The sequence below is a fragment of the Mercurialis annua genome, linkage group LG1-X, assembly GCF_937616625.2.
Source record: "Mercurialis annua linkage group LG1-X, ddMerAnnu1.2, whole genome shotgun sequence".
NCBI classification, from domain to species: domain Eukaryota; kingdom Viridiplantae; phylum Streptophyta; class Magnoliopsida; order Malpighiales; family Euphorbiaceae; genus Mercurialis; species Mercurialis annua.
The window spans coordinates 42,379,295-42,451,383 of NC_065570.1; the positions used below are offsets into that span (position 1 = coordinate 42,379,295).

Here is a 72,089-nt window from a genome sequence, read left to right on the forward strand (position 1 = left end):
AAAGTAGCGGCGCCGCCATTATGACCTGCCGGCGCCGTGTTCTTCGTTCATCAGCTTTCTAGAATCGCTTCCCAAATTTTCCAAACTTTGATCCGAACTTCAAAACGTGTTTCCGGGCCCATACGGACTCCAAATCAGGCTCAGTTTGAATCCAGACGTAGCTAATTTCATGTACTTTAATATTATGTATTGTAACGGGCCAGACCCGATGTAAACAGATCCAGAAGTCCAAATATGTAACGTAGTGCATAAATCCGGCCCACAAGCTCGAGGCCCAACAAAGCAGGAACTTCCAGAGCCGATTATGGGCTAACCCAAACCGGTAGAACCGGATCGACGAGATGCACAACTTTTGTGATCTGCCTGAGAGCCCATTCTGACAAGACCAATGGTCAAAACCCGCGTGAGTGGCAGGCACTCAATGTCAACGAGGTTGAAAAGTATTCCTAACCTTGTATGTATATCAAACTGCCCCTGAGCATGCCAGCACTGTTTATTGCTTTCCAAAAGCATTCCAAATCAAATAATAACCGGTTAATGGACTAATCACATAAAATTGGCCCATTAATGCAATTCCAGCTCATCACTTAGACATCGTAGGAATAATACAAAAAAGTAGTAATAGTTGTATAGGTTTTTTAAGATCACCTAATTAAATCAATCAATCAAACGTTTACATCCGGTTTAGGCTTTGTGCATATAAAATATCCAAACCAGGCGACTTTTGCTACTTGCTAGAAGATGTACGTTTAGGAGTACTTGCTACTTGCCTCAAATGCCAGTCCAGATCGAGTCATATGCGGGTCAAACCTGTTTACACGCTTGCATACATGTTTATTTACAGCTTTCATATCATGTGAACTGCATATACTGTTGAGATGAGATAAATGCGAATATGTCCAGTAAATAAAGCCAGTAACATTTAAGCCAAACACAAAAATCTTGGGGAGGTCTACGAACCCTAGTCTTTGGTCCGATGCACAAAAATTTTACCCGAGGCGAGTAAGGTTATCTAGTTGGTTAAAAGGCATTTCCTAGTTGAACTAGGTGGCGACTCCATTTTTCAAACCATTTTCAGATTCATAAGTCAGCCATAAGCCTTGAGCGAGTGGCCCTCGAACCTCGCTCCGCTCACAAAGAACAATACTTTGTATAAATCAAATGGCTTAATGGTGAAAAAATTTAAATTTTTACAGCTTGTTGTAATTTAAACCAAACTTTTTAATTTTTATCATAATAGTCAAATTATATTTTTTTATTTTAATAATAGTCAAACTGATATATATTTTTGCAAGTTTGTCCACCAATTTGGCTATTATTGTAAAAAAAAAAATCAATTTTGCTATTATTATAAAATTAAAAAATTTAGTTTAAATTCTAATAAGTTGTAAAGGTTTAAATTTTTTATCATTAGGCCAATTTAAAAAGAACAAAGGAAAAATTGTTTAGTATCATGTCAAATTTGGCTTGCAATTAATATGATAAATGTAAACAGCAGCCTAATTAATCAGCATAATTAATGACACACTAACAATAAATTAGAAATGTAACATTTTTAATAAATATCCAAAAAGGGTGCAAGTATAAGTCCAGACAAATACTTATAAAGTTAGGTAATGATGACTTATTTGTGTAATTAAACAAATCTTTTCTACCATATTTACATACCAAATGAAAATCTTTACATCAAAATAGATAATACTAGTAGATAGATAAAGAGTGGTCCATTTTTTGAATATGACATACTTGCTGTTTACAATTTTAAAAACAATTAGGTTAAGTATTTTTCTAATAATATTAATTACTTCTTAATTACTCAAATGATTTCCATATTTTAATCATTGAATAGGACTTTAATTGGCTCCTTCCCCTTTCTTCAAATTATTGTTCTCCTCAAATTTCACTGTCTTCCACTACCAAGGCTAAGATGCAGACTTTCTTTGTCTCATCACAGAAAATTTAACTACTTGATTTTGACATATATGTACAACTCAGTACCTACTATAATAAAAATTGTTATTCTAATCCGAAAGTTATCCACAAGGCCATATAATTTAATTTTGGTAAAAATACTTAAAAAACCCCAACCTTTAACTTTGTTTTCAATTGCACCACCACGTAGGAGAATTTTCAATTACACCCTATTTAGGGTTTTCAGTTTTCGTCTGTACCCCAATTGACTAAAATGACCTCTTTTTATTTAGAAAAAAATTTAAATTAATCCTTCATATATTAATTTATTTGTTTTTTTCAAATGGAAAAAATAATGATACAGTCCCTCTATTTAGTTGGTTTTAATAATTTTATCATTAAATTAATTAAATTATCAATTTTTTTTTATTTTGGGGTACAGATGAAAACTGAAAATCCTAAATAGGGTGCAATTGAGAATTATTCTAGATGGTGTTGGAACTGGAAAAAAAAAATCAAAGGTGGGGGAGTTTTTAATATTTTTGCCTTTAATTTTCGAATTCAAATTTTACTTTTGACGAAAGCTTAGGAAATTGAGATTTATATATGAGATGGCATAACCGGATGGGCTTACCAAAAAAAAAAGATTGATTTTTTTTTTTATAATTAGAACATATCCGATGATTTTTTTTTAAATTGACAAACTCTCTAATTTAAAGAGTTTTGTCATTAAATTAAAGTCCAATAAATTCTCTAAAATTTAAATTTAAAGTTGGAGAGTAATTTTCACTCTCTAATTCATTTTCAAAAAGACAAAATTTTAAATTTTAAAATAAGTTAATTTTTTTTAATGTATTATTTTAAATTTTTGAATGTAAAAACTGAATAAATAAATCAATATTGTTAATATTTATTATTTTTTAATATTTTTATAAAAATAAAATAAAGAGTAAATATTAGAAAATCTATTTGAGTAATTCTAAATATAGTACTCTTTATATTCAAGAAGCTTTTTATTTTAACAATTACGCTTTTTTAAAATAAAGATCATCTCATTTATCAAAAAAAAAAAAAGATCATCTCTAGGGGGTGGGAGAGTGCTTGTGGGAGGAATAGACCCCACGGCCTAGCAGATTGTTGTCTAGCGCTTATACCGTTTGAGTTATAGCTCATTGGTTGGGTTTTAAATTTATTTTTGGTATAATCCATTCATAAGTTTTAGTACTTTTCATTTTTTATTTATTTGGTTTCTAATTTAATTTGTTTCTTTAGTTAGTCTCCATATCTTTTATTTTTTATTTATTTAATTTATGTACTTCTGGTTTTATCTATGTTTTTTGTAAATTTGTTATTTATTAAAATTTATTAAAATTTTATTTTTTATTTACTTTGTCCTGAATATACTTTTTAAGAACTAAATCATTATTGGATATTACCAGCTGGCAAGTTGCTGACTAGGAATCAAGCATCCACTTCTACAGGAGTTCCAAACAGTGAGCTGTGGGGGAAGATATGGAGATGCCCAGTCCAACCTAAAGTGTGACACTTCCTCTGGAAAATAAATCATAATACATTACCATGCAACGTGAATTTGGCTGTTCGTATAACTGAAGCTTCAAAAATCTGCCCTTGTGGGAGTGAGGAGGAGACTCAGATTCACGCCCTTAAAGAGTGTGAGGCTATTCGAGGACTATGGTTGCTTTCTCCTCTTAATCTGCGTACTGACTCTTTTAAGTGTAGGTCGCTGCCGGAATGGCTCACTTATAGAAGAAATTCAGGTTTTTATCATGTGCATGTGGATTCTATGGAATAATCGTAATAATATCGTTTGCGGAAACCATCGACTACCTCCGGAGCATCTTTTTCAGCAGGTGTTATCTTCTCAAAGTGAGCGCTCATCGTCACTCAGGTTATCTAAGGTGCTCAAACCTGTTGAAGTCCAAGACTGGGCCCCGCCACCTGAGAATATGATAAAAGTGAATACTGATGCAGCTGTTTCAGTTAGAAATAATCTTTCGGTTGCGAGTGCAGTTTGCATAAATGCATCCGGAGCTGTTATCTATTGGGGTGTCTCAGTTCTCTGAGGGATCATAGACGCTGAAGTTGTTGAAGCCAAGGCAGTCCGGGTTGGGTTGAAAATGCCAGCTGACATTCATGCAGAAGGTTGCATTATGGATTCAGATGCTGCTAATATTGTGAGCGGACTGAATAAGTCGCAAGTTTCCATTGATCCCTTGCAAACTATCATTGATGATTGCTTGACGGAAGCCCATGTTCGGAGGGTTCAGTTTCAGCACATCCGAAGATAAGGTAATCAAATGGCCCTTGCGCTAGCCAAGTGGGGTATTTTTCTCGGTAAACATTGTTGACGGTGAAGTTCTTTTTCCAGTTAATGAACTTATTCATTCTTATTGTTGTTTTGTGAAACGATCCACATCAAAATTATATCTTATAAAAAACATTATAATAAAATTTGTAGATAAATTTTAGTAACAGAAATATTCTGTTTAAACATAACTGTAAATGGCAACATTTCCTAGCATTTTAATAAAAATATACAAAATATTTTTTTAACATTTAATTTTGTTTGTATTTTCGCTCATCTTCAACCACCTCTTCTATTTATCTTCAGTTTTTATACTTAAAATATTTTTAGAAGTGCTCTATCACACGGCATTGACAGTTATAAAAAGAGAAAGAGAAAGGTAGAAAATGAAGAGGAAGTGTTGGGATACTCTTTGAGAAAAAATAATACAAAAAACTATTGAAATTTGAAACTTCTATTTAAAGATTGCTTCAAATTATGGAGTTAGAATTGTTCTATCTACTTTTGTATATTCTAAACCCTAATTTAGCAAAAATAGGATAATTGTTTTTTTTATCTTTAGGATGAAATTATTTTGGCATTTATAAGAAGATTTAGTCTGATGATCTTATTAGCACAATTCTACTTAGCGCATATACTGCTTGAATTGTAACTTTTTGGTAAAATTTTATTATTTCACTAGTTTGTAAAGGATGGTATATTTTATAATTAAATTAAATTATAATTTTATATTGTAACATTCGGTTATTTTTTATAATGTTGGATTACATTTATATTTGTTATTTTTATCAAATATTGAGGAGATAAATTTGTTATTGAAGTGTAAGTTATGATCTTAATGTTGAATAAATAACTTTTTTACATATCATTCTACTAAATTAAATCTATTTTAAAAATAATACATAAATTGTTAATATGCCAGCTAAGTAATTTATAAAATAAAATGCTATTTCTATTTGCTATGATGATGACTTTTAAGCTTAGAGAAAAAAATCAAACTAACCCATGTGCTTTGCTAAATGCTAACCAGCATTTTTGACTCCTTAATTTGTGAGAATCTAAATATCATAAATTATACTTCCTCCGTACCAAGGCAAAATAAGTAGTCTGAAATTTCAAGATATAGATAGATTTACTATATTAAATAGAAGGCCTAATTGCTCCAAAAATTATCAACTTTCTCATGTTTTTGGTATTTGACACGAACTTTTAGTTTTAACATATAAATACACGAACTATCAATTTTTTGCATATATAAAACGAGCACCATTTTTGACATAGAACGATTTGACCTAAAATGGCAACGTTTTATACATAAAACGGCACCGTTTTTTAAAACGGAAACTTGATAATATAAAAAATTGATACTTCGTATATATATATATGCCAAAATTAAAAATTCGTGTCAAACACCAAAAACACGCGGAAGTTGGTAATTTTTTGTGCATTTAAGCCTAAATAGAATAATCTACTTAAAATATAAATATTAACTTTTATTAATTTTAACTATTTTTATTATATTATATAAATTATTATTAATTATTACTTTATCCAATATAAAAATTAATAATAAATACTTTTTAAAAATTTAATTATAATTTCATAACAATAAGTAGCTTCAGTACTATAAAATTAATAATATTTAAAATATTTAAATAATCAAATTAAAGTTATTATTAGAAATTAATAAAAAATAACTACTTTAACCTTGATTTTTAATTTTTGTGCAAACTCAACACTGCCTAATTTTATAAGACGGGAGAATATCAAACAATAAATTGCTATTAGCAAGATTTCGAAATTAATTCATTTTTCACCTAACTCATTTTGTACGTCACTATTTTAATTTTTACACATATTAAAGGCTTAATACTCATTTTGACCCATAAACTATACACTTTTATTTTTTGAGACTCTTAAAGTAATTTTATATTTTATTAGACCTCTTAACTTTATTTTTATTCTATTTAACCCCTCAACTGCAATTTTTTTGCCTATCTGATCTTTTTTGTCCGGCGTAGTAAAAGCGTGTGTTTTCAAACATTTTGAAGCGCACGAAAGATAATTAAAATTCATAAATTATTCTATTTAACCACTGAACTACACTATTTTGTTCTATTTGACTCCTGAATTTATTTTATTTTCCTACTGCACCTTCAAAATTTTAATTTTTACCCATTTAACCTTCTCGAAAATACAATTATTTAATTTTCAACCATTTTATATATAGCAGGAATGATTAGAAACATATAAATTAACTTATGTACGATCATATATAAATTTTTTTAAATAAATTTATTATAAATTTTAATAATACTTTTATAAATTGTAAACGAAAATAGAAATAAAAAATATAGAAAACTAAAAAATATTGAAATTTAGTCAAATAATTACATGATATAACTTATTGTACATGTAAATATTTGTTTACATTTCAATAATGATAAACGGAGTTTGCCTATTTTTAATGATATAATAAAATATATAAATTTACTATACTGTGATAATATTATATAAAGACGTAATTGTTTAAAAAATTATATTTTTTAGTGTGTTTCACGAATTTCCAATTTTAAAAATTTTAATATACCAGCTTTTAATTTTTTGCAATTTCACATTTTTCAAATCAATTCTGAATTTTTAAAATTTGTGTTAAAATTAGAAAATACGCTAAATTTCATGATTTTTAATATATTTTTTAACCTCTAAACTTTACCCTTTTGTTCCCTATGACTTCTAAACTATTTTAATGTTCCATTGGACCTCTTAACTATTTTTTTTGTTCTAAATAACCTCATGTCAGCAAAGCCATGTCAGCAATTTTATCCACGCCGGCGCGCGTGGTGTGCATATTTCGAATGAGGGGTTAAATAGAAAAAAAAGAGAGTTAAGAGGTCCAATAGAACATGAAATTAGTTTAGAGGTCGTAGAGAATAAAATGGTATAAATTAGTTTCGAATGAGGGGTTATATTTCGTTGTTATTAAGCTATATATTTTTTATATGAACAAAGGATCAACGCGCCCCCTAAACTTGTGTCACGGGGTCATCTAACCCAATTTATACTTTTTTGAGCAAATAACCCCAAAACTCTTCATTTTCGGGTCAAGTAACCCCATAATTGTATTTTTAAAACGCGTAAAATACAAATCGGAGGTGAGGGATACAAAAAAGTAATTAGATACTTCCCTAATTGTTGCGATATAATTATCCTAAATCTGTTTTTTAAAATAAAAATATAAATTATGGGGTTATTTGACCCAAAAATGAAGAGTTTTGGGGTTAGTTGCTCAAAAAAGTATAAATTGGGCTAGATGACCCCGTGTCACAAGTTCAGGGGGCGCGTTGACCCTTTGTTCTTTTTTATATACATCGTAAGACATAATAATCTCTCGCGTTAAAAATATAACATTACTCTTAAAATACCCTACTTTCGGAAACTAATTATAAAAATTCGGATCATGAATTGTTAATTATATTTGGTATCCAGTTTTATAAAATATTGATAAAAATATTTTTTTATCCAGTGTTTATTCACCGTAAATACACTATATAAAAACATACATTATAAATATATAAATAAACTGTAACTACGTACACCATAAACATACCAACAAAAATAAAAAAATACACCACAAATACTATCTTGCAATTAAAAAGATAATTTAGAAAATAAAAAAAGATACGCGATGCAATTATTTTTAAAAGATGGGTGCCATTGTAATTAAAATTTTAAAAAGGGTGCCATAAATTTTTTTCCTAAACATATAATTCAATAAAATAATCATAAATTTTACACATCAATCAATATATCAAAATCATTATTATTAGAAATAAATGAAAATAATATATATATATATACAATAAAGAAAAAAAGTAATTTTTTTAATTTTTTTTTAAAAAAATAACAAGCAAAATAGAATGGAGGAAGGGATAAGGACGAAGATAGGGAGGGGCTGGTAGTGGCACTTTCCCCTCCAAACACTCCAAATTGTCCAAATTTTATTTAGTCTAGTGATAGAAAATTTATAAGAGTAATATTTTTTTACACAATTTTAATACTATAAAATTCATATGCATATATTAGTCTAGCTAATATAATTTTTTTAATTTAATTGATCGTTTATTTAAATAAAAAATTAATTATATCATTAAAATATTTTCATAACCAACTAAGTCTAACTCTTATTAATATATGAAAAGAAGAAGTGTAGAACTCCACAATTGATATTTAATATTTTTATATTAAATTAGGCTCAATTGTTTTTATAAACAAAGTTAAATTTATTTTATTATTTTTTATAATAGAAAAAGAAAAAATGCTTGTGACAAAAATTGAATTCACGAGTTAACAATTTGACGCACAACACTTATAACATTTAAGTTATAGCTTATTAATAAAAATTTTATTTTCTATGATAATTTTTAAATGAAAATTATAATTTTTACTGCCCCTCCAAAAACAAATCTTAACTTCGAGGGAGAGAGATTTTGAGTTCGAGTCTTGGAAATAAAAAACGTATACATTTGTAATAAGAATTCAAAAATAAATTCGAATACATAATGCATAAAATAAAATAAAATAAAATACAAAATGTCTAATAAAAACCAATATTTAATTAAAAATTAATGTAATTAACGCAATATGGAGCAGATAAATTAAACAACCAAAATCATTTTGTTTTACATAATTATGGATAATTATAGGACAATAATTAAGATTAAGTTACAGATGTGGTCCAATATTAGATTGGTTTAGGTCATTTTCAATGAAAGTGGGGACAAGTTCATGTTCAAAGAAACTATTTGCATAATTATATTTCTTGCACGATATCAAATTGAACTTCAAAATTAACTACTCTCTGTTACCTTTTTTTTCTTCCTTTTAGCAGCAAAAGCTGCAGTCCCACTTGATTGTGATCCACATGCAATCTCATAATTGAGAAATCACATTAATTTTCTTAGTTAGTGAAGGGAAGGTGCTTAAAATCGTGCATTTAAAAAAATTTATATATGAATGATATATATATACTTGTAATAACCAAGTAACATGTCTTCACAGAGTTGACTCGTTCCGATCCATAGAATAACTCATCCAATTTTTAAGTCAAACAAGCAAAGGAATATTAAATTATAAAAAAAATTATATCTAATGAAGTTTTGCATGTTTATGACAGGCTGTTTTATCAAAATAGTGCACTAGTAGGTTCTTCTCCGGAATATATATTATAAGCAATTTCTTATTTCAATTTTCTTTTTTGGTAATATATTGAAAATCAGAGTTAGAAATAGAAAATATTTTGATGTGAAAGATAATATAATTGAGAAGGGGAAATAATAAGAATGAGTCATAATTTGATGAGTATCTAAGCAGCATGAATTTGGGTAATTGCCACTTGGCACATTACAAAACAATTGAAATTGATTGAACAAAAAATGGTTGACATGCTGAAATCATTAATTATCTTCTATTTTATGAATTTGTTATGTTTTTTCCATTTGGATCTAGATTTATGCGAGTTCATGAGAATATGCTTAGGCCTGCAATTAACAATATGTACAGGCAAAGGAGTGGAAATATTTAAAAATATGAGTAGTAGAGAGATCTAATTATAAGAAGAAAATATAAAAAAATTGTTGAGTTTATATACATTTTAAAATATATTTAAAATGAGTAGTTAGGCTAGGGTATGCAGCCTTAAGATTTGTTAGAGAGAAATTGACTCTAATTGGCGATTACATACCAAATAATTAAAAAAATATGAAGTAGTTGAAGATTAATTAGTATCTTAATTTAATTTTATTAAGGAATCCAAGAGAACAAGAACTGTGGAACCAAAAAAAAAAATTGCTAGTAAGAAAATTTGAATCAATTTAGCCAGCTAGAGAAACCCAAATAGTAAAATAAATTTAAAGAAAAAAGCAATTTGTGCAAAATGGTCCTTAAAGACAGCTCTATTTCAACAACCATATTCCCTATAAATAGTGTTTAAATCATGCATGTTTTAACTCAAACACACAAAACAAACTAAACCCACTTACTCTATTTTCTTCATAGAGAAAGTCTGAGATATCAGCAAAGGGTGGCCTGGGCTGCATTTTCCGGCAAGAAATGACAAGTTCTGGCGGCGGCCCCGCCAGGGGTCGTCTTTGGCCTCGATTGGCCTTGGCATTGGCTGTTGTTTTTGTTTCAAGTAGTGTGAGTTCAGTGTATGGAGATGCTTATCCTTACTATTCTCCACCTCCGCCACCTTATAAGTATACCTCTCCTCCACCACCTTCTCCTTCACCACCGCCACCTTATGTGTATAAATCACCACCTCCACCATCTCCTTCTCCACCACCGCCACATTATGAGTACAAGTCTCCTCCTCCACCTTCTCCATCTCCACCACCTCCTTATGAGTATAAATCACCACCTCCTCCATCTCCTAAACCTCATTATGAATATAAGTCACCACCGCCACCATCTCCATCACCTCCACCACCTTATGAATATAAGTCACCACCACCACCTTCTCCATCACCACCCCCACCATATGAATATAAGTCTCCTCCACCACCTTCTCCCTCTCCACCACCACCTTACTACTACAAATCTCCACCACCCCCATCCCCATCTCCACCCCCACCGTACTACTATAAATCTCCTCCACCTCCTTCACCATCACCCCCGCCTCCTTACTACTACAAGTCTCCTCCACCACCGGTGCATTCCCCTCCACCACCTTATTACTATAAGTCTCCACCACCACCTTCACCTTCACCTCCACCACCATATTACTATAAGTCTCCACCACCTCCCTCACCTTCACCTCCACCACCTTATTACTACAAGTCCCCACCACCTCCATCTCCATCACCTCCACCACCATACTACTATAAGTCCCCACCACCTCCATCACCATCCCCTCCACCACCTTATTACTATAAATCCCCACCACCACCCTCACCATCACCTCCACCACCTTACTACTATAAATCACCACCACCACCCTCACCATCACCTCCACCACCATATTACTACAAATCACCTCCACCTCCTTCCCCATCACCTCCACCACCTTACTACTATAAATCACCACCACCACCCTCACCATCACCTCCACCACCATATTATTACAAATCTCCTCCCCCACCTAAAAAATCACCTCCACCACCTTACTACTATAAATCACCACCACCTCCCTCACCATCACCTCCACCACCATATTACTACAAGTCTCCTCCACCACCTAAAAAATCACCAGCTCCTACTCCATATTACTACAAGTCTCCACCTCCACCCTCACCATATCCTCCTCCTCCTTACTACTACAAGTCTCCACCACCCCCGGTGCATTCACCCCCTCCACCATACTACTATAAATCTCCACCACCACCATCGCCATCTCCTCCTCCTCCGTATTACTATAAATCTCCACCACCTCCCTCACCATCTCCTCCACCACCATACTATTACAAATCTCCACCACCACCAGAAAAGTCTCCAGCTCCAACACCATATTATTACAAGTCCCCACCACCACCAAAGTCGTATCCTCCTCCATACTACTACACTTCTCCACCACCACCCAAGAAGTCTCCTCCACCTCCTTATTACTACAAATCACCACCACCTCCAGAGAAGTCACCAGCTCCAACACCATACTATTACAAGTCCCCACCACCACCTAAAGCATATCCTTCACCATACTACTACAAGTCTCCACCACCACCTAAGGCGTATCCTCCACCATACTACTACACTTCTCCTCCACCTCCTGCCCCTTACCCTCACCACAATCCCCACCATTTCGTAGTTAAGGTAGTAGGCAAAGTTTACTGTTATAGATGCTATGACTGGAAATACCCAGAGAAGTCACACGACAAGAAGCATCTCAAAGGTACGTAACTATTTCTTTTTTATGAATTATTTATATTTTTCATTAAATTAAACTAATTAATGGCAACTTTCCAATTTTTGTCTTTAAGATAACCTTAATTAAGATTAATCATATATATGTTTACATTTATTGAGAATCTGGCAGTATAATTTTAGCATTTGCATATGTTTTCTGTATGAAAAGCACATAGTATATAGTGCAATGATTTTTTTAAACTTTAGGTGGCGGCTAATAAATATGTTTCTGTTAGGCATGTGATTTATGTTTAAGTATTAAATTATGGGTTTTCTTATTTAATTACTTTCTTTGTTATTGATTATACTCCCTTTTAAGGCAATTTTACATCAATAATTATGCAATAATTTTGCTTAGAATTGTCTTTAATTAATTATATCCTTATTGTCTATAGTGTTGGTGACAGCCTTCTTTTTTATTTTCTAATTTTTTTTTTGGAAAAAATTTATAAATCATAAAAGAGCAAATATAAGTTCAACAATTTGCATGATAGTGTCCAATCAGTCTTCAAAGTGGCAGTATCAATAAAACATAAAGAAAATAATAGTGTCTAAAAAAGACAGTGCACATGTAATCCATATTATTGGTAAAATTTAGTTATAGTAGCAGGTGATGTAAACTAGTATGATTGTTGTTCTTTTAGTTGACTTGTAAAAAATAGACCAATTTATGACAATATGTTCAAACCGAATCGAAAACCGAACACCAAATTTTTATCTAATTACAAACCGAACCAAACTATAGTCACCAAAAAATCGAATTGTAATTGTAATTTAAATTATGACCGTGCTTGTTGATGATTTCAGGTGCTGTAGTGGAGATAACATGCAAGGCAGGGGAGAAGGAAGTTAAGGCATACGGAAAGACAAAGAGCAATGGTAAATACAGTATTACTGTTAAAGGATTTGAGTATCGGAAATACGGTGGCAAGGCTTGCATGGCTAAGCTTCACATGGCACCAAAACACTCGGCATGTAATATCCCAACAAACTTGCACTCAGGCAAGAAAGGTGCTAAAGTTCACGTGAAATCCAAGACTAAGTATGAAGTTGTTCTTTCTGCTAAGCCTTTTGCTTATGCTCCTAAGAAACCTTACAAGGAGTGTCACAAGCCCAAACCTGTGCCTACACCCTCACCTGCTCCTTACTACTATAAATCACCACCGCCGCCGGTGTATTCACCGCCTCCACCTTACTACTACAAATCCCCACCACCACCATCTCCATCACCGCCACCTCCATACTATTATAAATCTCCACCACCACCATCACCGTCTCCTCCTCCACCTTACTACTATAAGTCTCCACCACCTCCATCACCACCACCACCACCACCATACTACTATAAATCTCCACCACCTCCATCACCATCACCACCACCTCCATATTACTACAAGTCACCACCACCACCGGTACACTCACCTCCTCCACCTTACTACTACAAGTCCCCACCACCTCCATCACCATCACCGCCACCTCCATACTACTATAAGTCACCACCGCCGCCGGTACACTCACCTCCTCCACCTTACTATTACAAATCTCCACCACCGCCGGTACACTCACCTCCTCCACCTTACTACTACAAATCTCCACCCCCACCAGTACACTCACCACCACCTCCTTACTACTACAAATCCCCACCCCCTCCATCACCATCACCGCCACCTCCTTATTACTATAAGTCACCACCACCGCCGGTACACTCACCTCCTCCACCTTACTACTACAAGTCCCCACCGCCGCCATCTCCATCACCGCCACCTCCTTACTACTATAAGTCACCACCACCGCCAGTACACTCACCTCCTCCACCTTACTACTACAAGTCCCCACCACCTCCATCACCATCACCTCCACCTCCTTATTACTATAAGTCACCACCTCCGCCAGTACACTCACCTCCTCCGCCATACTACTACAAGTCCCCGCCACCACCATCACCATCCCCGCCACCTCCTTACTACTATAAGTCTCCACCACCACCCGTACACTCACCTCCTCCACCATACTACTACAAGTCCCCACCACCGCCGGTACATTCACCTCCTCCACCTTACTACTACAAGTCGCCACCACCTCCATCACCGTCCCCACCACCACCATACTACTACAAATCCCCACCACCACCATCTCCATCACCTCCACCACCATACTACTATCACTCACCTCCCCCACCAGTGAAGTCACCGCCGCCACCATACTACTACAACTCACCTCCTCCGCCCATGAAATCACCTCCTCCTCCAGCATACATTTATGCCTCTCCACCACCACCAACTCACTACTAGGCTCGAAAAGTCCAGTCAGATACCAGCATCAGTTATGTAAGTAATGTTTCTCAACATCTATCATTACAAAATATGAAACAACAGTAAATTTTAAGCGCACAATCTCATATTTTCTTCTTTGTCATTGCAGATTATAGTTTCAACAATGTAATAAAGGAAAGCTCCAAGAACAAAAATTGTGAATATGAAGCTTCTTGTCCAAGTCATCCATTGAATAAGGATCTGAATTCAGGCCAGACTGCATCAATTTCTATTATGGCCATGTTGCATCTCATCATCTTATTATCTTCAACTGAAAATTGTTTCAAAGATTTACTTCTCCAAAGAAAGATGAAGGAGGCTTGGAAGTAGAAGTGGCCGTTTTTTGTCCATTGTTTTTGTTATTTATTCATCTCTCTAATTTATTAGTGCATTGTTAGTGCATAGGGTACAGCCTTTGTTTCATTGGGCTCTCTCTATTTATTGTGAGCAATTGTTCTTGGAGCTTCTTGTTGTTTGTGCCATCAGAGTTTTAGTAATAAAATTGAGCATTTTTCTGTCACTAAATCTCTCTTCTGTTGTTCTTATATTCCTGCATGCCATTTTTTCTTTTATTTTAGACCAAAAAAATATCATCTCTACAAATATTATTGGATTAAATTGATTTGGAATAGTAGTGGGTGTCAGCTTTTCTTCTCCTTATTGCAATTCTTTCTGTAACAAGTTCTTAGAAAGTGGAAGCTAGCTCCAAGAAGAATCAGACAAGCTTCCATCAATAGTGGAACAAGTCATATATTTGTCCTAGCCAAGTCAGTATTACACATTGAAAATGATACTAAAATGGAATAAAAATTTAGTTTAAATATAGTCTAAAAAAAATTAAAAAAAGTTATGCAAATGAAGATTTTCTAAGCAATAACAGTGACATGGTTTGATTTTGTCTAATTTGCTAGCTGTCTAATTAAAACACAAATGAAAGAGAAAAAAAATGTGAAGAAGGTGTAATGAGTTGCTTGCAAGTGGCAATAAATTAAGAAGACTAATCAAAGATTTTAAAATTAAAGAAAGTCTTTACTTTGTCTTTTTTTCTCATATTCTTCTGCTCAAAGATAATGATACTTAAGGAGGCTTCAAAACTGAAGTTGAAATGAAATTAAAAAAAAATCTCTTTACATTTGTTTTTTTTATGTAAATAAAGTTGCTATGATTATTAAATTAAAATATTCTTATGATATTTAGGCATAATTTATTATCCTAATTTGGAAATAGTATACTTTTAATATATCTGTATTAAAACTTTTTAACATTATATCTATCTCACTAGATTTTTCTGATTTTTTTAAAGATTTCCTTATTTTTCCTTTTTATGTAATTAAATTCACTATTATACTTATCTAAGAGTCAACTCGGTCGGTTAATCTGATTAAAGAGGGTGATTCTGTAATTGGAATTCAATTTAACACATTAATATATATGTATTTTCATAAAATTATAATAAAAAGAATTAAAAAAGATAATAATTTCTAATTTTTTATTAATTATTAATTATTAATTTAATAACCTTTATAGTGATAAGAAATTTAAATTTAGAGAATTGCTATATAACACGAGTAGTTAGAACACTAAAGACACTAATTTATTGAGAAATGCTATTAATTAATACTAGTGGACTAAAAATTCCTATAAAACACACTAAATTACATTCCACTTTTTTTTTATCCTTTTAAATTTAATTATTTGTTAAAACAAATGATTTGTCTCAATTTTGCTTATTTGTTCAATGTTTATTATTTTAGTTTACCGCAGGTTTTATTAAAATTAATATAAAGAGAGTTTTATAAAATATAGGCTAATTTCTTTAAAAACTCCCCATCTTTAATTTTCAATTCAATTGCACCTTCACCTTACAAAATACCAATTTATCCATATTTACATCTTTCATTTTGAATTACATGCTAAAAGTACTAAATTGACTTAATATTACAATTTCAACAATAAAACCACCTTCTTTACTAAAAAATATTTCAAAAATTAATTACTTTCATATCTACTTTTATTCTACCTTACTGTTTTAGTTCCGTAAAATTAATTAAATTAATTTTTTAACCAAAATATTCAACAATCTTTTTTTAAAAAAAATTAACGAAAAACCAGAATGTTCTTTTAGAAAGAACAACCCAGATCTAGGTTGTTCTTTCTTGAAAGACAGCTCCAGTTGTTCTTCTCAAGGAAGAATTGCCGTGAAGAACAAATGGATTTCCGACGGTCGTTTAGTAGTGGTCGTTTTTTTATTTTTTTTATGAGATATTCAATTAAATCCGGAGAACTTTGGATTTTTTTTTATTAAATTTAAATTAAAAATAATATGAATTAAATTAAATTAATTTTTAAACAAAAGGCGGTGAGATATGGTTCGATTTAAAATTTTAAATTAATTTTACATTTGAAAATATTATTTAAAATTATTTCCTGATATTTTTTATTAATTTATATTTAATGTGAAATTTATTTACTTTTGAAATTTTAATAGAGATAATTTTTAGTTAAATTTTAACATTAATTACTAAGAATTGCTATATAACACGAGTAGTTAGAACACGAAACACACTAATTTATTGAGAAATGCTATTAATTAATACTAGTGGACTAAAAATTCTTATAACCTATGTTTACATGTGTATATGTCAGTACACTAAATTACATTTCACTTTTTTTTATTCTTTCAAATTTAATTATTTGTTAAAATAAATTATTTGTCTCAATTTTGCTTATTTGTTCAATGTTTATTATTTTAGTTTACCACATGTTTTTTTAAAATTAATATAAAGAGAGTTTTATAAAATATAGGCTAATTTCTTTAAAAACTCCTCATCTTTAATTCTCAATTCAATTGCACCTTCACCTTACAAAATACCAATTTATCCATATTTACATCTTTCATTTTGAATTGCATGCTAAAAGTACTAAACTGACTTAATATTACAATTTCAACAATAAAACCACCTTCTTTACTAAAAAATATTTTAAAAATTAATCACTTTCATATCTACTTTTATTCTACCTTACTGTTTTAGTTCCGTAAAATTAATTAAATTAATTTTTAACCAAAATATTCAACAATCTTTTTTTTAAAAAAAATTAACGAAAAACCAGAATGTTCTTTTAGAAAGAACAACCCAGATCTAGGTTGTTCTTCCTTGAAAGACAGCTCCAGTTGTTCTTCTCAAGGAAGAATTGTCGTGAAGAACAAATGGATTTCCGACGGTCGTTTAGTAGTGGTCTTTTTTTTATTTTTTATGAGATATTCAATTAAAATCGGAGGACTTGGAATTTTTTTATTAAATTTAAATTAAAAATAATATGAATTAAATTAAATTAATTTTTGGACTAAAGGCGGTGAGATATGGTTCGATTCAAAATTTTAAATTAATTTTATATTTGAAAATATTATTTAAAATTATTTCTTGATATTTTTTATTAATTTATATTTAATGTGAAATTTATTTACTTTTGAAATTTTAGTAGAGATATTTTTTGGTTAAATTTTAACATTAATTACTAGTTAGAATATTTGTTGAAATATAATGTTTTGATTTAAAAAGAATTGTGAAAAGAAATCAATTTAATGCAGTGCAATAAAAAATGAAAGGTGAAATTTTAAGTAATCGGAGATTTTGTAAGGTGAAATTGAATTAAAGATCAAAAGTGAAGAGTGTTTAAGGAAATTAGCCTATATTTTATAAAACTCTCTTAATATTAATTTAAAAATAAATCTGAAGCAAACTTAAAAGATAAACATTATACAAATAAATAAAATTGAGACAAAGAATTAAATTTAACAAGAATTAAATTAAAAGGATAAAAAGAAGTGGAATGTAATTTTGTATGCTGACATACACACATAGATTATAGGAATTTTTAGTCCACTAGCATTAATTAATAGCATTTCTCAATGAATTAGTGTATTTCGTGTTCTAATTATTCGTGTAGTATAGCATTTCTCTTAAATTTATGATGTACGTATAGAATTATTTGTGTTATAAGTCTCAAATTAATGCCAAATATTTTGAGGAAATTAGAGCTAGTACCACTACAAAACTGAAAATAATTACATCAGACACGGGGTAGCTCTTTTATTTGGCAACACTTTTTTTATTTATATTTTTTCATTTATACGTATATTAGGTAAAGTATTTGCAGCAGTACATGAGTTTTCCTTTAAATTTATTTTCTATCACTTTTTCTCATCTTTTTTTTCTCTTTTTCTTTCTTTTCTCTATCTCTTCATCCATCATTGCTATTTCCCTCAACAACACTAGTATTGTCGTCATTACCAACCATACCAGCGAAAGTTATCGCCGTAGCTGACGGGCCGAGAATTCAATGGCAGAATGAGAAAGACCAAGGGAGGAAATGGGAGTGGTGTTTGAGGAAGAGGATGAGGTGGTGATGGAGAAAGATTGATTATGGTAGCGTTGTATTGACACCTATTTTCCGGATATGTAAAAAGTGATAAAGGAATGAAGCGTTTAATGATGATTTCTAAAGAAATTCGTTCAGGTGACAAGCTATCGACTCGGTTGTTTGAATTCAAGCAGACGCAATCAGTGCATAGTTGTAAACTTGAGATTAAAATGTAATTAGCCAAAAATAGCCTATAAAAATCCAAAAAAACTATAGTTTAAGTCTAGTAAGTTTAAATACTAATTTAATTTAAAAATAATAAAGATAAATAATTTAAAGATATCCCTAATCCTAATAGTCGATCATTTAACACTCTTTCAACTCCAACTCTAGATAAATAGTAATTTAAAACTAACTTAACCTAAATGGACCCTAACCTGATCATTATAAATAACATATTTTTTGCCATAAATATTAGATCTGACTTAATATTTTCATAACTTTATCTATCTATTATCATAACTGTATCATACTACTATCATAATCGTATCATACTATATCATAACCGTATAATACAAAAATATTTTAAACACTTTATCATAACCTTGTTATAAACCATATTATCATAGGGTAATAGTTCACTATCCAATATAATAATATTATGATACCAATATAATAATATTGTGATACTGATATGATAATCAAGTACTGTTTTTTACAGAAAATCAATTTACAGTTATGATACTGATACTGAAAAATTTAAAAATATTAGATCTGAAAATTTAAATAAATTGTAATAATTACCAAGAATTAATAAAAATTGCTAAAGTTAAATACAAAAGAACGGCGGAGCAGCGGAGTGACGGTGGCAATTTGAAGGAGAGAAATTATGAAAAAAGAAAAAAGAGAAGTAAAGAAGAAAAAAATGGAGAAAAAAAATGGAAAAGGAAAAGAAAAAGAGAAAGAGATATATGTGTTATAGTAAAAACAAAAATATTTAAGATAACAAATAATAAATATAGGTTTCACTACAAGAAATCAGCCAATTAGCGACGGAAATATCCGTCGCTAATTGGCTAATATCCGTCGCTAATCTTGATTAGCGACGGATTACCGACGGACACAATCCGTCGGTACAATTTGGGTCGCTAATCATTTAGCGACCCAAAAAATGAACCGTCGCCAACTTACCGACGGAAATTTCCGTCGGTAAGTTGACCTGGACCTGTCGGTATTTTGGTCGGGTTGACCGACCAAATACCGACACATTTAGCGACGGACAGTTCCGTCGCTGATTTAGCGACGGAATGTTCCGTCGCTAAATGTAGTCGCAAAATTGGACTATTTAGCGACGGATTTTCCGTCGCTAAATAGTACACTTTTGTCGTTTTTGAGCATTTTAGCGACGGAATATCCGTCGCTAAAAGCTCATATGTGGTCGCTAATTTTTTGTTTTTTTGGCAGAAAATTCCCGTTTTTCGGCATTTTTTGATTTTCCCTGTTTTTTAATAGACCCGTTAACTAATCACAGACAGACACAATAGACAACAACAAATAAACAAAAACCGAAACACAAATAAACATAAACCGAAACCGTTATATATAAATAAACGGTAAAAAAGTATACAATTCGATAAATACTAAATAAGTCAAAATATGCAAACTGTATTATAAAAATCCAAGTCCAAATACTATACTACCCCAAACTAGTAGTGTCGTCAGCCGGTGGAGGTGGAGGTGGGGGAAACTGCGGTCGTAACTCCGGTGGGAGTGTAGTCATCAGTCGCGCTAGCTCAGTACGGATCCGCTCGTCGAAACCCGCCTCCACAGTACGGATCCGCTGCTCGACCCGCTCTTCAAAACCCGCCTCCACAGTACGCATCCGCTGCTCGAGTCGCTCCTCAACCTCTCTAGCAATGCGCTGCTCGATCTCCTCACTAACGACCGCCTGCTGCTGTGACTGGGATGATCCGCCGCGACGCAATCGGCTGCTCTGGCTGATGTAGGATGCTGAAGCCGAACCAATACCGTAGACTCGCTGCTTCTTGATTGCCTCGAGAGACAAAAACAGCTCGTTCTCGTCGATCGGCTCTGGAGTCGACGAACTCCCTTCTCCAGCCGCCTGAGACTGGGTCGCTGCAGCAAGCTCTGCCTGGAAACGGTCCTGAGAATAAAAATACAAATTTATAGTTTAGTAAAACTTTATAAAAATACTTCACAAATATTAGTTTAAACCTACATTTCTAACTAAAATTCGGCAGCATTTTCTTTAAAATTTGATCATCACCCATTTTTCAGGGACATCCTGCAACAACTACAGACAACTCTGTTCAACAATACGAAATAGCAATCACAACACCCACAACAAACACGTAAACATCCTATAAACAACTAACTATATAAAGTTATATTTATATCATAGTAAAGTTATATTTTATCCTTTGATCTCTTGTCAACGAAGACAGTCCGATCAGCCTTGGTCAGGTGCAACCGTACATGCAACTCAGCTAAAGTGGGCTCTCGACCGAGCTCCTCAGTCTATCATATGAAATGAAAAAGTTAATTAGTAGATAAACAGAATATATAACGATTAGTAATATTAAAAACTTACCATAACTGTCTTATGCCTCGTAGCCGATCTCGATCCTGCGGTATGTCGAACCGGTCTGGTGCCAGCTCCGGACGGCTCACTCAGCCGATTAGCTCGTGCTACCTCAGACTTCTTCTTAGCCTCAGCAGTATCCCAGTCTCGCTTCCACGACGCCCAAGTATCAGCACTAACACTGCCCTCTTTTTTATCTGGCTTCATGTTGTGGAGAGTATCTTTGCACCGATTAGCCGCATGTCGGTAGAAGACCCCTCTAATCAGGTCCTCAGGGTGGGTGGAGTCCCAGCAAAAACCCTTCTGCAAACCATTAACTAATAAAAACAATTAGAAATCAAAAAGACAGTAAAACATATATTTAAAATTTTAATTTAACAACCTTGAACTCCTCGAAGTAGAAGCCCTTATGCTCTGCTGTCAGTTTCTTCCACGAGGAACCCTCAGGGAACCAGCTAGATCGGAAAATGGGCAAGATCGCCCTCGATGCGCTCCCGCTGTCGTTCCTGCTATCTAGTAACCTTTCTCTGTACGTTACAAAAAAGTTAGTTTTCACATTTTTGAAATAATATTTGTTAAAAAAAAGTTGTCAATCATACCTTGCAGCATCAGGTGTAACTCTAATCCTCCCAGTCTCGTCCGTAGCTGGCGGCTGGTCCTGTGGCTGTCTCGCCGCTCTCCGCGGTGCGGGTCTACCCGCCAGCACCTGCTGCTCAGCCCCTGGATCCGAGCTCTCAAGTGGATCCTGCTCTGGGTCGCCACGTCCACGTCCACGTCCCTGACCAGTGTCCCTACCCCGGCCTCGGCCGGCAGAAGAAGAACCTGAACCTCTCATATCTGCAAAACAAATTACAAAACAATATTCGACAAGAAAAAAATAATCACATCTATTATAAAAACCATAACACATAATTTTTTAACAAAATAAAGTTACTACATCAACAAACGTAAATAAAAGTCAAAATTCTACAGAAATAACATTAAAACAAATCATGCAATTTCTATATCATCTTCCGCTCCAATGTCATCATCGTCTGATGAGGATGGTGGATAATCATCTTCCGTCTCTACTATTGGAGGGTTGTGTAATGCAGCCTCGTCCGCCTCGCCATTCGGATCAACTAAATTTGTCGGGTCGTCATTCGTTATGACATCGAGCGGATGTTCTGCACTATCATCTTGGAAAGCTGGAACAGTTGTTTCAGGCATGTCTAGCTCAGAGCGAGCTTTTATCTTGCATACTGCCCACCAATCTTTCTTGTCCCGCTTTTTGCTAGGACAAGGTAAGTAATGTACTTGGTCGGACTGTTCAGCTAAAATGAAAGGTTCATATTTGTTGTATCTCCTTCTGTGATTAACATCCACTATGTTATACCGAGGATGGACTAACATACCAACCGTTTTTGTAGGATCAAACCAATTACATTTAAATAAAACCGTCCTCTTTATTGGTAGAGCTGGATACTCTAACTCAATAATGTCTGTCAACACTCCATAAAAGTCGCTTTCAGCTGGGCCGTAGAGTGATCCTTTTACACAGACTCCGCTATTCATTGTGACCCGATCCTCCCCATATTCTTCAGTATTGAATTTAAACCCGTTCACACAGTACCCCTTGAATGTTTTGACCGATCTAAGCGGTCCCTTTGCAAGACTTAGAATATAGGGATTGGTACTGACAGTTGGGTCTTTCACCTGTAGCACAATTATTATACGGATCAACACGATAATATAATATACAACTACGACGGTAAAACAACATTAATACTTACATATTGCTCGAACCAAAAGGCGAATTCCCTCTCCAATTTGACTACAACTTCGGTCTGTGTAATTTCGGGGTTGAATTCATACAGCTCGCCTTCAAAAACTCTTTTTACAAGAATACGAGCGAATTAATACAATTTGTATCAAATTCTTCAATACTGAACTTAAATTTGTATATTAAGACTTACTCTCTGTAAGGTTCGATTTCAGGGAAATTCAAAAGGATGTAGCTTCGGGCAGCAACATATTCAGCATCATCCAGATATCTGTTCCGACAAGCACCTACAGGTCGCCCTTTCGGTTTGAAAATATTTAATCTGTCGAAATCATCATCAACGTCCAGGTGCATTATATAATATAGGGTGTGTAACGCTAATTATATATTCCGTAAGGAATAAGCGTTACACAGCCTATATTAAATAGCCACCCGGAGAACATACGCCAGAAAACTACCAAATATTCCTATACCATATCCATACATATATGTTTTTTCGTGATCAAATTACGCAGACGACGGCAGTTTTACGAACTGTACACACGTACAATCCCGTGTCGTTCAATCTCTTGAACACACGGGACGGGTTTCTACGGCTAGGTAAGATTTTATTCGGTGGGAATAAAATCTTTGTTAATTATATTATTTTCACTGTTATTGAATTTATTCTAACTAATTAAAATGAAATACAAATATACAAAAATAAAAAAATACGTACTTGTTAAAGAGCAGAACCGCAAATGAGAAGACTATCAACGGCTATATCAGCAACTACAGGTAGCTAAAACAAACCTACAGTAATATTTTTCGTCAGTTTTTTATAACATTACAAATAAACTAATTAAGAAACATTTTTTACAATCCAACGGTACATTTTTTTAACAAAAAATTGAAAAATACAAATAAAGTACCAAATATTTTTCAAATTGTATATTTTTTTAACAAAAATCCGGCAGCAATTTCCCTATAAATGAGCATCACCCATTTTTCAGGGAAACCCTGCAGATAAACAATACATTTTCTAAAACAACCAACACACCAAGCTAATTAAATAACCAAACAATAATTAACTAACCAAATATATAACCTAATTAACTAACATAATTAATATAATATTACTAATAAAAAAATCCATTAAAATACACTAATAAATAAAAAATTAGAATATTTTCTAACATTACAAAGTAAACAATCAAATTTACTAAATAATGTATTTATTTATTATAATCCTAATGATAATATAATCTATTACAATTCTAATTAAAAATAAATTAAAATATATTATCACATTTACTTAATACAATCCTGATTAAAAATTAAGGTTAGAATTTAACAAATTAACCTAATGATAATATAATCTAATTATAAATTAACTTATTTTAGAAAATCTAACTTAACTATAATCCAACCAATATATAATCTTAATTATCTAAAAATTAACATAATTAATATCTAAAAATTAACAAAATTTCAGATATATAAAAACCTACCTACACGGGGCTGTACGCGGGTTCGGAATGAGCTGGCAGCGGGTTCAAAGCAAGGCTGGCAGCGGGTTCGGGCGTAGGCAGCGGCAAGTTCGGGCGGAGGCAGCGGGTTCAAACCAAGGCTGGCAGCGGGTTCGGGCGTAGGGAGCGGCAGGAGGTGTCTGACACCAGAATTGGACGGAGGCGGCAGGTTTGGGCGGAGGCAGCGGCTGAAGGCGGTGGACAACGATTTTGCAAAATTAAACAAAAAATTAAAACTTAACAAATTGAAAACTAAAATTAACAAATTAAATAAATGAAAAAGAAAGTAGGTAAAAGCACTCACCGGTGGACAGCAACAACGGCGGTGGACGGCAGCAGCGGCGGTTGATGGCAGCAGCGGCGGTTGACGGCAACAGCGGCAGACGGCAGCAACAACGGTGGAATTTGAAGGAAATCGGCGGTGGACGGCAGCAGAAACGGTGGAAATCGAAAGAAACGGTGGAAATCAAAGGAAATCGAAGGAAATCTGATTTAGGGTTTTCATTTTAGGGAGAAAATGATTTTAGGGAGAAAAATGAAAAACTGGGGAAGAAGAAGAGGAGTCGTGCTGATTTAGGGGTTTCATTTTTACCGACGGATTAGTATCCGTCGGTAATCCGTCGGCAATCCTTCAATGAAACTCTGCGTTTTATTTAATAGATATTAGCGACGGATTTGTACAATCCGTCACTAACTTTATTTCAAATAGCGACGGAATGTACACATCCGTCGCTAATATCTACCCTTCACTTGGCGGGAGTCTTCCCGCCAAGAACAATCACCAAATTAGCGACGGACATAGAATAATCCGTCGCTAATTTGTTTCCCTTACTTGGCGGGAAGACTCCCGCCAAGTAATATCACTAATTAGCGACGGAGATAGCGTTTGTCGCTATTTTCCGTCGCTAATGATGTTTTTAGCGACGGAATTGGCGTCCGTCGCTAATTTCCGTCGCTAAAACGCTGCATTCTAGTAGTGTTTTGTTATAATAAAACAGGTTTTATAGTAAAAAAATATAAATGCTAAAAATATGATGTGTTTTGTCTATATTTTTCTTGTTGAGATAAAACTTACAATTATTCTTAAAATTGAATATACTCATCAATTTGTCTAATCCCATATTAAATATTTATGAGGTTTCGACTTTGAGTTTTAGTAGGGCTAGTGGTTTAGCCGATTTAAAAAATATAAAATTTAACAACTAACCACTAACTGCTAACATAATTAGATTCTACTTTTATGTGCACTAAAAATCACCAATTTTTATGTGTTTTTAGTATTTAACATAAACTATTAATTTTGGCATATTTAACATGAACTTTTAAATTTTTGCAATTAACACCACGTATGCATTTTCTTCAAAAAAAATGATGTCATTTTACATCCAAAACGGTACCGGTTTACATCCAAAATGATGTCGGTGTCATAATTGTAAAATTTTGAAAATTCATTTATTTTTATGACAAAATTATGTTAGATACCAAAACATACAAAAGTTTATGAGTTTTGGTGCATTTAAGCCAATAAAAATAAATGCATATTTTATATTTATCAAAAACAAATATCCATAAATGCCCCTAAACACAATCTAATGACCTAAAAGACTAAGTATTTTAACTAAAAAAAACTGAAAGGAAAATAATTGATTTTTTAAGAATTTGACTAGTTTAATATTTTTTTTAATGAATTAAAAATCCCAAGGAATTTTTAGTAATTATCTTTTTATATTTTGTAAGGTTCATATGATAATAGAAACATAATACTACATATATTGTTCACTAGCTACTTAATTAGCTAGATTTAGATTGGCATCTTATAGAGCAAGGATACAATTATTGTAACGTGACACAATTTAATTACTCCATATGATTGGAGAAGAGTCAAAGTTATACTATAACAAAACAAAAGTTGAATGCATGCATATTCACTTGAACTTTAAATTGTTCTAGAAAAAAAAGAGAATGGAACGTTCTATTTTGATTCTTCCATGGAGCAGGTGAAGTCGCAGCTGGTATGTCTTAATCATCATCAACTGCTTCACAATACTAAACATCCAACTGAAGAAAAAAAATAAGCAAGAGGATGGTCCCAATTTCTTAAATTCATATATTTATTTTGTGATTTTGTCTTTTATCTGATGTTTTTGTTTCAGTTTGAATCCTTTACATTAACTAACTATTCTTTTTTATCAAAAAAAGTAAAATATTCTTCTTATTTTTGGCCTTTTCCAATTTCTATTAACTTTGATGCCGTTACATTATCTATTAATCAACATTGGGGGTATTGTTACATTTGTGTCTCCAAGTAATGGTTGTTCTTTAGATTTCCTTATTTTAGATTTATATAGGCATAACCTATCTAATTATACAATTTTTTTATTTCATTTAAGACCTTTTTTCTTTACTTAAAGCATTTTCAATGTACTATTTATAAATTTCCAAACTCTTTAACTTAAAAAGTTTGACAATAATAAATTAAAGATTTAATAGACTTTTTATAATTTGGATTTTGTTGATAGGGAAATGTAAAGAGTCATTTTCACTCTTTACTTCATTTTTAAAAGAAAAAATTTTCAAAATTGGTTATTTTTTATTTAAAATATGTAATTTTGTATTTTAAATATAAAAACCGAATAAATAAATTTTATTAATTTTTATATATTTTTGATTTATTTATAAAATAAAAATAAAATAAAGAGTTAATATCATAAAATCCATTTGAGTGAATTTAAAAATGCTATCTTTTAAAAAAATTATTTTAATAAATATATTTTTTAAAATAAAAAAATAATATTGAAAATGATCAGATTTTAGATTGACATAATTAAGAAAGTGTAGTGCACTCTTTGTATTATGAGAGTATGGATTGTTGCCCTAATTTTGATTGACACAGCTCGGCTCCGCACCGGATCCACCTAAAATTCTCCAAACTGAAAATTGAAATGACGGCGTTTTGAGGGGAACAAAACGACGTTGTTGCAAATTTTACACCGTAGGAAAAGGCTTAGAGTTCAGTAAATATTTTGGTTGAATCCACTAAAGTAAATTTTGTCATCTTGATTGCTAGAAGTAGGGCTGAGCTGAAACCGAAACAGACCGAAAAATCGAACCGAAGCGCACCATAATTCAGTTTGGTGTTTGGTTTTTCGGTTAGTTTGGTTTGATTTGGATTGAAATTATTAAAAGTATGGAGTTTGGTTTATGGTTTGATTTTGGTTGTTCAAAAACCGAACCGACTGAAAAACCGATAACACCGAACCTTAAAAACGACGTCGTTTTGAAGGCAAGTGTGACCCGTGCGAAGCAAACCCTAGGGAGCCTCTGAAATGACACCGTTTCGCATATCCCTTATATACCCTCCTTAACATTTTACCCTCACTCTCTCAAATCCTAGCAGCCACTCGAATGTTCTCCCATTTATCTGATGCTCTCTCTCTCACTAAAACCTAACTCTCTCCCTTCTCTCTAGATTCAACCCTTTTCCAGAGATTGAAACCCTAAATTTATCTACTCCTTCGTTATGATTTACTCTAGATTAAACAATACATAAGTCATTAATGGTTTCCCTTACTCGTTTAAGTGTTCTTGATTCGAATGAGATCCAACCTAGCCTTCGTTTTCATGTTTAATCGATCCTCTGCTTCTATAATAGTGAGTTTGTTTTATTTTTCTCTGTGCTTCTCTTTCATTTCTGAGTTACTAGAAGTTGATTAATGATTCTGATGATGATCGTTTCTTATTCTTCCCTTGCATGTTGTTTCTATATTTGAAAAATCGAGGCTTGATGCAAGAGGTGGAAGCCTGGGTGAAAAAAAGGTATGAAATGGAGGCTTTATGGTGGTTTGTTTTATATTTTCTGGGTTTAAAGATCTGTATTTGATTCTTATGTTATTTTCTCTATTTGATGGTTTCTTTCTTCTGATTTTCATGTTTATTTTGAAAAAATGGAGGCTTGCTGGTGGAAGCCCTAATCTGGATCTTCATCGATTCAAACAAGGTAATCTCCTTTCCACTGGATCTGTATTATTTCAAGTTCTTGAGATTTGATAGTCTCTTTTACATTTGTGCTTCACTGTTTGATGGTTTTGTGTCTATCCTTTGGTTTTCATGTTTCATTTTGGATGTGGAGGCTTGGTGGAAGCCTTGAACTTGATCACTTCGTTTATAGATTCATTTAAAGGTAATTTTTTAATAATTCTTTGTTTGTTAATCTTTATGTTGTGTCTGTTTGATTTGAGTGTGATTTCACTGATTGTTTTACTCTGTTTGTGTATGTGATCAGTGGAAGCATAAACTATACCTGGGTCCCTTAGTCACTATCTGCTTTCAAATTTGAAGCTTGGTGGTTACATCTGTAATCCTTGGTAAGTTTTCAAATTCTCAGTTCTGATCTTTGTTTTTTTATTCTTTTACCTTTTGTTTGTTCTTTGGGCTTGTTAATAATTTGGTTTCTTCTTTTGCAGATGGCTGATTCGGGACAACTTGGGGTTGCTGCCACTGCTTCTGATGATCCCCTGTATGGCCTGCTTGATCCATTTCCATTCATTAGAGAGGAGCAGGAGCAGCAACCTCTTGGTCCTGGTGATAATGCTTCACCTCAGCCCAATCAGCAGCAAGAGAAGGATGCAACTGAGACTGCCACTGGCAATAAGCCAGTGGATAAAAAGAGGAATCACATAGTGGTAAGATCTAAGGTTTGGAATCACTTTGAACGTATTGTTGATGAAAATTCTGGGAAATTGCTTATGGCTAAGTGTTTGTATTGTGCTAGAGTCTATCATTCTATCACTAAATTGAATGGAACTTCAACACTTAGAGCATATAACATTGCATGTTTAAAAAACCCACACATTAAAGACACTAGACAAGCCCTACTTACTTTGCAACCTATTGTGAAATGTGAAGAGGGGAATGAGGGTCAGGGGCAGTTAGGAACCTGGAAATTTTCACAGGAAGCTGTTAGAAATGTTGTTGCTTACATGATAATAGTTGACGAACTCCCTTTTAGATTTGTAGAGGGAATGGGGTTTAAAAGATTGATGAATGTTGCATGCCCTAGGTTTAGCATCCCATTTATATGGACTGTTAATAGAGATTGTTACCAAATGTATCTAGATGTGAAGTTGAAGTTGAAAACAATTTTAAAAAACCAAAGTCAAAAAGTCTCTATAACCACGGACACTTGGACTATCATTCAAAGAGTCAATTACATGTGTGTGACATGTCATTGGATTGACAATGAGTGGAAGCTGCATAAGAGAATTCTATCCCTTGTCCCTGTTTGTGGTCATAAAGGTGATTATATTAGTAAGACTTTGGAAAATTGTTTGCTTGCTTGGGGTTTGAAAAACATTTTCACTGTGACAATGGATAATGCTGGAAATAATAATACTGCAATTGCTGCTTTTAAGAAGAAAATGATTTTATGGGGTACTGACGTATCTAAATGTCAGTATTTGCATATGAGATGTATTGCACATGTCATTAATTTGGTGGTGTTTGATGGCTTAAAAGAAATGAATGCATCTGTTAAAACGATTAGGGATTGCATTAGATATATTAGAAACAGTCCCTCTAGGCTTAAACAATTCAATGATCTTGCCCATGAGGCTAAACTTGGTACTAAAAAGTCTCTATGTCTTGATGTTGCCACTAGATGGAATTCCACATATTTGATGCTAGACACTTCCTGTTTGTTTAAGTCTGTGTTTGATTCTTATGAGGAGGTGAATGAATCTTTTAGGAATGACATGATTGAAAAATATTCCTAATATTTTTGATTGGCAAACTGCAAAAAAATTTGCTACTTGTTTGTTTTACTTTTACATCACCACTCTTCGCATATCTGGCTCATTATATGTGACCTCAAACATGCATTCTTTGTGATATGTGATTTGTCAATTATGTTGGATGAAATGATTGCTGGTGAGGATGTAGAGATAAAACATATGGGTAAAAAAATGAGAGAAAAGTTCAATAAGTATTGGGGTGATCTCCTTAAGATAAACAAACTGATTTTCTTCTCTTATGTACTTGACCCTACTTCCAAGATCAATGATTTGATGTTTTCCCTAAGCAATTTGTTTGGCCAAGATCATGGTAAAGTTCTATTTGAAAATGTTAAATCTGAATTGAATGCCTTATTTGATGAGTACCAAAATGCATACTTGTCTGGTGTTAGTGGGTCTGGCTTTCAATTTAATTCTAGTCAGCCAATAGAGGGACTTGTTTCTAATCAAATGCCAATTCTGACTATGCTCCCACCTGCTAAGAGGCATACTTCTTTAATGAAAGCCAAATTTGCTGAGCATAATAAAGGGCATGCTGAAACTGGGCCAAGGAAATCTGAGCTGGAAACTTATTTGAATGAGGCCCCTGTTGAGAGTGATGAGGATTTTAATATCCTTAAGTGGTGGAAGCTTAATGCTGGAAGATTTCCAATCCTTTCGAGGAAGGCTCGAGATATCCTTGCTGTCCCAATTTCTACAGTAGCCTCTGAATCTACATTCAGCACTTCTGGTAGAGTGCTTGACTGTTTTAGGAGTTCATTAACTCCTGCAATTGTGGAAGCCTTAGTATGCACTCAGGACTGGCTCAGAGCTGAAAATATTCCTCTTGTCATTGAAGAATGTCTTGAGGAGCTTGAGCCTTTTGAACAAGGTTATGAATTCTTACTCTTCTATTTATTTTGATTTTTTTATTATTAACTTAGTTTGGTTGCTAATTTCAAATGTTTTTTTGATCCAGATTTGCCAAAATGAAGTGCCTATTCAATTTGGTTTTTTGGTGGAAGCAAACTGTTGCAGTGTTGCTGATTTGTGCCTGAATTTTTGGTCCCTACACTGAGTTAACAATTTTTACCCCTTCTGAAGTATATTTATGGTCCCTGACCCTTCTGAAGTACATTTTTTGATCCCTGACCCTTCTGAAGCACATTCTTGATCCCATTCTGAGGCTGAGGACTTAATGCAATCTGAACAAGGTGGAAGCCTTATACTTTTCTTTGTTGATAAACTGTTTTATTATGTTTATAAACTAACTTTTCAACCTTTTGATTTCTACACTTTTTCATACTTTTTGTTTTTAATAAATCATTAAAAAGTTTGACTCTTTAAATTTTTTCTTATGAATCTGTTTTGTTGAAGTTTGAACTTATAAATCTAATTTTGAGTTTGAACTTGTCATTTTGTTTGAGGTTTGAACTACTGGCTTTAGTTTTGAGTTTGAACTTGTGATTTTGTTTGAGCTTAGAACTACTGAATCTAGTCTTGAATTTGAACTTGTGATTTTGTTTGAACTTAGAACATGTTTGAACTTGAAACTACTGCTTGTGTTAGTTTGAACTTTGAACTAATGAACTTGTTTGAACTTATAACATTTGAATTAGTTTGAACTTGTTTTTGGGCAATGATGATGCTTCCACCTAGTCAATCACATAAGGCCTTCTGATTTGCATGATGAGGCTAATTGCAACCGTGTGAATTGGATCGCCTTATTTTAATTTGAAAACCTTATTTCTGAGCCCCTTTTTACTAAATCTTTTTAGTTTTTTGCATTGATTACTCTTCTGTTATTTTGTTAAGTAAATAAACTTGAAAAGAACAATTTTGTTTTAAATTTCAGTTGTTGCTGCTGGTTGCCTATTCCTGATGCCTTCACTTGATCAATATGATTTTTGGATGCTTCATTTTACAAGTATGAAACTGATGATTTTTATATCAGTTTACATTTTTTTTGCATATAAGTTAACTTCTAACTTTTATTAATTCAGGACACAAATCTTTTGTAATAGTTAGGCCTATTATTTTTGCATATAAGTTTAAATGTTTAGCTTGTATAATTGTATTAAAACAGGGTTCAATTTGAGGATACAAAGTGTATCATAATTCCATATAGTATTTTATATATTGTATGTGATTTAGTATGTGTAATTTGCCAATTTGTAATAGAATAGGGCTTTTAATTCTGTTTATCAATCATTTGATATGTAAATTGTAATAAAATAGATTATCTTTTTTGTATTTGTATAATTGTATATAAATTGCAAGCTCTTGTAATTTAATCAGTTTAAATGTCTTATAAAACTGGGTTTTTGGTAAAATGTGGGTTAAGTTGTTTTAAAATGGGTTTTTGTCAAATTTTGGGCTTTTGCAAGAAGCCCAAACCGATTTATTAAATCGAAACCGAACCGAACCGAAAGAAATTTTCGGTGAAAATTAATTTCGGTGTTTGATAAATATTAGAACGGTTAGGTCCCCAATATTAATAAGTTTGACATCGTCGGTTTCTACATTTTCAAAACCGAACTGAACCGACCGATGCTCTGCCCTAGCTAGAAGAGTTAATTTGTGATTCTTAATTATACTCACATAATTACACAGCATATTGTAGTTAGTGAATGCCTCTATTACAATTTTTGAGTCTGATTTTACCTCAAAATGAATTATATTGGCTTCCTCTACTATGATGATGCCTACTCAGATGGCAGTGTGAAGTTTGAAACCAGCATTTTGAACCATTCCTATGGAGTCTCTGAACAGTTGAACACGCCAGAAAAGACTTTGGATATGGTTGAAACCGTCGGATAACGCTGGCACCGTCGAAGCGGACACCGCGAACTGCCGGATTGTTGGAATCTGATTCTCTCGAACTGCAAAAACTACTCCATAAGGTGGAGACATACTAACCTTAAGTTAGATTAGAGTAAATCTAACCCAACTTGGGACAACTAGAAAAAACTTCTAGATCTAAACTAAAAATGGTTGAGATAGCAAAAAAATCTTGAAAAATACTATGATAAACTGGAGAAATAAAAAAAAACAAGCTAAATAATGGATTTAGGGAGGTGATTTATAGCCTAAGAAGGCCAAAAATCACCTCCTATGACAAAAAGGAATGCGGATGCTGTTTGTTAAAAGAGAGAGGGCAGAGCACTTTAGGATTTCAAATAAAAAAATTAAAAACTGTCCTTTTCCGATATCTATCAACTTTATTATGTTATATTATCTAATAATCAATATTGGGCATATTGTTTTTTTTTTAGTAAATGATGATTATATTAGCACATACACAAAGAGTGAAAGGTAAAAAAAAAAAAAAACTAGATTCCGGAAAAAAAAATCTAGATTTCACATCATTACCGTTAAAAACAAAAGCCGGATTGTGATATTTGTAATGAATCGCCCTTTTATTAATGTGAAGAAATATTAAATCAGTATAATTTGTCTCCTCATGTCGAAAAATCCACCGGTTTCTTGCTTTCCAAATTTCCCACACATAAAAGTACCATATTATTCCCCAAAATTGCCTATATTTGTAAGCAGCCAAGCTAAACCATTGAATGAAAAAATCTGAGATTTTTGCTAAAATTGTGAAACCATTTATCCAGTTTTTGAAGGAAATGACTCCAAAATGCCCAAGCCTTACTACAATGAAGAATAATATCCTTGCTACAATGAAGAATAATATGAGTCCCTGTTTCTACTTCCAAACATACTTGACAAATAATATGGTCAGTAGATACTACTCCTCTTTGATGCGGAAACATGTTAGATGCAATATATTTTTGTTCTTTGTTTGGTTACTTATCCGGATAAGTAACCAAACAAAGAACAAAAATCTGGGCGGAACTTTAAATTTCCAGAACTTGTTGAAGAAAGGCATCTGATCAGTATGTGTGTGAGCTGCTCGTTGTTGGACGAATTTTGCTGCTGGGATAGATGGGAGAATCCAACCAGCAAGCCTGGTCATTGCGGTCCTGTTAGAGCTGCAAATTCTGGTAGTTTTCGATCAGAGAATCAAGTTCAGAAACTTCGCCTATCCGCAACCGTCTTTTCCATTCACACTTAAAAATGGTGCCGCTAACAGTGTTTGCCATGTTTGCCAAGAAATCTTCCCGGTTCAGGGAGAGATTAACAATATTGGGTATATTGTTAAATTTTGTGTCTCCAAGTAATGGTTGTTTGGTATAGAATAATTCCTTATTTCAGATTTATATGTGGAAATAATGCATTATTTTGAAGAGTTTATTAAATATAAAATGACAACTTTTAATTCAAACTATAATTTTGTCACGATTTTCAAAATTATCAATTTCATTTGCCATTTTTTAATTTTTTTACTTTTATATCATTATTTAGAATCCGGCAATTTATTATTGACATAGCGACCGAATGATGATGTGTTACGACAATCAGATGTCACAAGTAATTAATGTACTTGTAAAAAATTATAAATGTCTAACAAAATAAAGTTGAAGATTTTAAACAGTAATATAAATGAAAAAAAAGTGAAATTGACAATTTATAAATGTCGTTATAGAATTACAATTTAATATAAAAATTGTGATTTTATATGTATTTAAACCTATTTTAAAAGTATAAATTAATCATGCATTTACTTCGAATTAAAATTCGGGGTAATGTATAATTTAACTTTTGAATTTATATTTGATCTATAAAGTACACGTTTAACCTATTGTACCTATAAACTTGTATTATTTGTTAGTTAACATCTACTTCAGAGAGTAAACAGCGATTGCTTTATGTGATAAAAATATTCTGACATGTAACAAATTAGATGACATGTATTATGATTTGCTGTATTACTAAACCCTTAAACTTTTACACTTTAACCCATTCAATTCATCAACCACTAGTTTAACCTATTTGACCTATTTAGTTTTATTATTGCTAATTTAAACTTTATCAGACCAATTTAAGCTACTTAATAGAAATAAAAAACTAGTAATATACTCAGTAAAATATAATTGTTGTATTTTAAAAGCCGAAAATATAAAGACGAACGCAAGGTAGGGCCAGAATTGTCCTGAGCCATACCTCAAGTATTTAATGTACTTGTAAAAAATTATAAATGTCTAACAAAATAAAGTTGATAATTTTAAATAGTAATATAAATGAAAAAAAAAAGTGAAATTGACAATTTATAAATGTCGTTATAGAATTACAATTTAATATAAAAATTGTGATTTTATATGTACTTAAACCTATTTTAAAAGTATAAATTAATCATGTATTTACTTCGAATTAAAATTTGGGTTAATGTATAATTTAACTTTCGAATTTATATTTGATCTATAAAATACACGTTTAACCTATTGTACCTAGAATTTATATTTGATCTATAAAATACACGTTTAACCTATTGTACCTATAAACTTGTATTATTTGTTAGTTAACATCTACTCCAGAGAGTAAACAGCGATTGCTTTATGTGATAAAAATATTCTGACATGTAACAAATTAGATGACATGTATTATGATTTGCTGTATTACTAAACCCTTAAACTTTTACACTTTAACCCATTCAATTCATGAACTACTAGTTTAACCTATTTGACCTATTTAGTTTTATTATTGCTAATTTAAACTTTATCAGACCAATTTAAGCTACTTAATAGAAATAAAAAACTAGTAATATACTCAGTAAAATATAATTGTTGTATTTTAAAAGCCGAAAATATAAAGACGAACGCAAGGTAGGGCCAAAATTGTCCTGAGCCATACCTCAAGTATTTAAAAGAATTATTTTTCACTTAATTAAAACAGCGACAACCCCTGTTTTATTTTTCTTTCAAAATTTCTTTTTAATTCACTCACTCTTCAAGTATAAACCCTAAACTTAATTCAAGCAAGAACTATAGACCAACAATTGTTCTTTCATTCTGAAAATTTATGGCCAAAACTACTACAGTTCTACTATAAGTGAGTTTAGTTCTTCTCTTCTTTTTTTATTGTTGTAACACCCCGTACTTTTTCGGTTAGTTCCGATGAACTTTCCGATGTCGTTTTGATTTTTCGGAATCGTGCTTTGGCTCGTGTGACTTTAGGTATGTCGTTTGGACTTGTTTGTGTGTCTTGGGCATAGGGGATCAACTTTGAGCCTTGGAATCAAGTCGGTATGCCCTAGAGGGGATTTTGGCAATGCCGGGGGAATTCTAATTGTAATAATGTGTATTTAGAGAAAATTAGTTTGATTTTCTTTTTAGATTAAAAATAACATTATCAATAAAATGTTTATAAAGGGTAAGTTTATTTTTCTTTTTAGACTAAAAATAACATTATTAATAAAACGTTTACAAAGGGTAAGCTTATTTTTATTTTTAGACTAAAAATTATATTATTAATAAAATATTTATAAAGGGTAAAATTGTAATTGTATTTAAAAACAAAATCCTAATCTAGCTAAGCGTATATAGGGACTATTAACTATTCTTTATCTAGATACAAATAAGACCCGAAAAAAAAAGAGAAACGTCAAATTTCAGCTAATTTAAATTGATTCTTCATCACAAGGTCTCATTCTCACAAATACTTTTGTGATTTATATTTTATTTGGGCATATATTGATTTTCAAATTCTTAATTAGGTTATTACATTTTTAATTGCATATGTAATTGGTTGTGTTTTGAAATATTTATTGGGCACAATTTTTGATGATTCTTTTGTTTATTTATATTTGTTTGGATAGTCCAACAACTGAGTCAACATTTTTTTTTATGTTTAATTGGACAAATATACAACCTGTAACCTAATATGAAAAGTTTATACATCATTTTTCCTAGTTCTTACGCGGCAAGTTTAGTAGTTTTTTTATTCATAAAATGTTGTAGAATTATAGTTTAGTCCCTAAAGTTTAAAATCTAACTCTTTATTCCAGAGGAATTTCAAATATAATAATCTACAGTAGCATATGTATGATGTTCTACTAATATATATGAGTTTGGAATTTAGTTACATATTTGTGTTGGTACATGTTGGCTTAATTACGAATTTAGCTAGTTTTATCCTAAAACGCTTTGTTTACGGATTCGATGTTTTGTGATGACTTAGGATCTGAGTTGTTTTGACATTTTTGGCTATGGAATGTATATAATCTAATTTTAGGTGTTTGGGTTTGGCGATTTGTGTTATACTCGTTTTGAACTAAGTGTTGTAAATGCTTAATTTTGGAAAAGCATGTTAATAGATTCTGAATGTTTCTCTATGACATGTGTTATATCAATGTGATTATTAAGCATGCTGGGGCCGTCGTGTGTTGGATTTTGGTTTAATTGTTTATGTTTGTTCCTTAGGGACTTTTATCGAACACTTTTTAAGCATGATGCTATACTTGGGGTTTTTTAATATTAAATTTGAGTTTTAATGTTAAAGTTGTGTTCTCTTGTTTTCCAAATTGAGACTTTGGGTTAATAAAGTATTTCCAGAATTTTAAAATGAATCGATTTACTCTGGTTAGATATTTTGGTCGGGTTAGACTTGTGTCACCCGACATGTGAGGTTAAGCTTGAAAGTGGATAACTTGGCTAATTCACTACTCTGAAATTTTTAACTTGGTATTATGATTTTAAACTAAGTTATTTAAAGTGTTTTCCAGATTACGTTTTCAAAATGGGAACTCGGTTTAACTTAGCTAATGTGTATCTCTGGATATGTTTGAGTGTGAATGGTTATTTTACAGTGGTTTGTGTTTTGGCTTGCTGTTTTTGGTACTAGTCCTATGTGTATCTAGTATTCTTAGAGTTAGGGGTTTAATTGAGTTTAACTTATGTTTTATTTCTAGACCGATCGACCGCTCATGCTTCAGAGTCAGAACATTTTTAGTTGCTTGTTGAGCTTATCGGGGATATTTGCTAGCTTTGAGTTTGTATTACTATTTACCGCTTTATTAAGTAAATTATATATTTTGATATATATACTGTATATGAATGTTTTGAAAGAGTTTTGAACTCATCGAGACTGTGTGCACCAGTAAGTACTCTGCGATCAGCATAGAGACATCTTGCCTACGCTGGTATCAGCAGATTATTATCTGACCTATTCTGAAAATTTGGTAGATTGTGATCTGATCTACTCTGTGATTGATTCAATACTTATTCCGTAATGATTATATAATGATAGTATAAAAGAATAGTTTTGTTTTATAAAACTTATAATCCAATTATTATATTATTCTCTCTTCGTCAAACTTACCTTTTTTGTACCCATTTATAGTTTTATCCTCCTCCCAGTTTTGTATAAACTTAAGGAGTATTGGTAACTTATTTCTTGTATCTAAATAAATATTTCCATTCGATAATCTTTAATATGTATTTTCCTTCTTTAAGTGTATTCACTCCGAATATCATATAGTTAGGCACCCAAACTAACTAAAATTATCTTTTTATTCAACTTCCAAAACTAGGGTTTTAGCCATCTTTAGGCATTAAAACCAACGCTTAAAATCTGTCTAAACAATAACTTATCGCTTTAACATCTTCTGTGCAATACCGTCAAAAACTTTCATTTTATTCTCAAGTCAAAAATAATACTCGTTGGGGTCGGAAACTGCCCACAAGTAGCCTTCCTAATCTGATTTTGGGGCTGCACTTGAAATTTTTGAATGGTTAGCTGGCTTAGGTAAGCATGTTTGCCTTCTTGCCCAGAACAGGTTTTACTTTTTCGGAGTTGAACCGAGCTTGTCGGTATTCCTTCTGACATGCCCTCTCTTCATACAACTAGCAAACTTCACGAAAAATCATCACAAACCCGTCCAAAACCACTTCCAAAATTGCTGTCTCTGCCACTTATTATCAACTCAGAAGCTAAATTTCCAATCCAAACAGAATTCATCAAAACTCAATCAAATTTTAAAATCTTAACCACATCCTTAACTTGTATCACATTTTATGCTTCCTTTTCCCTGGAGAATAATTTGTTTGGTTGTTTAGACGTTATTACACGTTTGTAAAGTAGGGTCGTCGTTCTGGTGTTCAAGATCGATATAAGACTTCTCTTGAGACTTGTTTGTTCAAGTTTCGAAACGTTTCGTATCGCGTGATACTAATCGTCATCCTACAAACGCATATCCTTATATAGGCCTAACAAGGTGTTTTCTTTGTCCTATGACTTAATTTACAGAGTTAGTATCAAAGCTTACTTACGTCTAAAACTCATCCGTTTAAAATCACGTTACTTTATATATGTAAATCATGTCATAATTGTGCACCGGTGTGATGACTTCTCTTATAACAAGAGTTACAATGGCACTCCTCTTTTCATTCCATACATACACAATGCATATGCTGCATGTCCTAATAATGAAAAATATATGAATGTAGTGATGAAATTCTATTCGTGCCAATGGGACGCCTTTATAATTCGTGTCCGGGCACAATTATGTATTTCAAAAACATCTCATTTTAACAAATACATTTCCTTATATAAAACGGTATTTATGTAAGTTTCTTTCGACATAAGGCTCTATAAAAGCTTCTTATTTATAACGATTAACGTTCTATCGTTCACAAACTATATACATCTATTACATACAAAACGATGTAATCCTATTTGTCTGAGTTAGGCGTCGTTTGAAGAGCACGTCTTAAACGTTCTTTTCTGTACTAGATTAGCTCAAGATGTTTGATCACTGTTGAGCTTCTCGCGTTCGGATTTCACAATCTCCATTTCTGCTATACGGTTTATCTGGTTGTATCCAACCATAAGCCATTGCAACAAAACTCTGTTATTAAGAAAACGTCGAGTCACACTACTCATGGTATCCTACTATACAGAATGCGGGCATTCTCGCATAGTGACCCTGTTGGCCACACTCAGAACATACATATGTGGTAGCTCGACAGATACCCAAATGGTTCCTACCACACTGTTGGCATGTGGGGTTTGTAAGGCTAGAGCTTCCTTGCCCATAGCTAAAGGTTATTATCAATGCCCATATCGTTTATACGGGGCTTACGTTGATAATCTTAAGTTAATTAAACTCTTAAATTTGTACTCCTGTCGCTCGTATGTTTTGTTTATTGCTAGAATTCTCACAAGTTTGTCACCACTATCTCCAACAACAAGAATCGTCTAACTCTCTATTCGATGATCACAACAGCTAAAATAAAAATATCTGTCTTAGGAATGTCATATTCCAATATCAAACCGATCTAACGGTTAAATCCAACAATTTTGGGGTTTTATGAATCTCTATCAGTTTCTAGAAAACACTTGAAACTTATTCCACCAATATATTATCTCCAACTACTACATCTTGAACCGTGTGTCTTCCACTTATCTTGTGCTTTCCTAAACTCAAGTGTAACCAATTGTTAACGAGAAATCACATGGTCATAATGCCTTAGTTGACTAATTGATTGGTACGTTCTATTCTCTTCTTTCGAATTACCAAGGTATAACGTCCTACACAGCTTATCCAAAGATGTTCTTACTCCCAACTCATCATGACTCAGATATGCATCGTTATCCGGATACACGTTGTAGTACGTTGAACTACCCTAACTTCGCATATTATTAACTTTTGTTACCAAATGTTTAACATCCACATTAGGTTGTTACAGCACTCCCGGTTCCTGCACATTCCCAGCTTGATCCTCTCCAAGTTCCCCTTGACTCTGCCTCGTCCGCAACCTCTACCTGTCGGCTGAACTGGATCATATTCACCTTCATTACCTCTGGCCTCTTATAGGGCCTCGTTCACTTGATGTGCAACAGCACGCGCTCCTGTAGTTCTTTGCTCAGCCATTTAATATGTAAAGTAATCTCTATGTGTTCCTTAAAACACAGTACACACAAACCATCACCGATAAATTCTATACACGTGAGCAGAACCTTAATAATATCCTATTCCTTTAGGCTTTCTACGGCTACCGTTCATACTTTAAGTCTCGTGAGCATTCCTCTCATCATAGACTTTGTAAAACTCAAATATATATAATCATAAGGCATATATTCTACTCATATAAATCGATCACAAAGCTTGTATTTCACTTATTATATAAGTCGTCGCAAACTTACATACCAATAAGCACATCACTTCCTGAGTGATCGCGCCGCAAAACAATACATATCTTATTGATCACATAACATCCAATCAAATCATAATTACCATAAGTTGCAACGATATTCTCATATAATATGAGTCCCGAGGGTATATAACTCTTTGCAGACTACAAATACTCGAAAGCGTATTACTTACCCGAGTAAACACCAAATATATATAGGTTGGGCTCATGCACACATCTAACTCAAATCCTAATACCACATATAGGATAGGACATTTTATAAAACGTTTGAAAATCGATGAAAACGATGATAACATTTAAAAGAAATGACTGGAAATCCCTATAATCCGCAGTAGTTCCTAGGTATTGATCGACTCTTTCTGCAATCACAAAAGTTTAATGGCCTAGAAACACTAAACCATTGCTCTAATACCAACTTTGTCACGACCCAAATTTATGAGTCGCGACCGGCGATAGGGAATGGGAGTGGTAGCTCCAAAACCCGTAGCAAGCCAAAAAACCCTGTAAAATTTTTGCTTTACAAAACCAATTCATTTGTAAAAACAATATCATAAATAAAACAATATTAAAAGTACACTTGACTCCATTTGAAATAAACATCAGAGTTAAGCGTATAAATGTAAGTACATAGTCAATAAACTCTAGTCTACTGCGGATATCTAGAATGAAAGTCTTTCTTTAAATCTCGTGTAAAGTGACTCCCGAGGAAGTAAAACTTCGGAAGCTTGCTTCTCCAAATCACCACTTACTAAACTTGAAAAATTGGAGGAACAATGTGGTTAGTATAAAACTGAGTGAGTTCACGATATTACAAGCAAATATTACATAAAGTATGAAAGCATTTTAAAACCGCTTTATGTAAAATAACGTCTTTTCAAATCATACTTGAAATTTTATTTAAAATTAACTGTAGTCTAAATAATTCGTACTTATGATCTTACTTTATTTAACTCCTAGAAGTTTTACCTTCAAAACGATCATGTAAGAATTTCATAATTCATATAGTTGTTTCTCATTCATGTTTGACAACTTTTTATTTCTTATTCATATTCGATATCTTTCGTTTCATGTTAAACTTCTTTAGCCTTACTTATCTGACATCGATAGCAAAGCCGACCGATGTGTTTCCATTCACCTGACATCGATAGTGAAGCCAACTAATGTGTTTTCGATTACCTAACGTCGATAGCGAATCCAATTGATGTGTTTTCGTTCATCTAACGTCAATAGCGAAGCCAACCGATGTATCCTCAAATTTTATATCATAATTATCGTTCTCGTATTGATTTTCGATACATTATACTTAACTTTATACTTTATTAATATGAGTCCTGAGGACTTATATTGAGTATTGATGAGTTACAGGTCCCGAAATATATCCACCGAGTTACCTTGTATCTCGAAATTTATGTTTGCATATTCTATACTGTACTTTACTCGTTGCGTATATTGACCGGTTCAATATTTAGTATATAGTTCTTTTGATCCTTATTTGGACCATGACATGCAAATACAATTAAGAACAAACATCCAAAACACACGCACATATAGAATCTTCATTATGTTTTATAATAGGCTTATCCCCTTAAAAACCCCTCACCTTTTACCCCCAATTCGTTTGCACCCTCACGTTGCAAAACCACCAAATATACCCAAATTACGACCTTTCACTTTCAATTGCACCCTCAAGCATTAAATTGATCTATTTTCACTTAAAAAAATAGGTTTATTTTTGTTTTAAATAAAATATTAAGTCCTATTTTAAAATATATGCTAAAATTTAAAGTATTGATTTGAACATTTTTTAAGTGAAAAGAGGTCAATTTAATGCTTGAGGGTACAATTGAAAGTGAAAGGTCGTAATTTGGGTATATTTGGTGGTTTTACAACGTGAGGGTGCAAACGAATTGGGGGTAAAAGGTAGGGGGATTTTAAGGGGATAAGCCTTTATAATACATATATGAATGTATTATATTTTTATTTTGTATATTATTCAATATTATAATGCATATAGAAATGTATTATATTTGTTTATTCAATATTTGATTATGGACTATGTTTATTTTACCCTTCCCCGGTACTTTAAACATTCGGAGCATTTAACTAAGGTTTATGTTATTATCATAAACAAGCATTGCAAAACATACTAGTTATGGTTCTTTTCAACCTATAAACATATATAAAAAACCATTTTAAAAATATATACGATAAAATACTTTTCAAAACGAATACACCAACTCCTTTTCCAACATATATAATATACAAGTTTTGCAAAACATATTCGCTATAACACTTGTCAACATATTATCCAATCATACAATATATAATTCATATATCCTTTGGTATATAAAATATACTCGGCTTTATGAATACTGACGAGTAATAAATTGTACTTACCACTTGCTATCCAAATTAACCCGTAGGTGTGGCACGTCGCTTAATTACTTGACTACTTGAATCGTTGGTCGAATAGCTTGTCGAATCTATAATAAAAGTTTAACGTTATGCTATATTCTATCGATAATCTAAACTTACATAAGCAAATCTCAAATTCCATATTCAAGTATGCAAACTTGAATTCACAACTATACCTTTTTTTTAATACTTTTCTTCTTAAATCACTCTTAAACATCTAACGTTTTCATACTTAATTACTTGACGATTTTAATGCTTAACAATCTTGAATTCTTAAAAAAATTTAACCAACAAACTCCAAACTTAATCCTATATACACCATCTCGTATTAACTTATTCAATTCATAAAAAATCATTTTTTTTCACTTCTTAAACTCATTTGCAAAGAATTTTTGACACTTGATTAAATACATTTTCGACATTTGAAAAATTACATTTCGAACTCGGTCACGCAAACACCGGCATAGCCGCCGGTGTGTCCTCGCACGGCTGGCAAAGAACACCGACAGCGTGTTGCATATTGCAGCTGCTTAACTGCTGCATATTACAGCAGTTCTGTTGCTGCTTATTGCAGCAACTCAACTGCTGCATAATGCAGTAGCTCTGCTTCTGCCTATTTCAACAGCTCTGCTGCTGCCTATTGCAACAGCTCTGCTGTTGCCTATTACAACAGCTCTGTTACTGCCCCGACGTGTCCTCGGCCACCGCTCTACACCGGTTAAATAGGCTTCGAAAACGCTTCATTTCAACATCTTAATATTACATAATCTGATCTTAAAAATTACTCAAAACCATGTTTTGTTTTAAAATCAACAACACACAACCAAATGCATAAACCAATTAACTCCAATAAAAACCTTCCATTCAAAACCCTAACTTAACATATCAATCAAATTCATAATACCCATAATAACACCATCTCAAAACACAATTAAGTTAGTTGAAACTTGATTAATTAACTCTAAACATAGCTCAGTTTAATTGTTCTGTGAAACTATAAAAACCCTAACATTTTAAAACACCAAATTCAACCAATGTTCTAATTGTTTATCTTTAATTTCAGTCCTATTATGATGGTAGATATTTAATTAAGAAGCTTGATGGAAGAGACCGTCAAAAACGAGTAGAAATCGATTAAACCCTCTCCAGCGCTTAATGATCGCTCAAAATAAGAAAAAGAAGAAGGAAAGGATGTTAATGATTCCAGATTCCTAATTCATATGAATTCGGTATATGAGAGATTCTTAGGTAGACTCGGCCTGCCACGTCATCCGTGTACTAACCTATCATAATATGACATGTCATTAAAATAGTGGCACTATTGTAATTTTATTTATTACTTTTTTACACTTTTGAATAGTAATATTACGATAGTGCCATTATTTTAATGATGCGTTATAATGTGATAGGTTTAAACCAAGGATGACGTGGTAGACTGAGTCTACCTAAGAATTTCTCTGGGTATATATATATTGTTGGCTTATTATCTATTTTAATCCCTTAACTCTTTAGTTAATTCTCAAAACTTGAATTCTTTATTTCACAGTTTTAGTGATCCAATAATCACTTTAACCCGACTAAATACGTATCGTCCGGAATTTTATTATTTAAAATGACCTCATAAATTTATTTAGTCTTACCAAATAATTCTAAAAAAATTAAAACACGAGTTTTAATATTAGAATTATTATATTATGACGTTATACTTTATTTTTTAAAACTTTCTTAATATATCGTTTAGTCCTAACCTTTTTTTTTGACGGAATTAAAATTTCAATATTTTTATTATTATAATTCGATAATTATATCAGCCTACTTAAAAATCCATTTTCCTTTAAAAATTCCAAAGTGTCTAGATTTCCGCGATTTTAGTCGCACAATCTAAGACACGTGGTCCATTCTATTAATCTTTAAAAATTGCGGGGTATTACACTTCACCTATAGGGATGTTGTGTGTCGGTCTTATGTTTAACTAATGCTATGAGATGCTGTTTTTTTTCACTTGGGTGATTTTTGTTGGTTATCATGTCTTATATGATGTTTATGTTGGATTGTTGTTTCTATTTTTTGAGATTGTCTTGTTTCATTCTTATGAATATGCGTGCTTGTGTTGTAGCTCAGCAGAATGTTGAGGCTGATGACGCAATGTCGATTGAGGTTGACCGGAATAAACCAGAGGTTCAGGCTGGTAGAGGTCAGGCTGGTATAGGTCAGACCGGTAGAGGTAGAGGCAGAGGTAGAGGGCGTGGTGTTGCGGTAGGTGCTCAAGCACCAGGTGTTCCACAACTGCCACTCGATGCTTTCGATTTCACAACATTGTTAGCTCGGATTGCAGCTCTTTAGAACAATCAGGTGCAACTGCAAGCGGGTCAGGTCGCAATTTAAGATCAGTATGCCATTTTGAGTCAGCTAGTACAACAGCAGCAGCAACAACCACAAGCTGGTGGTGGTGTGATTGCAGGTGTCGGATCCACTAGCAAAGATCTAGTGTTGGCTTACATGAGGCTGAAGCCGACAGAGTTTGATGATGGTTCTGGAAATTCGCTGGATTTTCTATAGGACGTTGAGCAGAATGCTCAGAGGCTTTAGGCTACCGAACGTCGAACCATTGTTCTCTTGACATGTCGCTGAGGGGTCCGGCTAAAGACTGGTTTTGCAAAGTTATCCGACCTGTGATGGCTACTGCTTCTTGGGATTATTTTATGGCTAGGTTCAGAGAGTTTCTACCATTTTCAGTGACAGAGTGTCACAGGGACAGGTTGCTGACGATTACTAGAGGCGATAGGTCGGTGTCAGAGTACACGACTGAGTATGTGCAATTGAGTCGGTTTGCCCCAGATCTACATAATGATAAGATGAGGGTGAATGACCGATATGTGAAGGGTTTAGGCCCTAAGTTTTTAAGACTTCTAACTGAGACTCACCGAGACTTTACCAGTGTGGTGGATAGTGCTTGCCGTTTAGAGGGTTCTCTGATGCAGTTTGGGGTTATTACTGATCCTTCTCAGGGTAAGAAGGTGAACAATGTTTTTCCTAGCGGTGGACAGCATGGTGGTAATGGAAACTACCAATCGAGATCTTCTTAGTTCAAAAGTAAGAAGGGAAATGACAGAAAGGGGTATCAGCCTTATTCCTATAGTTCCGAAAATAGTGGTTGTAGTCGTGGTTCTAGACGCGGAAATAGTAGAAGTTCTAATGTTCTGTTCTGCCATAACTGCAAACACAAACATTATGGACAGTGCCAAATAGCACCAGGTAGTTGTTACGCTTGTGGCCAGTCGGGTCATTTTGCTAGGGAGTGTCCAAGATTAGGGCAGCAGATGTCGTCAACCAGTGTTGCTCAGCCATCTTATCAGTAGTAGAGACCTGCGTTTTCTCCATCGATGGGGTATTCTCAACCCACTACTTCTTTTGTGGCTAGCGGGTCCGTGGTTTAGGAGGACGGGGTTTTGGTGGCCGTGGCAACGATGGTCGGGGTACTAACAGTTTTTGTACTGGTCAGAGTTCACAGCAACAGGGTCAGGGTCAAGCCAGAGTTTTTGCTTTGACTCCTCAGTATGCTCGTGCATCCAATGCAGTGGTGCTAGGTACTATTTTGATATCTTTTATAGATGCTTTGGTGTTATTTGATGTGGGCGCAACCCACTCTTTTGTGTTTACATGTTTTGCTGACAAGTTGGGTATGACACCATCTCGTTTGATTGAGCCTTTATCTGTATTTACACCTATATAATACCCCGTACTTTTAGAAGTGTTAAGTACAATGCCATGTGGCTTAATGGTGAAATTTAGGTCGAGGGCGTTAAATTAAGTTAATATAAGTTTGATATAGGCCAAAGCGGATCTATTTAAATTATTGTAAAATAATAATTTAAATTCGAATTTATTATTCATGAAATTGGATTTGAACGAGACTAAAGAAAGGTCAATAAATAAAAATAAAATAAATGGCAAGTTCCGAGCTAATAAAATTTATGCCAAGTTTCGTAAAATAATATTAAGGAGCTATGATATAAATTTTATGGAATTTGGATATATATAATTTTATGTATTGGCATTTAACAGAACCTCAATTATCAGAAGGAAATTAAATAAAATATAGGTCCGGGGTTAATAAATAATATGGCAAAGTCCGTTATTTATCATTAAGAAATTATCGTTTAATTATGAAATTGATTTGAATTTATTTGGATGAAAAGTGTAGGAGTTAAATTGAGTTGGAATTTATGAAGGACTTGAATGTTATATTAGCCATTATTCCACTTCTATAAATACCCCCACTAACCATTAATCAATCATTTTCTCCATCTTATGATATAACCTAAGCTCTATTTCTCTCAACTTCCCCGCCACCTTCATCATTAACCTCACCATCTCACTTGCTTCCTTGGACATCATTCACGGTGGTAAGCATATCTCGGGTATTCGACAACCAATTCGGAAATTAAAGCTCAGTTTGGAAGCTAACTCACACATGGTTAAGGTATAATTTTTGGATTTGAATTTGTCTATGTGTGTGGTTGTTTTTATTGAGGTTTAAGTGGATGAATTTTATGTTTTGCGGGTTGGTCTTGAAGCTATGTTTGGTTGTTGTTTTGGATGGTTGTTGGATGGTTTTTGACTGCATTTTTAGGTTGCATGTGGCGATAGCATGTCGAAATGAGTACCGACAAGCTCGGTTCTGCTCCGAGGGGAAGAACCCGTTCTGCTCAGGCAAGCAAAACCGCTTGCCCGAGCAAAATTCTGCTTGTTACAGCAGGCAGGGCTGTTCTCAGCTGCTTGGGGGTGACTTTGGACCAGTTTTCTGAGCCCCCACGCGTGTCAAATATAATTCGAGCGTCACTGAAACTTGTAGACAGAGTGGCGGAGAGTACATTTTAGGTGTTTAGTTATGTTTTAGGCTGTTTTAAATGGTTGGTTTGAGGGCTCAAAATTGACTAAAAAGCTAGTTTTAAAATTTAATAAAAGTGTCGGTTCTGAAAGTTAAAAAGGACGAGGTTAAATAAAATGGATTGTTGGAGTTGTAATGTATTAATTATCAAAGATAAAATGAAATAAACTTCGGAAAGACTGGTTAAAAATGGATTAGTTATGCTTTGAACTAATCAAAACTGTTTTAGTTAAGTAGTAAAAAAAGTGGTTATGAGCCAACTTTGAGAGTGGATTGCGGAATAACGAAATGTCGGAATGAGTTTGTTTTGGTGTTGTTGTGTTCGGGGCGGAGCGGAGCGGAAAATGGAAGTGTGGGGCAGCCACCGCCACAAGAGTGGCCGGGAAGTAGTGGCTGCAATACAGCAGCTGCAAACAGCAGCCTGTAGGGGCTGTTCTGCAACCAGCTGGGGTAAGCAACTTCCAGACTAGTTTCCGACACCTTCGGGTATTATTTTCAGTCTGAGGTTCCAACAAAAGTTGTAGACGGTATTACGTACTATAGGAATGTCAAATTTATTTAATGGTTTGGCTGTTTTATGTGAACGTTTTAATAGCCCAAAGTTGACTAGTTAACTAGTTTTAGAAAGTTAGTTTTTAGCTCACGATATGTTAGCTCGTTAATTATTCGATTAATCAATTGACGTTTTGAGCTAAGATTAATTAAAATTTATGAAAAAGTGATTTAATAAATTAATTATCGAATTAGCTTAATAATTAGTTTATTTTAGCTAAATTGGATAGCTAATAAATAACATTTGAACTAATGTTATTTAATAAACGGAATTATTATTTTTAAAGGTTATCGAATTATTTTGAGGCGAATATAATTGGATGTAATTTAGTTTATTCGCTATGTATTTTGTATCTTGGATTATGATCTATTTTAATTATGTTTGGATATCGTATTTTACCTAGACTTGGCGAGGCAGCTACTGACGAACCCAGAACTCAAGGACCGTGAAGGCGTTTTGCTTGGTTTTGGAATTTTTGGGATAGCAAGTCGTGAGTTTGCTATTTACTTTACATATTATTTTTACAAATTGTTGTTCCGTGTTTTTGAAATTTGGATGCATTGCATACTTTGTGATTTTGTGATATGTTTTGATCTTAGTTTATTATTATTTTGGTTGTATTATATGAAGTAGGATTATGCATGATAGATATGAGGTTTATTCGGTAGATTTGTTAGGGACTCACAATTTAAGATTAAGTGGTGATATGCAGGTAACTCGGTAGAATTATCTCGGGACCGTACTACTTGTATTATTTTGATTTAATAAAGTATATGTAGTTGCGGTATGAAAAGTATACATCGGTTGACTTCGCTATCGATGTTAGATGTGTAGAATATATTGGTTGGCTTTGCTATCGATGTGCAATTTGTATTTGTAATACCTTAAGTAGTTGCAAACTCACTCAGAGTTGACTGACCTCCCCACAGTGTTTTGTTCCTCTGTAGAGCTGCAGCAGTCGTTAGTAGTAGATTTAGTTACGTATCAAATGGTTTTCATGTCTATATACTCTGTTACATTATTTTACTTGAATAAATTTTTACTTTGAAAACTATGCTTTATTTCCGTTTGATTGTTTTACCAATTGCCTATGTTGGAATTGGTTACGTATATTGGAATATATGACTGGACAAGGCAATGCTCGATAGAGTGATCGCATAGTAAGTCTCTGTTGCTCATGGCTTATGCATTGGATTTGAGGAAGTGTTTTCAACGTTATCAAATTTAATGTTTAAAGAAGTTTCAGAAAACGTTTTATGCTTGATGTTATGTTTGATTTCGCAAAAATATATACTCGTTTTTAGGCTTGCTACGGGTTCCGGAGCAACCACTCATGTTCCCTAGTGTCGGTCGCGGCCCTCGATTTTGGGTCGTGACAAAGTTGGTACTAGAGCATTTGGTCCAGGATACCATAGCTTTTGTGCGAGTTTACCTAGGAAATTACTGCAACACATAGGATTTGAGTCATGTCTTTTCCATGTTGTCTTCGCTTTTATGTTGTTCCAGCCTTCTTGTTTAGGATATAACTGCAAGCATTGTGTGTTGTTGCGTACGAACTAAATAATTAGTATTTATGCGACTCGATGGCTAGGTTTACCTATTAAGTAGAATATGGTGTGAGGATGTTATGAGAAGCATACAATAGAAACGTTAAAGGATGATTGACAGAAATGCATGGATTCAAAGAGGTAGAAGAACTTACCAAGTTACAGAGTTAAAGGTCTAGAGAACTTACAAATTAGAGGTTTAAAAATCAATTAAAGTTAATTGTTTAAACGGTTTTAAAAAGTATAATTGTGCCTAGACCCAACATAGAAATGCATTATTGCCACGACATAAGTAGAATTGCATCACTACATACACATTAGATGGAAAAAATAAGTAACTAAATTCATGCATTATTACAACATGCATGATGTGCATTTGCCTCAGACAAGAGGTGAGTTGTGGCAACTCTTTGGGGATGAGAGACGTCATCACCCTAGTGCACAATTATGCTAATCTTTAAAGGATTTGAATGTGATTTTTGTAAAGGGTCATTTTCTTTGAGTTCCAAAAGATAATTGAATTATTTCAAAGAGATTTGTTTTAAAAGTAAGTATGCCTAGACCAGAACTTTGTAACGAAGGTGAAATGCTCGAGATCAAGTTGCAAGCAAATCTCTAAGGCACGACGAATGTGTATTAGAACACAAGATGAAGATTTACGTTTTGAATGTACGAAGTTAGCCGTAGTTCAACGAACGATAATGCGAGTAGAATAGTAAGGCGCATCGACTCTACCTGAAAAGTATATTGAAATAAGATCTAAGTTATAATTGGATTATTTTGAAAATTTGCTAATGGTCCATGAATGTATTGGGTAATGAACAAAGAACGCGAACAACAATGACCAGTGTTTTAACTTTTAAGAAGCTGCCAGAATTAAGTCAAATTCTCCTAATGCAAGTAACATTTGTTTTGGAATACAGAAAGTCTCAAGTGACGTTTGGGAAAACCAGATTGGTTATAAGTGGAAGAAACAATCATAATGAAAGAAATTAACAATCTCTTTAAGACTCACAAAGAGATATGAATGTTGGCTGTAAGATTATTTTTAACAATTGAAATTGCGATAACGGAAATGGAATGAGAGATGACGATAAAGAAATATACGATTAAAGAAATAAATGGAAGTATAAAGAAGGCATAAGGTACAAAAAAAACCCTCCAAGTTTATCCAAAAGTACAAGACAGTCCCTTAACTTATTTTTGGCACAAATAAACCCTCAAAGTTCTAAAATCGAACAAAAACACCCCTCCAAGTTTGACTTTGACAAACGGACGTTAAATAGGTGATGTGACATTAGGAAAAAAGTTCAAAAACACCCTTACTTTTTGAAATACTTACTAAATTCATATTTCAATTTTTTTCTTATTATTTCACCCTCGTAAAAGGTTCAAAAATACCTTTAATTTTTAAAACATGTACCAATTTTATAATTACATATCTTTTTGTATTATTTCATCCTCTTATTTCTAATTGCTCTAGTTAATTTTTTTTATTAAAATCAAATAAAAATTAAACTACCGTAATCCGACAATTCCGGAACATACGACAACGGGTATTCCAAATCAATAATTTTTATTATTTTTAATTAAAAAAAATAACAACTTCAATTAACTAAATTTCAATTAATAAAACCTAATTAAGTACAGTTAATGAACAAGAAATAAATTAATTATTTCCGGCACAGCCGCCTCGGACCCGCCGGCACGCCGCCGCCCTCTTCTGGCAGGGGAAGACAGATTTGTCTTCCCCCATGGAAGACCAGCCGCTGCTGGTCTTCCATGGGGGAGGACAGATTTGTCTTCCCCAGCCGGAAGATGGCTGCAGCGCTGCGGGGGTGTCTGAGGCGGCGGTGGATACGGGGTGGTGAGTTGGGGGTTGCCGGAAAGAAGGTCGGGAAAATATGTTTATTTTTTTAAAAGAAAAATTGGTGGAGAAGAGGGTTTAATTGAATGAATTTTAAGTTAAGGGTACTTTTGAACCTTTCATGAAGGTGAAATAATTAAAAAAAAAATACGAATTTAGTAAATATTTTAAAAATTAAGTATGTTTTTGAACTTTTCTCCTAGTGCCACATTACCAGTTTAACGTCCGTTTGTTAAATTCATGGACGGAGGGGGTTTTTTGTTCGATTTTAGAACTGTGAGGGTTTATTTGTGCCAAAAATATGTTAAGGGGCTGTCTTGTACTTTTGGGTAAACTTGGAGGATTTTTTTGTACCTTTTGCCTATAAAGAACAAGTACAAGTTACAAGAGAAATATTGTCAATAATGTGACTAAGAAGATAAGAAATTGTTTAATGATTTACGACAAGGACATGTCATAAATAAAATTATACGTGGGAAATCTGTTTTACGAGAGGCCTACGATAAAGAAACTTAAGTTACATAATGAGTTCTCCAAAGCTATCAAAGTGGAGTATCATCAAGGTAGACGTGACAGAGAGTGAGATAAGAAGTAAATCAAAAAAGATTGTCAAAAGGATAATCAAATTTAATTAATTAAATTTGACGCGTTTTGGAAATGAAGAACCTTACTAAGGATCGGAATGAGATTATTCGAGGACCTCAACATCGTTGACTCAGAAAAAGACATGGAAGTATAAAAGATTGGGAAACTCGACAAGATAACGCAGACGAGAAAAATGTTTTAACGGTATTTTCTGAAAACAGATCGTACATGAGCTATGATCTAGTATTGTATTTGCAAAACAATTATAGAGGTTCTAGGCTTGCTACGGGTTTCGGAACAATCACTCTCATTCCCTAGCGCCGGTCTCAGCTCGAGATTTCAGGTGAAATTTGGGTCGTGACGAAGTTGGTATCAAAGCAATGTTCTAGGACTCGAATGTCTGAAGTGTTGTTCCTGATACATGATAAGTAAGTTGTGTTAGAAGTATTAAGGAAGTCCTAGTAGACTATTGTAGCAACATAGGATTAGAGTCATGTCTTGATCAATTTTAAATTATTGAATACATTCAGGTATAATTAGCAACCGCACACCTGTGCAGTCTATATTGATGTTTTGATTAGAAACATGTGAGATGTTCTTGTGTTTGATACATGTTATAAACATGGTGTGGAATGGTCAGTATGACTGACCAGTATTCAAGGAAGTTAGTTTTGTTTGAATACAGAACGAAGTAGAGATTTCAGAAGAATCGTATGTTCGGGGAAAGAATTAGATTTCTTTGAATTATGCGTGTTAATGTTGCGTGTTTTGTTTATATGAGTTAATATTATGTTACATATTATATGAAAAATGTGTTTTATATAACTGTTATATATGGTACTCATGATAAGGTTACATGTGTTTCAGTATGTCTGGGCTTAGTCGAGCTCAGCCACATGTTTTGTCTGATCCACATGCTCTACGTAATCCACCTGATCTGCATGTTTTGCTTGATCCATCTGTTCCGTTAGAGGCTGGCGACTCAGCTACAGTGTACGAGATGGATATGGAGGTCGATACTATCATGTTAGAGGATTTAAAGGGATCATTGGGAGATAGAGATAGTACAGACGATAGCGATGGTTCAGTGTCTGAGTCTAGCGAAACGAAACCAACTACTCAACCTATAAGTTAGAACTTATAGTTGTACACTATGATAAAAACCTAAAAATACCCTAAACATAGTATAATGTATTAGAATCATTAAGAATTTCAAAGGATCTTAATTCTCAGTTGTGGATGGTTCAGCTGAGCATATGACCAATACCAACCAATTGAATTTGAGAGTTTTAAGTGACAATCTGCAATGAAGGTATATAACAAATAAAGTCCGATAAGGAAAAAACTAAGAGTTTAAAAGTATGAAAGAAAAATGGAACGTAAACAAGAAGGAAGGTATATCGAAAGACAACGGATATATGAAATTAAAGAAATGAAGGCATATGGAAATTTCTTTGCTCTTGGTTTTAAAGTGATGAGTTTCTCTCAACAAATTCCTCCTATTTTATTCTTTTAAATAATTAATAATTTGAAAATTACCAAAATGTCCTTAGTCTTAAATATAACTACTAAATTCACAAAATTCACATGTATAGTTAGTACATATGTAGTATCACTTTATAAATCTCATTAATAAATTACCATTTAAACCGAAAATTGTGAATTTTGGTATTTAAGTTCGGAATATAATTTTGACTATTTTTCCGAAATTCTTAAATAATTATCCTTTAATAAATTATTTATGTTCTAAATAAAATTTTCTTAGTCCAATTTAATATTAAATTCCACTTTTCCGGTTAAAGGTATATCACACGTGGCAAAAGGACATTTTAAAATTATGAGATATGAAATTATCCCCCCTTAAAATATATTCGTCCTCGAATTAAAATTTATCCACGTATCATAAGAAAACAAGTAGCGATAGTACTTCCGCATGTCGTATTCCATTTCTCACGTGTACTCCTTCAACGAGTGGTTTCTCCTACCGTCGAGATCTCTTTGGTACAGAGCTTCATATGAAAGTCTTCTACACTCTAAGGTTGAATAATGTGAGAAGAATTTGAAATGTACTTCCGTAATATTGATATGTGCAAAACCAGATGCACTTAAGACATATTAGTTGGTAGAGCTAGCTTGTAAGCTACAACTCCCACCTATTCAACTATCTCGTACTGTCCAACATATCTTGGAGCAAATTTTCTCCTCTTGCCAAATCGTATTACACCCTTCATTGGTAACACACACAAGAATACATAATCACCGACCTGAAATTCTATATCTTTCCTCTTTGGGTCTGCATAACTCTTCTGTCGGTAGCATTCTAAGCATTTTTTAATTATAGGTACCTTTTCAGAAATAACATGTATAATCTCAGCTCCTGTCAACTTTCTTTCCCCAATTTCTTCCCAAAAGATGGGAGACCAACATAATTGACCATATAATGCTTCATATGGAGTCATTTCAATGTTTGAATGGTAGATATTATTGTGAAAACTCTACCAAAGGTAGATATGTACCCTAGCTACCTCTAAAGTCTAATACACACATTCAGAGCATATCTTCTTGTAATAAACCGCAATTTTAAATAGTTAAGAAATACCACGTGTCACTTTCAAACCAAAAGCAAAGATGCAACTTCATTTCTTTAGTTTCAAAAGTTTAATTCAGCTGCTTCGTTGCTCTAGAGGCGAGAAAACTAGGGTTTGCCAATTTTTTGTCTGATTCTCGTTTCTAACTCTAATTCTCTCTATGATAGACACATACAAGGTATTAATCCCATATTCAAAGTTAATTTTGATATATATTGATTTTAAATTTGATTATAAACGATTATTGAACCGATCGATCAAATTATACGTATTTTAAGTGTTTTCATTATAGGATTGTGTTATAGGTATCGAATTAAGCGTATTTGCAATTTTTTTAGCATCTGGAGGAGGTCGGAAGGTCCGGGAATTGACAATTTCCGGGGTTAGCGTGTTGTCACAAGCACGACAACCTAGTTGTGCACATGCACAGCGGCTTCTTGAGGGGGACTTCCGAGGGGCTTTTTTCTAATTAGTTCAATGTGCTTTCTATTGATCCACAAACGTTTTGAAACGAACCTTCAAAAGTAAAAGTAAATGTTTTAAACGGATGGTATAAAAGTAAAAGTACTCGTATTAAACAGACGTTTTAAAAGAAAAAGTGAATGTTTAAACGATATAAAGTGGATTTAAAAAGAATGATAATTGGATTTGTGAAATGATTAGTATATTACTATTTATCGTTTAGCAATTAAATATATACTATAAAATGATTTCTTTAGGTATAGAAATACCTAAAATGATTTTAAACGAGAAATTTGAATAATTTCTCAAAGTGAGACTTATTTATATGACTTTAAAAAGAGAATTGTCGTAAGTGTTATATGTTTATATGATATGTGCTTTGTCTGGAACTTGAAACCTAGACTTAAAGTTTATACCTGAAACATGTTTTGATGTTTTATCTTGTGTGTTTGATCCGACCAGCTGTCAGGTCGTCAGACATCAGGGAGTCTAATTGACTTGCCCAAGAAATAAGCATTAGAAGTAGCAGTGTCTATGAGTTTGCGTGTTTGCTTTTGAATATTTACATTTCAACTGTTTAAAATGACAAATCGCACTATGTATCAAGTTCAAACCAACAAAGATCCATTGGAACAAACTTCCTATTGGGTGGCAATAGGACTGCGTGATCACTAGTACAAATAATAGATTAAGTTGTGATGGTCAAAAAGTTAAGTATGATTATGTTAAGTTATATGGCGATGGATAGTTCACGGCCTAGACTTAACTGGTATCCCTGAGGCGTCGGTAACATGGTTCACGGCCCAAAAACCTAGTACAGGAATAAAACGTCAGTATCATTGTTACGGTTTACATTATGTATCAAACTATGGTGTGTGTTGTTGAGAATAAACCCAACTCGTAGTAAATCCGGAAATCGGATGTCGATCCCACGAGGACTAAAGGTTTAAAGTGAGTGAAATCGCTTATGAAATTCAATTCGGAAAGCACAAATAAAGATTGGTTTTTTTTGTAACAATTCTAACAACGAAGAATCAACTAAACGCTAAAATGCAATAACTCAAAAAGCACTAATTATCAACGATTTAAAATCAATAAAGGGAAACGTCAAGGGATTGGTAATCACACCTAGGTCATGCATTCATGGTTGGTCAAATCGGAAGTGTTTCAAGGGCCGAGTGAAGTCTAAATCGTTATTCCCGCTTTCTCGAGCCTCAAGGAGCAACAAAACCGCTACCTAATCACCTAATCAATACCAAGCTCACTCTCGTGTTACAAGGCATAACCAAACAATTAACTAGCGATTAATCAATCAACTCTAGGGCCACCTAAGTTCAAACCCACTCTCGTGGCGCTCTAAAACCTAGGTTTTCAATCCTATTAGTCAATCTAATCAACCACCTCTCGGTGCATCAATCAAACTCTAAACATGCTTAGGGTAGCTAATCCTAAACAAGCAATAAGCAATAGGAGTAAAACATGAGTAAACAACATCAAGAACCAACCAATCATACAACCCTAGGCTATCATACCAACCCCCTAACAAGGGGCTTAGCCACTCATGGCTAAGTTCTCAATACAAGCACTAATCAAACAACTAAACATTAAAAAGTAGAGAAAGATTACCTTAAGTAAAATGGAAGAACAATAACTCATAAAAGATAATGAAGATTCCACAATAAATAAGCTTGCATTAATTAATAAAAGACCTTGTTCAATCAAAACATTAAAAGCTTCACTTCACCAACAATGGTGGAAAAGATGGAGCACACAACTCTAAAGAGATTCTAAGCTATTTTTAGGAGGCAACACAAAAGGAATAAAAATAATGAATGTTGCATACCCTAATTTTGAATCATAAAGCAGTACTTATAGTGTTCTCAAAAAGGAAATAAAAACATCCTACAAAAGAGTGTTGGGCCAAAAGAGGAAGTGTGCATAAGCCTTGTCCTTTTCTTCAGATTTTCGATTCTAACTTTAAGCCTTTGCACGAATCGTGCAAACCAACTTAACATGGGTGCACGGATCGTGCAATATCTCTGGGAACAATCTGCTTCTGCTCTACTTATGCACGATTCGTGCAAGGTGTTGCACGATTCGTGCAACCTTCAGACTCCACAACCTTGAACTTCAAAGCTTCATAACTCGGTGTAGAAATGTCCAAATGAGTTGGTTCTTGAACCATTGGAAAGCTCAGGATGTCTACTTTAACTCTTATGAAGAACACAAACTCAATAGAGACCTTTAACCGATCCAAATGTGTCAAAGAGTGCAGAGGGGTCAGCTTTTCCGAATTGCAAATGAGCTTTCGCCTCTCTTTCGTCGACTTTTCCATCTTTTGCACCAAAATGCTTCCGCAATGCTCCCAAGTATCTGAAATACTAAAACATGCAATAAGGCATTCGGAATACCATAAAAACATGACAAAACATAATAAAAGCATGCGGAAACGACACTCTAAATAGGAGTAAAATACTCCTATCAAACCTCCTCACACTAATCTCTTGCTTGTCCTCAAGCAAGAACAAAACTCACTTATAACTAGGATTCAAGAACTTAGCAAAAACGACTACTCGTCAACAAAAGTACTCCCAATCGATGAAGGTGCAAATGTAATTGTCTAGAGTCAATAACTCATGATTCATGCAAACAAATGAGGAATGCAATAGATAAGACATATGAAGATGGCACTCAAGACAAGTCATCAAGTTTAACAAATTTTCAACCGACAATCACAAGAGTACTATCACTTAAGGGACATGCGATCATTTGGTCAATCTTAGAATATGAACACAATGGCAATCACTCATAAGCATTAAACACAAGCAAATATTTCTCACAAGATTTCGCTCTCACACGCAAGTGTTTAAGGCTAAGAAATGAAGCACACAAAATACGGAATTCCCATAAGTTTGCTCATAGTCCTAGACTCCACTACTTAGCTCGATGATCGACAATTATCATATGGTCTTTTCCGGGTTGTAACGTGGCCAAGGGTCAGGGTAGGTCAAAGTTGATATTTAGGCTAAAACTTGACTTGGAACTAGATAAAACATTAATCATCAAACACTTGGGCTAGCTTGGAATTTAGCACATTTGAACTCCTTTTGACTCTTATTTCATTTTAATGCCTTTATTTTTCTTTTCTCTTTATTCTTCTTTTTCTATTTTTCTATTTTCCTTCTTTTCTCTTTTTTTTTCTTTTTTTTTAAAAATTTTTCTTTCTCTTCTAACTTTCTAGGCATGGAATTTCCCTTTTAAATTCAAGTTCAAACTCTCTTTTTCATTAAACTACTACCTCATCCTCCTCACACTAGTTCTCAAGTCAAGTTCGGGTGTTTAAAGTGGAAATGGAAGAACGGGATTAGTGTGTGAATACGGTCATATCAACAAAAGTCTAGGCCCAAACTTGGTTATCTAGAGGTAAAAGGTAAGCATTTAAAGTGGTCTCTAGAATTGGTTACACCTAATGCCATACTCATCTAATCATCGATCATTCAACAATGCAATCTCGAATGGACACCGAGCAAATTCTAGGAATTCCGACAAAACGACACTCACAATAAACTATTAGGCTCAAAATGCTCAAATAAAAGGGTGGTGTCATGCTCAAATGCTTAAGTCTTATGAATTCATGCCAAAATATGTTCATACTCAAAGTGACACAAGAATTTCCATTAAAGCACATATCATACATTCGAATCAAGTACCTCAGTCATGTCCAAAAATCACACAATTAATGGACTCGTCCTAATGCCAACTAAACATGTCCAATTCCATTGCATTTCATTAAGCAAGCATCCACCATGAATTGCTTAAACTAGATGAAAACATTTACACGTTTCATAGCCCGGGAGATATCAATTGTTGACAAATTTTCAAAAATTGCATAAATTCTCATTTCCTTAAACATGATTTCAAGATAAGAGATTAGTGCTAGACAACACTACAACCTACACACTATCACAATAACAAAGCTTACAAGAAAATAAACTAAACAATCCTAACACAAGAAAGCAATAAAAATAACACAAACAGTCCTACGCAACTACATTCAATTTTCCAACCCTCCTCACACATTTCGATGCAATGTCCTCAATGCTAAGAAATTAGACATATAAAAATTGAATAGGAGTTGAGTTTAGAAAATCAAATCTCAAGTGTTCAATCGAACACCGGCGGTTCAGGATATGGTGTCGGCGATGGATAGCGAGGCCCCCCTTGGGCATTGAAGTAATCCCTTAGTTTTTTTTCCCTCTTGTCGCCTTTTACTTCCACATTTCCTTTTGCTCTTTCATGAATTGGCGTTGCTCCGCCTCAAAAGCACTTCCATCCGCAAAAACATTTAGAGCCGGTTGCTCCCATTGCACTCCTTGGTGCGGGATCCTCTCGATAATCTCGCATCGAGACATTGTAGAGTAGGGAAAATGGTAGTCGGAAGTGAAGTCGGAATTTTGTTTGGGCGGCTTTTGGTGGTGGCTAAGTGTGGTGGATGTTTTGGTAGAAGAGAGAGACATAAGCTTTTTGGCTATGGAAGATTGCTAGATAAGGAAAAGAAAGATGGAGAAGATGAAGTGTTGGGTGGCTATTTATGGTTAAGAAACAAATTCTAATTTGAATGCTCTAAGATGATGCCAACTCATCAAGCTTTGTGTTTTGTATTTCTTATGAAAGGTTAAGATCAAGCCACCTCAACAATCCAAGTGCCTTAATGATGGACCAATGAGAAAATTTCAATTCCTCCTCCTTTAATTGCTTTGCACGGATCGAGACAAGCTTGGATTTTGTGTTGCTCGATCCATGCAATTTCTGGGTAAACATTCTGTTTCCTATTTCAATGGTGCACGATCCGTGCAACAGAACTTAAGGGGCTTGCATGAATCGTGCAATGCACAGGATGGGAATTTCTGAATTTCTCTTTTCCGCAATTCTCCTACACACCATAACCAAAACACACCGGCGTTATCTTGAACAAAACAAAGAAAATACGGAAAATAAACAAACAAACATAAACACTAAACAACTATAAACACTAAAAACAAATGAAAGCACTAAGACGAACCTCTTGGGATTGCCTCCCAAGTGCGCTTGTTTAGAGTCGAAAGCTCGACTACTGATCCTCAAATTCATGGAGGATCAAAAAGAGCGACTTGCTTGCGATTTTCATCGATCAACACTCTAGGATATGGTTTGCACCATTCTCCAAGCACCTTAAAAACATCTCCATTGGCCCCCTCCAACTCAATCAAACCATCATTCAATTTGCGCCGTATCTTAAATGGTCTGCTCCACTTAGAAATCAACTTCCCCGCATGTGAATGTGCTTGAGAGGTTCGAACTTGGACGTACTCACCAAGAGTAGCAACGTCCATGCATATTTGTCTCTTGCTTGCGGTTGCTATCCCGTTGAGCTTCAACTTCCATGATGCCCAACATTTTGGTTTTCCTTTGCGTGGCTTGATATGAGGTGTTGTTTCGATTTTTGCACACACAACTTCGGGTTCTTTCTTAGGAACCTCCTTTATTGGCACATGCAATGTGGGCTCAATAGTATCAATCTTCATGCATTTCTCCTCCTCACACTTGCTTTTTCCATGCTTGATGTCAAACACCATGCTCTCATCATTCATTCTCAATGTTATCTTCCTCGCATTAACATCAACCAATGCTCTCCCGGTATTCAAAAAAGGACGCCCAAGAATCATGGGGCAATCTTTGTCGACCGCAGAATCAAGCACAACAAAGTCCACCGGAAAGATGAACTTGCCCACTTTTACTAGCACGTCTTCCGCAACCCCGTGCGGTCTCTTGAGCGAATGGTCGGCCAATTGGAGCATCATGGAAGTTTGTTTTATCGGTTGGTTTCCACATATTTTCCTGAAAAGACACAACGGCATTAGATTTATACTTGCACCTAAATCGCAAAGACAATTAAGAGAAGTAGAAGTGCCAATTAAGCAAGGAATCGTGAAACTCCCTGTATCTTGTAGCTTGGTCGGTAGATTGCTTTGGATAATAGAACTACAACTTTCCGTTAGAGGAATTGTTCCGCCTTGTTCCCAACTTCGCTTGTTCATAATTATGTCTTTCAAGAACTTAGCATATTGGGGCATCTCTCGCAAGGCATCCCCTAAGCTCATACTTATTTGAAGTTTCTTGAAGATTTCAAGAAACTTATGAAACTTTTTATTGTCCGGGGCCTTTCTCAACCGGCTTGGGAATGGTACTTTAGGCACAAAAGGTGGTGGTGGTGGTGGCCTCACATATGGTTCCTCAACATCAATATCAATGGCCACCTCCTCACAAGACTTTGGTAGCTCTTGACTAGAGCTTGCAACATCTATTACCACTTGAGGCTCAACCTCCACAATCATTGGCCTCTTGCCATTAGCTTTTTCAAAATCCTTGTTATGATCAACATCAAGGACTCTACCGCTTCGAAGCTCCACAACTTTGATGGCTTTCACATGCTCTCTAGGATTAGTTTCCGTAGTGGACGGCAATCCTCCTTGAGGTCTACCTTGAAGATTAATGGCAAGTTGGGAGATTTGAGTCTCTAAATGATGGATCGTGGAAGCTTGGTTCTTCTCCCTTTGCCTAGCATCAAGCTCTCTTTGCTCCATTTTATCCAACTTCTCTAGCACCTTGTAAAGCACATTCCCATCATCCACATTCCGTTGTGGTTGAAAACCGGGTGGGTGTTGAGGTCTACCACCATAGTTGTACCCTTGACCTTGATTGCCTTCATAGTGACCTTGTTGTTGTGGAGGCCTATTGTTGCCTTGAAAACTTGAACCCACTTGATTAGACCCTTGAGCATTGCCTTGCCTTTCTTGATTTCTCCACCCAAAATTTGGATGATTCCTCCATCCGGGGTTGTAGGTGTTAGAATAAGGATCATTAGCTTGCCTTTGACCCCCAATGTAGTTCACTTGCTCACTCAAAGCTTGCCCCGTAACTAGGCATTCTCCCCCCGAGTGGTTGAAATCTCTACAAAACTCGCATCCCACTTGAACATAAGCTACCGGAGCGTTTCTTGGGTTCAATTGCCTCTTAAGAGCATCTACTTGAGCTTGAAGTGAAGTATTTATTGCTTTTATGGCCTCCATCTCTTTCACTTGATCATGAGTCATCAACGACTTTTGAGTAGATGGCGCTCTTCTATCTATGGGCCCCCATGTACTACTAACTATGGCCAATTTCTCCACCAAGTCAAGAGCTTCTTCATAAGTCTTTTGCATTAGCGATCCCCCCGACGCCGCATCAATAGTGCCTCTAGTAGTAATAGTTGTCCCATCATAGAAGATTTGAATAACATGCTCTCTATTGAGCCGATGATGTGGGACGCTCCTTTGTAGATCCTTGAACCGCTCCCATGCCTCATAAAGTGACTCCCCTTCGAATTGAACAAACTCAAGTATATCCTTGGTCAACTTTGTGGTCTTGCCATGAGGGAAATATTTGTTGAGAAAGGCTTGCGCCAACTCCCTCCAAGTGCGTATTGACTCATTAGGTAGCGAGTGAAGCCATAGACTAGCCTTGTCCCTTAAAGAGACGGGGAACATCCTCAACTTGGTTTGATCCGCGGTTATCCCATGAAGCTTGAACGTATTAAGTACACCCAAGAAACTAGCAATGTGCGCATTTGGATCCTCGTGACTTAACCCATAAAAGGCACAACGGTTCTCCAAGAGTTGTATGGTACTTGGCTTGATCTCGAAGGTTGCCGCTTGAACCGGCATTGCAAAACATCCAAATGTGGCATTATCCACATTCGGCAAGAAGAACTCGCCCAAGGTTTATCTTGGTTGATTTTGCACTTGTGGGTGCACTTGGGGGCGATCATTCCTTGGGCGTTCTTGATGCCTTTGTCGGTTTACATTCTCAAGTGGAGGAGGGGGTGGATATTGTTGTTCCCCTTCGTCCACTAGAGGATTAAACCTTTCCTCTTCCTCATAATCATGCCCGTCACCCTCCATAACTAAAGGAATCCGGGCTCTCCTTCTTACGCCTCTTTCGTAACTACCGAGATCCTCTTGAAAAGGTTCTAGTGGGAGATTAGCACGCCGTGTATTATGCATACACAAAGGGTAAATTCCTACACAAACAAAGACAAGAGAACTGAGCGTAAATCACGAAAAATGCAAGAATGAACAATAAAAGTAAAAACAGAAAATAACGCTAACTCGACCGAATTTCAAAATACTTTCAATCAATTAAACGCAACCTAGTCCCCGACAACGGCGCCAAAAACTTGTTGAGAATAAACCCAACTCGTAGTAAATCCGGAAGTCGGATGTCGATCCCACGAGGACTAAAGGTTTAAAGTGAGTGAAATCGCTTATGAAATTCAATTCGGAAAGCACAAATAAAGATTGGTTTTTTTGTAACAATTCTAACAACGAAGAATCAACTAAACGCTAAAATGCAATAACTCAAAAAGCACTAATTATCAATGATTTAAAATCAATAAAGGGAAACGTCAAGGGATTGGTAATCACACCTAGGTCATGCATTCATGGTTGGTCAAATCGGAAGTGTTTCAAGGGCCGAGTGAAGTCTAAAGCGTTATTCCCGCTCTCTCGAGCCTCAAGGAGCAACAAAACCGCTACCTAATCACCTAATCAATACCAAGCTCACTCTCGTGTTACAAGGCATAACCAAACAATTAACTAGCGATTAATCAATCAACTCTAGAGCCACCTAAGTTCAAACCCACTCTCGTGGCGCTCTAAAACCTAGGTTTTCAATCCTATTAGTCAATCTAATCAACCACCTCTCGGTGCATCAATCAAACTCTAAACATGCTTAGGGTAGCTAATCCTAAACAAGCAATAAGCAATAGGAGTAAAACATGAGTAAACAACATCAAGAACCAACCAATCATACAACCCTAGGCTATCATACCAACCCCCTAACAAGGGGCTTAGCCACTCATGGCTAAGTTCTCAATACAAGCACTAATCAAACAACTAAACATTAAAAAGTAGAGAAAGATTACCTTAAGTAAAATGGAAGAACAATAACTCATAAAAGATAATGAAGATTCCACAATAAATAAGCTTGCATTAATTAATAAAAGACCTTGTTCAATCAAAACATTAAAAGCTTCACTTCACCAACAATGGTGGAAAAGATGGAGCACACAACTCTAAAGAGATTCTAAGCTATTTTTAGGAGGCAACACAAAAGGAATAAAAATAATGAATGTTGCATACCCTAATTTTGAATCATAAAGTAGTACTTATAGTGTTCTCAAAAAGGAAATAAAAACATCCTACAAAAGAGTGTTGGGCCAAAAGAGGAAGTGTGCATAAGCCTTGTCCTTTTCTTCAGATTTTCGATTCTAACTTTAAGCCTTTGCACGAATCGTGCAAACCAACTTAACATGGGTGCACGGATCGTGCAATATCTCTGGGAACAATCTGCTTCTGCTCTACTTATGCACGATTCGTGCAAGGTGTTGCACGATTCGTGCAACCTTCAGACTCCACAACCTTGAACTTCAAAACTTCATAACTCGGTGTAGAAATGTCCAAATGAGTTGGTTCTTGAACCATTGGAAAGCTCAGGATGTCTACTTTAACTCTTATGAAGAACACAAACTCAATAGAGACCTCTAACCGATCCAAATTGGTCAAAGAGTGCAGAGGGGTCAGCTTTTCCGAATTGCAAATGAGCTTTCGCCTCTCTTTCGTCGACTTTTCCATCTTTTGCACCAAAATGCTTCCGCAATGCTCCCAAGTATCTGAAATACTAAAACATGCAATAAGGCATTCGGAATACCATAAAAACATGACAAAACATAATAAAAGCATGCGGAAACGACACTCTAAATAGGAGTAAAATACTCCTATCATGTGTATTGTGGATCATATTATAGTTTGTCTATTAGGAAATTGAGGTTTAAGGTTTCATCTGGATCGACAAACTGGTGATATCTTATATACAACTATTTTCTTATTCTGCTCTTTTGATATTTAACTATAAATATGCATACTCACTCAGAAATATTTATATTTCTACCCCGTTGTTTTTACCATTCTTCAAGTGTTTAACTTTGAGGTGGTCGAACTTCCTTATTTCTACTTCAGAGAGGCTTTCTCTTTTTGACTTGTATACAGTTTGAAACTCTTAGATGCTATAATAGTATATGTTAGTTTTCCAATAGCCTTGTCAGTGTTTCTTTATTTATATACTCTAATATGAAACCACTATTTTTGTATATAACATCTTGGTGGATGCACAGATGGCAGTATATATGTATAGGGTATAGTTAATTACTAGCTATGTATATGTGGTCTGGTTGTACGTTTTGGTTATATGAATAATGGATATAGTGCATGCCACTTATATGTTACCAGTCCGGTTTCTAGTGTTACTACACCAGTTTTCAAAATGAGTTGTATGTTAAATAAAAGTAATAGTTAACAAGTTTTCTGAAAACCTATTATGCATAGAAAGTGTTTTGTTTTGCAAAAAAACAAATATAGGTTTTTAGGCTTACTGCGGGTTCCGAAGCTATCACTCCCATTCTCTAACGTCGGCCTCAACTCATGGATTTGGGTCATGACAATAGGTATCAAAGAAATCAATGTTTCATGTTGTCTATAACCCTTGACAACAAGTCGAGCTTTATATTTATCAACTGTGCCGTTAGGTTTCAATTTCTTTTTCAAGATCCATTTACAACCTATGATTTTGCAACCGGAAGGTAGATCAATCGATTGCCATATCTTATTGGACTCTAGTGAGTCCATATCATCATTTATGCCTTCTTGCCACAAATCAGCATCGAAAGAAGTCAGAGCTTCCTGGAGGTTTGCAGGATCCTCCTCTAAAGAATAAACATGGTAAATCGGAATCAAAGTCTTTCGAAATTCTAGCTCTTTTACTTCTTCTGATTGCTGGTTCTACATCATAAGTAAACTCATTATTCCTAACAACATGAATATTACTAGATGATTCGCCCCCACTATTTCCTAATTGAAAAGGAAATTTATGTTCATAAAAATCTGCATCCAAAGATTCAATAATCACTCGTGTAGTCAAGTCGTAAAATCTATATGCTTTGCTATTGACTGCGTACCCAATAAAAATATATTCACTGGATCTACTTGCTAATTTTATTTGTTTTGGATCAGAAATCCGAACATAGGCCAAACAACGCCAAATTCTCAAAAAGACAAATTTGGTTGTCTTTTCTTTAGAATCTCATAAGATGAAATCTTATTGTTTGACTTATAAACTTTATTGAGCATATAACAAACAGTTAGCAGGATTTCACCCCACCAATAAGAAGTAGTACCAGAATTTAATAAAATAGACACTACAACATTTGTAAATGTTTTATTTTTTGTTTCGGTTTTACTTTTTATTTCGGGAGAATAAGGTGTTGTTTTTTCATGTACAATATCATGCGAGTTATAGAATTGTATAAACAAGTTTGATTCATATTTAGTAACTCTCTCACTACGAAATTTTTTGATTTTCTTATTAAATTGAATTTCAATTTCAGTAAGAAATAACTTGAACTTGTCAAGTGCATCATTTTTACTTTTAATCAAATACACATATGTATAATCAGAACAATCAATAGAAGTGATAAAATATCTCTTACCATTTTTGGTCAAGATCCATCAAGTTCACACATGTCTGAATGTATTAAATCTAAGGGTTTAGATTCTCTATTTACTCATTTATGTGAGTTTTTTTGTTATTTTGGCTTGACTACATAATTCACATTTTTAGAACTCAGTTTGGTTCATTTTCGGAATTAACCTAAGGTAGTCATGTTGCTAATTGTTCTTTTATTTACATGACAGAGTCTAGCATGCCAAATATTAAAATCACAAATCATGTAAACAGAAGAAGCAACTTTATTGATAATTTCAACATTCATCTTAATCATACCCTCACGAGCATAACCCTTTCCCACAAAAATACCATTTTTAGTAATGGTGTATAAATCTCCTTCAATAGTTTGAAAAATCCAACCTTATTGAGAAGATATCCAGACACCAGATTCTTCCTCATCATAGGAGTGTGCATCACATCCTTCAAAATTAGTGTCTTCCTTAAAGTAAACTTCAATTCAACACTTCCAATACCAGCAACAATAGTGGTATGAGTATTTCTATTACCCAGCAATATTTTCTTATCATCAACAGCAGTGTATGTTTTAAACAAAGCACGATTGTGGCATACATGACAGTTTGCGCCTGTGTCTATCCACCACCCACTTGATTCACTAAAAAGGTTGATCTTAGCCATCATTTCAGTTATCATAGCCGTAAAAGGCTATTCAACCAAGTTAGCTTGCGGAGCAGTACTTGGCCTGTTCGAACACTTGTGTGCCATATGACTTGATTTTCCACAGTTAAAACACATAAACGGTGGCAAATCATTTTTTACAGGTGGTCGCTATCTCATAATATGCTTCCTTGACGGATTACCATTCTTTTTGTTGCGGTTCACATTTTAGTTAGAGTTTGAATTTTGATTTTGATTCTTAATTTTTTTGCCATTTGGCTTCATATTCACCGAACTGAACTTTCCGGTGTTGCTAGAAACAACAAGCACCTCTTCTTTTTGGTCTTGGTTATTCGCCTCTTCTTCAATCCGAAGACAAGTGATCAAACTTTCCAAGGAAAACTCCTTGGTTTTGTGCCTAATAGAATTCTTAAAATTCTTCCTCGAAGGAGGTAACTTATCAATCAAAACAACTACTTGAAATTATTCGTCAAGAACCATACCTTCAGAGATAATCTCATGAGCGATTTTCTGCAATTCATAGGATTGTGCCTCAACATATTTTTCGTCCATCATCTAATATTTGAGGTAGCGGCTGACTGCGTACTTCTTCGTCCTCGCCTCCTCGGTATCGTACTTCCTTTGTAGCTTTGCAGACTTTCCGTTATTATAATAATCATATAGATCATCACTCAGTGCATTAGGAATAAAATTCTTGCACATGTAATCATTTGTCATCCACTGTTGTAGTTCAACATTCTAATTGTCTTTTTCTTCCTCCTTAGCAATTTCATCAACGACAACATTTCCACAGATAAAATAGAAACCACTTTTTTCATGGTTAGGAAAAATTATGTCTTTTGTTTCCACCTTTTGAAATGCAGACCTTCAAACCGGAATGGTTTGTTAGTATCAATAGTGGAGGAACCGTAGGTAGCAACCTCATCGGAATTCATGGCAGCAACCTCATCAGAATTCATGGCAGCAACTGTAAAAGGACACGTCTAAAACTTGTTGATACAGTTGCTGAAAAATATACAGGAATTTGATTTGGCTGAGTCGCGGACTAGATCGTTTTTTTTAGACATGTCGCGGCACAGCTCGATGGTGCAAAGCTGACTATCAACTGCGGCGTTCCTATGATAAAACCGCCGGAATACTGTTACCACTGCATTATAATAACAACTCTAAAACAATTTTGTATATTGCTCGTTCTTTGCTCTGTATTTTTTCTTTTGTGTTTTTGCAAATGAAAATAAAAGTAGTATTTGTATGGAAAAGATGAAAGAGATATTATGCAAAACATTAAATATAGATAAACACATTTTGCATATTCATTATAGTAAAAAAAACATTTTAGAATTCCATTAAAATTCCAGCATTCAATTCATGAAATTCCAGCAGCAATTGTTAGAATTTTAGTGTACAGTTCATGGAATTCTAGCTGGAATTGTTGGAATTCCAACTGCAGTGGATGCAATTCTAGTGCAGTTGTAGAATTCCATCAAATTTAAAATTCCATCAGTTTTGTAAAATAAGTGGGAAAAATCAAAAACTGTTACATAATGAATAAAATAAAAATGTTATGTAAGTTTTATTTTTCAAATTCAACATAATTCCAATCATTAATATTTTATAATAAAATAAAATTATTTTGTAAGTTTTATTTTTCAAATTCAACATATGTCCAGCAGATGCTGATTTTCGTGTTGTAATACATATACTATAGTAATGTATAAATGGGGAATGAAATAGGAAAAGAAAGATAATTCAGGTGCACATGCAGACATATTTTAAAAATTGGAAGATTACTGTAAAAAATAATAAAGTGAGTTATTAATATAAATTTTTTAATTTTTAAATAATCTGGTGTAATTTTTCAGAAAAAAAAATGTGAGAAATAAATGGAAAATGGGCTTTATTTTAGAAAATTTGTGTAATCAGCCTAAGACCATTTGGAGAACGGCCCAAACATTCTAAAGTCGGACCAATTCCGATTTGGAATCCAAACACATTAAACAGAAAAACAAAAATCTTGGAGAAGAAGTTGCCCTTTGTTTTTCTTTGAATTTTAGACATCCATAATCAAAGATTATTTTCTGTTTTAAAATTATTTAATTCATAACTTTATTTTTTATTTTTATTTTTCATCTCCTTCCTCATTTTATGATACACCGTCTCTGAAACCCCTAAACACTACTCCAGAATCTTCGTCTTCTTTCTATAAAAAAAAAAATTACTCATAAATTGTTAAATAAAATTAGTCATAAATTGATATAAACCCTATTCTTCCCTTTCAGCTATGGTATGTATTTCTTTAACTTTTTTTATTTGTTTAGTTCTTTTTGTTGGTTGGGTAGATGATGGTTTTGTATTCTTGGGTTCTATTAGATTAGCAAATGCAAGATTTTTATTCATTTTGCTCAATTATGTTTGTTTCAAAGGGTTATTTGTATCATTAGTGTTTGAAATTGAAAAAAAAAAATTCAATTCCGCTGTTGATTATTAGAAATTACTTCATACTTTGAACTTTAGAGAGGTCACATGTTTGCAATTTATGCCATGAATCTGTTATTTTAGTCGCGTCTAATAAATTCATATCTTGTTTTCGACAGGCAGCTAAGATTCTTGCAAACTTAATTGTCATGGGCTCTGGTATTTTAGCTCGAGCTTTTGTGCAAGCTTACCGCCAGGCACTCACAAGTAAGTGTTTACTTCACTTGCATTGGTTGAACGGGTTTTACTTTCGTTTCTAATAAGTTGTAGTATAATGATAGAGTGCTATAATGTCATAGGACAAGTAAATTTACTAGTAATGGTAAGCTTCATGTTAGCTTCGTTGATGATACTTACGTTATTGCATGAGTGATTGTTTATGCCTTACAACCAGATGGGGAACTTCTATTTTAAATTGATGATTAGTTATAATCTACGCAGTAATGCAATTGTGAGCTGGCTGTTTTTCCTTCATCCCACCAATTTGCGCTCTTTTTTTTATCTATTTGTGGATGGGAAAATTGTTCCTATGTGTTGCTCGCAATGTTTTATGCTAATGATCCTGTCAAGCTCATCGCCTTGCTCACTTGTTCATGTACTACTGTTAAGTATTCTATTCGAAATACAAGTAACAAAGTTGGTATCCTTTGTATGGAAATGGAAGTTGTTAAAGGATATCATGCTTCAGTGTAGGCCTGCAATCTTTTGCCACTTACAATCACAAAAATTCCTAGTCTGGTTTTAATAAGGTTTTTCATAGATGGGTATTTTTAATAAATTTTTACTTCCATTTACAATATTATTTGAAATGTTAACCGTGCGGCTAAATGGATATTAGAGCTACTAGAGAACCTAAGGTCTAGAGATCAAATCTCTCTTCATGCACCTGATGTTGCATGCTTCTAGAGGCTGACTGGCAGTGTTCT

The 72,089-nt window shown here is 34.0% G+C and overlaps 4 protein-coding genes across 5 annotated transcripts in view; 2 read left to right on the forward strand and 2 right to left on the reverse strand.

The window, feature by feature from the left end:
- The first annotated feature begins 10,235 nt into the window (after nucleotides 1-10,235).
- On the forward strand, nucleotides 10,236-14,973 carry LOC126657074 (extensin-2-like). Its single transcript, XM_050351698.2, has 3 exons — nucleotides 10,236-12,122; nucleotides 12,944-14,463; nucleotides 14,558-14,973. Exons 1-2 carry the CDS (start codon nucleotides 10,349-10,351, stop codon nucleotides 14,425-14,427), a joined length of 3,258 nt encoding a protein of 1,085 aa, XP_050207655.1. The 5' UTR covers nucleotides 10,236-10,348; the 3' UTR covers nucleotides 14,428-14,463; nucleotides 14,558-14,973.
- A 6,264-nt stretch (nucleotides 14,974-21,237) lies between these two features.
- LOC126670077 (uncharacterized) lies at nucleotides 21,238-22,274 on the reverse strand. The gene is made up of 4 exons (XM_050363737.1): nucleotides 22,012-22,274; nucleotides 21,795-21,939; nucleotides 21,422-21,715; nucleotides 21,238-21,348 (listed from the first exon to the last, which is right to left on the reverse strand). Exons 1-4 carry the CDS (start codon nucleotides 22,245-22,247, stop codon nucleotides 21,238-21,240), a joined length of 786 nt encoding a protein of 261 aa, XP_050219694.1. The 5' UTR covers nucleotides 22,248-22,274.
- A 39,267-nt stretch (nucleotides 22,275-61,541) lies between these two features.
- On the reverse strand, nucleotides 61,542-64,157 carry LOC126670101 (uncharacterized). The gene is made up of 3 exons (XM_050363761.1): nucleotides 63,325-64,157; nucleotides 62,512-63,243; nucleotides 61,542-62,292 (listed from the first exon to the last, which is right to left on the reverse strand). Exons 1-3 carry the CDS (start codon nucleotides 64,155-64,157, stop codon nucleotides 61,542-61,544), a joined length of 2,316 nt encoding a protein of 771 aa, XP_050219718.1.
- A 6,566-nt stretch (nucleotides 64,158-70,723) lies between these two features.
- LOC126671162 (mitochondrial import inner membrane translocase subunit PAM16 like 2-like) overlaps nucleotides 70,724-72,089 on the forward strand; it is a 3,540-nt gene continuing 2,174 nt past the window's right edge. Inside the window, exons 1-2 of one of the 2 annotated variants that reach the window (XM_050364888.2) lie at nucleotides 70,724-70,972; nucleotides 71,283-71,370. In XM_050364888.2, the coding sequence (XP_050220845.1) occupies nucleotides 70,970-70,972; nucleotides 71,283-71,370 (91 nt within the window). In that variant the 5' untranslated portion in view covers nucleotides 70,724-70,969. Of the gene's footprint in view, nucleotides 70,973-71,282; nucleotides 71,371-71,712 lie in introns of those variants that run through there. The other variant, XM_050364894.2, reaches the window with a different exon arrangement.

What these genes read in the sequence shown, in the direction of transcription:
- LOC126670077 (XM_050363737.1), bottom strand. Translation starts at nt 22,247, where the DNA reads ATGAGAGGTTCAGGTTCTTCTTCTGCCGGCCGAGGCCGGGGTAGGGAC. An exon ending in TCTACTTCGAGGAGTTCAAG is followed by an intron (nt 21,716 to 21,794) that starts GTTGTTAAATTA and finishes AATGGTTTGCAG; the next exon opens with AAGGGTTTTTGCTGGGACTC. An exon ending in CGAGGCATAAGACAGTTATG is followed by an intron (nt 21,349 to 21,421) that starts GTAAGTTTTTAA and finishes TTCATATGATAG; the next exon opens with ACTGAGGAGCTCGGTCGAGA.
- LOC126670101 (XM_050363761.1), bottom strand. Translation starts at nt 64,157, where the DNA reads ATGCCGGTTCAAGCGGCAACCTTCGAGATCAAGCCAAGTACCATACAA. An exon ending in AACTACATTGGGGGTCAAAG is followed by an intron (nt 63,244 to 63,324) that starts GCAAGCTAATGA and finishes AAATCAAGAAAG; the next exon opens with GCAAGGCAATGCTCAAGGGT. An exon ending in GAGATGCCCCAATATGCTAA is followed by an intron (nt 62,293 to 62,511) that starts GTTCTTGAAAGA and finishes GTGTCTTTTCAG; the next exon opens with GAAAATATGTGGAAACCAAC.
- LOC126657074 (XM_050351698.2), top strand. Translation starts at nt 10,349, where the DNA reads ATGACAAGTTCTGGCGGCGGCCCCGCCAGGGGTCGTCTTTGGCCTCGA. An exon ending in CGACAAGAAGCATCTCAAAG is followed by an intron (nt 12,123 to 12,943) that starts GTACGTAACTAT and finishes TGATGATTTCAG; the next exon opens with GTGCTGTAGTGGAGATAACA.